At 42.1% G+C, this 72,089-nt stretch overlaps 1 long non-coding RNA gene across 1 annotated transcript; it reads left to right on the top strand.

Annotated features, from left to right (window-relative positions):
* The first annotated feature begins 10,661 nt into the window (after positions 1-10,661).
* LOC140738961 (uncharacterized) lies at positions 10,662-40,580 on the top strand. The gene is made up of 3 exons (XR_012101491.1): positions 10,662-10,734; positions 39,646-39,820; positions 40,485-40,580. It is a non-coding gene; the product is annotated as an uncharacterized lncRNA (long non-coding RNA).
* Positions 40,581-72,089: the final 31,509 nt, after the last annotated feature.

Genomic DNA, 72,089 nt, shown 5'->3' on the forward strand with positions numbered 1-72,089 from the left:
AATTGTGACTGAGTATACAGCTATTACTCTGCATGCTTCAAAAGAAAACATGTTCAATGTGCAATACTAGGTGAAAGCGTTTTAAAATAGTGCACATGGAAAAGTCCATTAGATTAGGTTTGAGAGGAACCTATCGTTAGATGTCTGCAGATGCAATTTCCTGCAATCTGAAGGGTATTTCTGAAGGCTTTCCTGAGTCATTAATAGTAACAAATGGAATTAAAGCAAGGAGCAGACAAATTGTTGCTCATTGACAAAAACTGGCAGTGAAATCTGTGTAAACACAAAAGAATGCCTAGTCTTAATTATGGATGAAAATGCTTGCTTACTGTTACTACTTAAATTCTGCCTAAACCACCAAATTATATTTCAAGTGCTGGAGTTCAGATGATGTAAAATCTATGTGACCTGGCTGATCAGATTTGGAGTAAAGCCTGGGCGAATAATAGGCGTGCGGCCTAGTCGAATGATTTTGCACCAAATCTTCGCGCAGATCCAAGATCTTTTCGTCAAAGTCAGAAACGACTTACTTGCTGCTACAAAAGGTAAAGCATGAACTATAATTAACTTTTTGCAAATATTATTTCTTGTTAATCACTGTGTGATGTGTATAATAATAGCTTTGGTCAATGAATTACTGCACGAAATGGGTGAATGATACTGTTAAAGTCGCACTGCTGGTGAATAAACTGACTTTTTCAGGCAACCAAACAAATCAAATTATAAAGATTCCAGATGGTCTTTCTCCAGGAAATATCAAGTTTTTTTCTTTAACAGACATAACTTTATTGTGGGCTTTACCTCAGAGCGAGGAGAAAGAAATATCAGTGAAGTGGTTTTGATTATGAACTCCATCCAGTAACTTCAGAGCAATGTAGAGAAGGGCACGATCGAATCAAATGCTGAATTTATTTACACACTTAGGAATTAAAGCCAGAGCTGAGAGAAGGATAGCTGGGTATGTCGCTGCTTTGCTCTCTGAAGTCTCAAGATCATTATTCTATGTTCAAAGTAAACAATGTTCTTGCTTCTATGCATTGGATAATTCATTACAAAATAAAGATTTTATTTATTTATTTCTATTTTCAATTTTCTATTAGCAAAGTTTTAATTTCAAAGCAGTGGTGACTTTTGGAGTTAAATATGAATCTGAAGTTTAAAGCACCAGACACCAGACAACAATGGTATCGCCAAAGAGGGCACTGCATTTCCCTATTCCAGATATTCCCTTATTCTTCCCTGATTCTCTCTACACTTTAAAGTAAATTTGTTTTATTTTTCATTTTCCTCATTCTGATAATTCTTCAGTCTGAAATATTAACTATTTTTCTTCTTCCTCGGATGTTGCCTGATCTGCTGCTTCCAGGATGTTCTGCTTCCATTTCAGATTTTCAGGGGTTTTTTTTGATTTTATTTTTAACACTTTTGTTGTCTAGATTGACACAATAATGTATCTAAATACCTCAGTTATTTGCAAACTTGTTTCTTATTTGATCAAGAGTAATTATGAAATCAGGAAACTAGATATGGGCCAATTACTTCTGTTGGATACACTAAGAAGGATCAGGGGTATTGCTGAAAGGTTACATCAGAGGGTAACTTGGTCAAATTATTGGTTCTTGTGGGACAGGTCAAGGAAAGAGCTGGAAATCTTTATTTCCTGTGCAGCTTCATGTCAAAATTGCCTCGGAGAGGCTACAATCAGCTTACGCTTGCGTTATACACTGCACAATTAAAAAAGGTCAAGATCTGCATAAATGGCCTTGAAGTTTCAATTGTGAAAGGAGTCTGGGCATTTTATAGAAGAAAAAACTGCAGATGCTGGAAATCTGATAGGAATACAAAGAATGCCGGAAACACTTGGCAGCTCGGGTAGCATCTGAGGAAAGTGAAACAGTTAACGTTTCAGGCACAAGATTCATCATATTAGGAAAATGACCCTTGGTCAATCTTGGTTAAGAGAGAATACATGGTAGTTCTAGGTACAAAGAAGATACAGGGAGGTTGTATGTGGAACAAAAGGACTATCTGTGATAACGTGAGACTGGAACATCTAATATGGAAGTTAAAATTACATTAATTTGCTATGTACTATGCGCAGTGTGCTGTTAATGATAAGACTGTGGGACAAGCTAAACAAAGCAAACTATACAGAAAAAATGACCTAAAATGACAGCAATGGTCAGTTCTGTTACAAGTTTTTCCCAGAAATGGAAATGCTTCCACTGACTCACAGGCATTCCCTTTGTTCTCTCCACATCTCTGCTTTTCTGCTACTTAAAGCATGCTTGCCTTCTTACTTTTCCAGGTCTGAAAAGGGATCAACAGCTTGAAACATCAAATGTTCCTCTTTTCATTGGTGCCGTCTAACCTTCTAGGTATTTCCCATATTTTCTGATTGGAATTTTACCTAGAAGCTATGAAGACAGGTCAAGCTTTAGACTAGAGACATGTAACTTAAATTGGATAGAGCAGTATGTTCCAAAATTACAGCTATATGTAGAGGTCCACAAATAATGACAATGATTAAGTCCATAACACACATGTTTATCCAAGTAGATGCACGATTGCTATCACTTAAACACAATAACATGAGTGGTGGTAATACATAGATTAAAAAAAACAATTAAAATCCAGAAATGTGCTAACATATTTGCTATTTTATTATTAACCCCAAAGATAAATTAAAATATAGGGTTTTCCGTAAAATAGTATGACTTTGGGATGACCTCATTAGAATTTAAATGATTACGAAAGGATTGCAAAGCTTATCCGGGCAAATAATTTGCTGGGGCAAAAGGTTAAATGCAAGCTAAACTTTGGACAAGTAGGAATAAGAAGGTAATTTAAGAGTTTAACCCGAAAGGTAATGGAAGGAAGGAATTCTGCACTTTGGAGTGGGCCATGTGAATGGGTTCAAAGGATAATTGGTTGTATTTCTGAAGAGAGACATGAATGAGCAGTATAGAGGGAGGCTGAGGAAGGGGGGGAGTTATTTATCAAGCAAGTTGAACTTTGCAGTTCTTCAATAGTTTCCCATTGTTTGGCGACATTATACTCACAATTTAATCCCTGTGATTTCGTAGTTTTTGGTTCTGATTTCCTAAATAATCAGGATCAGGTTTAATATCACTGGCATACGCCATGAAATTTGTTTTCTTGCAACAGCAGTATATTGTGATACATAATCATAAAAAAAGCTAAATTACAATAAGTATATATAAAAAATTAAATTAAATAAGTCGTGCAAAAAGAAAGCAAAAGAAAAGTGAGGTAGTGTTCATGGGTTCATAACTTGTGTGCACTTAAAAGTAGTTTATTTTCTATTTTAATGTCTTTTTATGCAAATAAAATAAAAACAAAGAAATCCGATAAAGTTATAACCTATCAACTCCTAAAATGTCAAATGTCCAAGACACTGTAGGCTTTAAGGGAAATACCTCTGAGCTGTCAAGGAGATATCTGGTGTGATGGGGATGTTGTACGGTTATCATGAGCTGAACTTGGCATTTTCCATGTCCGTGGACCACAGTTGAGTCACAATGCTCTATATGGAAAAAATTTTTACACTATAAATCAGATCCTGACTTTCGAATATTAAATTTTGTATGTGTCTAGAGATTCATCTTCGGCAAATTGTGTGATGAATTTTGGAAGTTAATGTTGCACATTTACTGCTATTGTCTGTAGAGCAAAGGGTTCTGGGAATACAGATCTATACTGTAATTCCTTAGAAATGGTGTCATGTGTAGATGGTTTTTTAAAGAGTGCTTTTGACTCATTGGCCTTCATTAATCAGAGCATTCAGTGTAGGAGTTGGGATATAATATAGGAGTTGTATAAGATATTGGTGAGGTTGATTTTAGAGTATTGTGCACAGTTCTGGTTACCTATCTCCAGGAAAGATATCAATAAACTTGAAAGAGTGCAGAGAAAATTAATAAGGATGTTGCTTTATATACTATATATATGTGTGTGTGTATAGAGATATATATAATTGGGAGATATACAAAATTATGAGGGCTATAGATAAAGTAAATGGTGAAAGGTGATCTGATTAAGAGGAATCTGAGAGGAAACCTCTTCACTCAGCGTGTTGTGAGAGTGTGGAATGAGCTGCCGTTGGGGATGGTAGATGTGGGTTTGATTGCAACATTTAAGAGAATTTTCAATAAGTACAAGGGTGAGAGGGTTGTCAGGCTATGGTCTGGATGGCGCTAGGCAGCAAAGCAGTTTGGCACCGACTGAATGGGCTGAACTGCCTGTTTCTGTGCTGTAATGCTCTATGGCAATATGACTGAACATATTTTTAAACAATTTTATTTTTAAAAGACTTGCATTAATTTCATAATTTAATGGGAAGAATTTACTTCTCGCTTTTGAAAAGTTATGTGAAATATAGTTGAGATGCATTGTTTAAAACTCTGGACCAGAAGGTTAATCCAGTAGATATAATCTTTGGAACTCTTTATTGAAAGTTAAAGGAAAAGAAAAGTGAGTTAATAGCCTTCTTGATATCAATTCTTCTTCCCCTCTGCCATCCGATTTATCAATGAACAATGAACCCATGAACACTACCTCACTACTTTCTTTATTTCTTTTCTTTGCACTACTTATTTTAACCTAACTGTTTAATATACAAGTATATACTTAATGTAATTCAGTTTTCCATCTATATTTACTTATTGTGTATTATAATGTACTACTTCCATAAAGTTAACAAATCTTACGATATCTGATTCCAATTCTGATGCGAGCATTAGATTTAAATCTTCATCACTGTTGCAGTTGCATCTGTTTGAAAATGAGGATCTAAGGGACAATAAGGCCCACTGTGTTAATGTCTGAGCTCATCAAATCTTGGGGCTGGTGAGCAAGTTTCTTGCTCAAGAATGATATCTCATTGATAGAAGTTGGAGCCAAGATGAGTCCAGGTTGATTTGCAATGCAGAGTAAACATAAAAGTCTCTGCTCAAAGTGCTTCGGATTCTGTGTAATTAACACTTAACAATTAACAAGAGCAACATGATGAATTCAGAGTGAAATGTGTGTGTGTACAGTATTCTTCGTCCTTTCTCTTATTAACCTGGAACAGAAAATGGAAAGGCTGCAGAAGGTGGAGAATCACAGGCGAAGCCTTCCTTATCACTGAGAACTTTTACATGAAAGCGGCATCCATCATCAAAGACACCCACCATCCAGGCCATGGTGTCTTCTCGTTTCTACCATCGGGCAGGAGGTATAGAGGCCTTAACTCCCACACCACTAGGTTAGGAACAGTTACCACCCTTCAACTATCAGGCTACTGACCCTGCTGACCACAGCTCCGAATTGATTCTACGGCCTACAGACTCACCTTCAAGGACTCCACTACAACTCATGTTTTCAGTATATTTTCATCCGTACAGTTTGTCTTTTGCACATTAGTTTTTTGTCAGTCTCTCTTTGTGTCTGTTTTTTTTTCATAGATTCTATTGTATTTCTTTATTTTTCCGGTAAATGCCTGCAAGGAAAAAAATCTGAGGGTAGTATGTGGTAATAAAGTTGGATTGAACTTTGGACATGTTTAAGATGACTTGGTGGTGTGACCAGTGATGTTGTTTATGCCATGAGCATGGCGGAGGTATGCAGACTAGATTGCCAATTCTGCCAATCCTCCACAATGCTCATTTGTTGCCAGGCCACTCAAGTAGAGCAATACACTAACATCATGTGCAACAAATACAAGGAGAACACAATATTTAATAGCAAGAGCCATCTCACATCTTTGCTAATTAAAGCAATCCTGTGTGAAACAAGGTATCCATTCAATGTCGCTAAGACCAAGGTACTGATTGTGGACTTCTGCAAAGGCAAGATGAGGAAATACATGCCAGTCCTCATAGAGGGATTGGAATTCGAGAGAGTGAGCAATTTCAAGTTCTTTGTGTCAATATCTCTGAGGACCTAACCTGCACCCAACATATAGATGTAGATATAAAGAAGGCAAGACAGTGTCTATGTTTCATCAGGAATTTGAGGAGATTTGGTGTGTCACAAAAAAACAATTGCAAATTTCTACAGGTACGATGCGGGCTGGTATATTCTCCATTCTAACTGGCTGTATCATCATCTAGTATGAGTGGGCTACTGCACAGGATGGAAGTAAGCAGCAGAATGTTGTAAGCTTAGCTAGCTCCATCATGGGTACCAGCCTCTGTCGTATCCAGATTATCTTCAAGAAGCAGTGCCTCAGAAATGTGGTGTCCATCATTAAGGATTAGGTACCCAGTTACCATTGTTGTGACATGAACAAAGGCACCAGAGAGACTCTGAAGCTCGTTGATAGAGAAATGTTTATTCAGCCAAAATTAGCGGCAGGCAACATATTCGAGACATTCTTTGAAAAAGAGGCGTGTCTGACCCAATATTACATGACATTTTTATATGCTAATGATCAGAGATAACAGTAGGAGGATTCTATAGCTACAATGCTATCATGTTTGCTATTGCATGCCGGGGCAGCAGGCTGAGGGTAGCAGACACCAACAGAATCAACAAACTCATTCGTCAGGCCAGTGATGTTGTGGGGGTGGAACTGGACTCTCTGACGGTGGTGTCTGAAAAGAGGATGCTGTCCAAGTTGCATGCCATCTTGGACAATGTCTCCCATCCACTCCATAATGTACTGGTTAGGCACAGGAGTACATTCAGCCAGAGACTCATTCCACCGAGATGCAACACTGAGCGTCATAGGAAGTCATTCCTGCCTGTGGCCATCAAACTTTACAACTCCTCCCTCGGAGTGTCAGACACCCTGAGCCAATTGGCTGGTCCTGGACTTATTTCCACCTGTCATAATTTATTATTATTATTATTACTTAATTATTTATGGTTTTATATTGCTATATCTCTACACTATTCTTGGTTGGTGCGACTGTAACGAAACTCAATTTCCCTCGGGATCAATAAAGTATGTCTGTCTGTCAGCATCTACAGTGCTTCATTTGAATTACATATCATTTTCAAACACCCCCTTCTTCACATCCTCACTCCAGTCACCCAAAATAAATGTTAATCAGCATGGTTCCCCTCTAGTTGCATTCATGCATATGCAGACATCAAGTTGAATAGGTGTTTCCTGGTTTTCAATCAAACCCAGTCTGCGGCTCCAGAAAGTCTATTGTTCACAGCTGCATTTCAAAATCAATCTACAATCCAGATTCAAATCTGGAGATTGGTTGCTGCTGAATTAATATTTGCTCTATATCCTAACTCCACTATACACCCTAACACCATAACATGGACACCTTGTTATGGAAGAGCTTTCTCCTTCTCTGCACCTTATCACTAAAATATCCAAAGCTGCATTTCATTGCTGATATTCACTGTTATCCATGGCTTTATAGAAATGTTTAAAACCTGTGGTATGATTCCCACGACTGTTTGCAATCAATAGCACCCTCTCCATCGATCAATACAAGCCGCTTTAAATTTTGCTAGCCGCTTTTAATATTGAAGAAGTGGATAAATACCACAGCATTTAATAGCACTGGTGCTAGCTGGACTGTGAACGTTAAGTTTATGTGTATCCTGTACCTGAGAAATAAGTTCAGGGTTAATCCTGTCACACATTTTCACATATAGTCCAATTTTTTCTACCTCTACCTTTGAATCGTCAACTATGGACATGGAAATAGCTATACAATAAAAGAAGGAAATACAGAGCTGCGAACTGAAAGCAGGCAATAAAACAATTAAACAAACAGAGAAGTTCAATTACTTAAGGAGCACAATAATATCTGCCCAAAGGGTCGATGTTGAAATTTGAAGAAGGATTGGAATTGCTAAATGCACACTTGAAGATTTGAGTAAGATACTAATGAGTGCATGAGGCCTCCATCGGTCAGGGTTGACCATGGATGTTGCTCCTAGCAGTACGTAAGCCAGGGCAGTACAGTAAGGAGAGCAAGCTGTTGCCCATGTAGCAATCTCCCCCTCTCCACACATCTGATAGAACCAAAGGAATAGCAGAGACCGATACAGTTTGATACCAGCAGCGTCACAGGACTTGCCAGTCAGTGTTGAACTCAACATTGGACTGCCTTAGGGAATGCAGCTCCGGACTTTTCCCTCAGCGTTTACTCCCAAAGACCTCTGCGTGAGTGGGTCTAGCCGCAAGGCAGTGGAGGTTTGAGATCAGAGTTCTCCTTCACCTAGATGAGCTGCCAACCATGGCTGGTGAGCCTATCTGTGCAAAGTGACTGGTTTTAAGGTGCCAGTATCCTGCCTTTGCCCCTTCTTCTGTCAGTAGAAATGGTTCTGTCCGGCTTAGTAGTTAAGCCACACGTGAAGGCCAGGAGCTGGACTTGGTTGTCAGAGGCTATTTGAGGCACATGCTGTTGGGAGCATTTAATAGGTAGTGGGAGCTTGTCCCCATTACCAACCCCGGCCATAACAATTTTAAGGATACTAAAGAGTAATATAATTTCTATGGGAGTTTTGCAGTGCTATGTTAATTCCACACTAACACATAGATGCAAATGTTGGACAATATCATAGCAAAATGAGGGAAGACTCATGTAATTTTTGAGAAGAATGATGAAAATATTGTAGAAGGACAGAGTAACAATTGAGGAAGTGTTGTGAAAAGCTGGAATAAGAAGAGAACTGGTATCATCAATCAGAACTAGCAGCTGGAATTGCAGAGAAATGTACAGAGGAAAGAAGAGCCCAAACAATGTGCAGTGATGGGGAAGAAATAATGGAAGAAAAAGTCATGGTTGAGAGCACATGACATTATTGAGTTACATCAAGTAATGCACAGGCAGAATTTTTGAAGAGTTTGTTAGAACTTCTCAGATTGAAGATAGATGGAAGACTATCTATATCATATGAAAAGGCACGGTACATAATGATGAAGATGTAATAAAAAAAGTCTGTTTAAAAAGTATTGGCAAATTTACATGTCTGAACATGAAAAAGATCATTTTATAAACTTAATTTGCTTCTCAAGTTGTGGTAAATTTTGAAAATAGTGGGAAATGGAACAAATGTTTTCCTTTCAGACAACTTTCTTTAATCAATCTCCACTTCAGGAATAGCATTGTTTTGCTGAGAAAGTCTCTCTCACATCAGAAGAACACTGCCTATTGATTGAGTGTGATAGATATTAATACCCTATACCAACTATCCTGTAGTTGCTTTAAGACCACAGATTACCAAATTAGTGACAGCTTGCATATGGGTCTTTATCAGCTCTTCTCCAGGGATCGTCACCTTGTTGAACTGGAGAAGCTGGTGAGTTTCTGTGCTCCCGAGAGTGATGCTATCTGGAGTTTAGCGTTCTGGCACCTTGCTCCTGGTAGGATCACCCATGGCATTAAAGTCAAGGGGGAAGTTCCAGACAAAGAGTGATCCAACCAAGGCCTGTGGTGGAACTAGTGGCAGATGATTCACCCAGCAGTGAATATGGAGGAAGGTCTGCAGCAGAGAAGGGTCTTCAGTCACCTTGTATTCCACGCTACTGGGCCCTGACCCCAATCTGCCCAGGGCCGTGTACTTGCTGCCCGTGCATCAGCCTCCCCTTGTCAAACAAAGTCATGCACTGGCATTCTCCATTAAGGGAATCCAACCTAGAAACCTGGATTATGTGGATCCCAAATCGGCCTTTACAGTCACTTGAGGAGCAACCAGTAGACTGGCCCTCAGGAGAACTTCATACTTGACTGGAGTTATCGCCTTACTCTGTATCCACTAGAAGTATTGTTCAGACATTCTGAGCTCAAGCAACAAAGTGTTTAGAAAATTAAACTTAAGTTATTTTAATGATAACCATCTCACCAATATGCTCAATAATAAGTTGAGCAAGTGGGAGGAATCTTCAGTGCATGGAAGAGAAGGAGTATTCATATTTCTGTCACAAACTATAAAAATATGATCTGTTTCAAAGCTTTGGGTGTAATCTACCTGGTGGCTAAAATGGACATAATAAGGCTGAGTGCAGTGATCGATAATTTTTTTTAGCAGCTAGCAACTGAAATATTTAGTAGCTATAAAATTTCTGTTTACTCCAGTCATTGTGTATATTTTAAAATCAATAAACTAAAAGAAGAAAGTCTGGAAAAGATGGTCCTTTGTTCTAAGCGTACTCTCGTGTGTATGTGCGAGTGTGTGTGTAACGGTTGTTTGCATGTGTTATCCCTCATCTTCCTTGTCCCTTTCAATTTACTCTTTCACCACTGAGGCATTTGACACATGCAGTTTAAAAGAATGTTTAAGGATGTTTGAAATGCAGTGAAGAAAACTAAAGATGAACTTTGATAATTGACTATGATATTTTAAGTTGCAGTAAATGGAAATTGGTTTCGCATGTGGCGGATGTTGGTAAAGGTCAGTTCTATCTTGAAACTTCCAGATCAAAGCTTTATTCCATGTCTAAACTTTTTTTCATGCCAGGTGCATCCAGCCTTTCAGTTATTTTACATGGAAATTGATTAGTTTATGTTTTTGGAGTAGGAAAGGAAGATTAAGAATTAACTTCCGAAAGAGGGCAGCATAAAAGTCATTAGTACTACATCTGTAGTTAGGCTTATACACAGTCACAGTTTATTGACCTTACAAAGTAATTACCCAAGCTGCTTTATTCAAATTGCAACCAAAAGGAGTTCACTGCAGTCTCATATGACTCGAGCCTGAAACCATACAAATGTTCCACAGCAGCTGATCAAGGTGTTTCGATTGGAAGCTAAGATTGTAAGTAAAGGACACTTTGCATTAGGAAGCAATTTGAGGCATGAAATATTTTTTCCCCAACAACAAGAATCTCATCACTATGTGTTAGAGGCAACTTTATTATTTTTCTTGGGCAGGAAGAGCAGTAGAAAAAAACTAAAACTATTTTACATTGCCTTGTCGCTGGATTTGTGATGGAAGTTAATATTTTAACATAGTATGATTGAAAAAAGGCATAGCAAAAAAAAAGCATTTTCAACAATAAGTTGTGATTTTAACAGCTGCTTTTAGTATAGCATATGATTCTGGTCAAAAGTGGCCTCAAGTCCATTGTTTACAGGTTGTCATCAAGGATGCAGGCCTATGCAAAAATGACTTGAGTTCTACTAAAACACCAAACCTGCAATCTGTCATCGTAAGTTGCAAAATATGAATTATGAAAGGTTAAATAATAATATTGCCATAGTGAGGATGGATGTCCTGAAATATTGGTTACTGTAAATACAAGAATCATGTACTATAATGGCAACACACACAAAATGCTGGAGGAACTCAGTAGGCCAGGCAGCATCTATGGAAAAAAAGTACAGTCGATGTTTTGTGCCGAAACCCTTCAGCAGGACTGATATAATGACAGTTAACTCCTCTGTCATTCTAAACCAATGGTTCCAAACCTTTTTTATGCCATGGACCAATTCCATTAAGCAAGGGGTCCATGGACCCCAGGTTGGGAACCCCTGTTCTAAACCAATGGTCCTTCTCAATAAGAACCAAGTGACTTGTGCAAGAAAATTATAGCAGAATACAGAGTAAAATAACCACTCTTGTTGAAGGCAAGGTTTTTCCTTTTAAACATAAAATGCCTTACTACTTAGCACGTGATTTTTCATATTTTCAAACATTGTCCTTCAAAAGGATTAGGCTATTATAGCTAACAGAATAATTAAGATATGTACTTGAACAGGTCACTGAGTTTTAGCATTTTTTTCCCAACCATAAACAAGTGTAATTTCACTTAAGTTATAGATACAAGAATAGCTTTGTGTTTAGCATATATATATATATGCTAAAATGTAGAGCAACACAATGTTTGAATCATTTGGACTTTGCCACACTATCAATCCTTCGTAAAAAAAAAGTATTTCACAGAGAGAGAAAGAACACCACTGGGCACAAATTCATCGGACAGTGGTCAGCACAAAATGCCCTGGAGTAGGATATGGAGGATCCTCTGGTGTGGGTCCTTGAGCTGATTGTTAGAGGCATTAGACAGAATTCTTCTTGCCTTAACTCACCAACAAGCACCAAGGTCATGCTTGTCTGGTGGAGAGTGGGCAGTCCTCTTCAGACACTTCACCACAGTGGGACCTCAATCCCATTGCAAACTGTCCTAGAATGGCTATAGTGCAGATCAGACTATCCTCATCATGAACTACACGTTTGCAAAGAAAGCGAATATGCACAGCATCAAATACAAAAATTTGAAGATGAAGTGAACCTGGGACAAACATTAAATGGTGCGGACAGTAATGGATACCTAGAGGATGCAGACATCCTCTAGCATATTTAGAATGTTCACTGAAAATTAAATACCTAATAATATGTAGTACTTTGGCAGGGAATGTGTGCACAGGCAATATAGACAGAATGGAGCAACACATGAAAGCATTCATAAACTGGGATTATCTTGAAGTTCAAATAAATATATAATCAAAGTACATACATATCACTGTTAACACCATGAGAATTATTTCCTTGTGGGCATTCACAATAAATACAAAGAATTTTAAAAATAAGAAAAACAATTATAACAAATGAAAAATCAATAAATATCGAGAACCTGAGATGAAGAGCTCTTGAAGGTTAGTCCATAGATTGTGGGAACAGTTCAGTTATGGGGTAAGTGAAGTTAACCCCTCTGTTTCAAGAGCCTGATGGTTGAGGGGTAACAACTGTACCTGAACCTGATTGAGTGAGTCCGGAGGCTCCTGTACATCCTTCCTGATGGCAGCAGGGAGAAGAGAGTGTGGCTTGTATGATGGGGTCGTTGATGATGGATGCTCCTTTTCTGGGACAGCGCTCCATGTAGATGTGCTCAGTGGTGGAAAGAGTGTTACCTGCGATGGACTGGGCTGTATCCACTTCTTTTTGTAGATTCTTCCACTCCAAGGCACTGGTGTTTCCTTACTAGGCTCTGATGCAACCAGTCAATATACTCTCCATCGCACGTCTATAGAAGTTTGTCAAAATTTTAGATGACATGCTGAATCATTGCAAACTTCTAAGAAAGCAGAGGTCTTTGAAAGTGAGAAGTACAAAGTAAAAATTAAGAAAGTAGAAGTATCTGGTTATAAATGACCCTAAAGTGTTGAAAATGGTAGTTGTTGAAAGAGGGTTAATAAAGACTATGCTGTTCTAGATTCATAAATAGAGCTTCTCAAAAGTGCAATGGCAAGGAACCAATCAGTTATGTTGAGCTTTTATGAAACGCTGAGTAATTCAGTCTGATTCTGGTCTTCACACTTTAGAAAAGATGTGAAGGCCCTAGCATAGATAAGGAAAGCTCAGTTAGAGTGTTTCCAGGGTTGAGCGATCGTGGAGATGTATTCAATCGTTCTGGAGTCTAGGACCAGAGGGCACAGCCTCAGAATAGAAGGATGTCCCTTTAGAACAGAGAAGAGGAGGAATTTCTTCAGCCAGAGAGTGGTGAATCTGTGGAATTCATGGCTGTCGCCGTGACTGATGGCTGTGGAGACTAGTTCATTGGCTGTATTTAAAGTGGAGTTGGATAGGTTCTTGATTTGTAAGGGCATCAAAGGTTACACAGAGGAGTCAGGAGAATAAGTTGAAGAAGTTAATAGATCAGTCTTGATGGGATGGTGGAGCAGACTCAATGGGCTGAATGCTGTAACTCTGCTCCCATGTCTTATGGTCTTATGAGGAATTTGAAATTACTCTGGAGGAGCTGGATTTCATATCATGGGAGCAAAGAAATATGAGAAGAGGTTATGGAGACGGGCATCATAAATAGATAATGGTTATTGCCTCTTAAGGGGGTGGAAACAAATTCAAAGGGTTTTTGAGCAAAAACAGTTTGCAAAGTTAAATAGGAAACAGTCAAAGGACGGAACTGTTGGTATTGCTCTCTGAAGGGCTGGCAGAAGCTCTGAGGACAGCAAGGCCTCTGCTGTAACCATGCTGGCTCTATGATTGCATGAGGACACTTAGTGCCACAGGGGTCATACAGGCGCTGCCTTACCACTGATGTTTTTGAGTAACAGGGCCTTTTATGTCAGGTGCTCAATCTCATTCAGCTCCACCTTGGACCTTTCTGGTTCTCTGCCCCTGATGATCAGCTGCCTAGTTGTGCTTGCAGATCACGGAAGCCTGCCCAAAATATTTACTCAATGCCTGACCTTGGAAATGGATAAGGGCAATTAGCGTCCGCTCAACACGCTCCCTTCCCATTGCCTGTCCAAAGTGATAATCGATGCCCCCCAAACATTCTCTGGTTATGCCTGCTCATTACCTCACTGGCAAATGTTTGCAGCAGAGATAAGACTTCTTAAATTCTGTGTCCAACTATCACCTCACTCTGATGAAAGCACACACTTTGTTTCCATGTAATAATCGAATGTTATCAAAATGACAAATTCCATACAAGAAAATACCAGAGGTTTTTATCCCGCTCCCTGTTTTCCTTTGGAAATAGGTTCCAGTTGAAAAGATGCAATGAACCCAAATCATTGCCTGCTGCTAACAGTGAGACGTAACATGCAAAACTCGAGCCTGTGTGTAAACTAAATGGGAAACAGATGTCTTATTTAGATCAGTCCTTTTAAAAGTCTGATTCTACAGCTGAGGATAGAATTTCACAATGTTTAAAGTTTGTTCTGGTCTTGGGTTAAGAGTGTTCAGCTTATTACTGACAGCTCCAGAATAGATACCTCAGGAAGGGCAGTTAATTACCTCAGCTACAATATTTGTTCACCTTACCCTGCTGATTTGGTTGGTCTAAACACAGGCACCTGTCTTATTAAGCAATTTACTGAAAAAGCAATTTAAAGAGCCTCAATTACCTTCTGTACCATAGTTCACATCTTTAGATTTGTTAGATAATATGGTTTACAGTACTTTGAAACTATATATGGTAATTCTATCATCAAGCTATTCTAAATGAGCTGTTAAAGATCCTAACTGTCTCCATCAGGCACAGAGTGCTATGGACCTCTCTGCAGTATTGTTTCTTCACAAAAAGATCCGAATGAATGTGACACTTTGAATCCAAAACATTATCTGCTGCCAAGACCAAAGCATAGCTTTAAAAGCCCTAGTACTTGGCCCAGTTCATGCAAGGATTATATTATTGCAGTTACAGAGATTGTACCTATTCTTCCCTGCACCCCATCCTCTAAACTTCACTACCAATTGATGTAATTACCATATTGTGGAATTCCATCGTAAACAACTTTGCCTCCCCACTTGCTATTAAGTTCCCCCTTGGAATCTCTTTCTATCTTCTAACAGGATGTTCAGTGGCTTGTTGCCCGTTTCCCCCCCCCCCCCCCCATTTCAGCTTCTGTAAAGGACAGTATGCCAAAGGCAATATGTTTTCAGAACTCTCCCTCACATGCACAATTAGATTTCCCCAGTTTGCGTCAGTGCATTTGGACAAGGGGGCACAAGAGACCTTAAAACAGAAGCAGGACAGTCACTGATCCTCCTTGCTGCTGCTTCACCATCAATACAATCATGGCTGGTCTTTTACCTCAGCGTTCCTTTCCAGCACTTGAATTTCCTTGGCTTCCCAAAATTCGTCCAGGTAGCTTTGAATGTTTTTGCAACCTCTGGAGAAGAGAGCTCCGGAGAGTCCGTACAGCCTGAATTTGCTCATTGCAGATAGATACAGGGAAGAAAAGGTCCTTTCAGTTCCATCACGCCACGGCAACCATCACACACCCAATTATGTGAATCCTTACTAACTTTAGGTAACCTTAACCACTGATGTTCTTCTACCACACACACCTCACCTATCCACCTAATTTTCTTCTCCCTTTGTTCACCTTTCCCAATCCTCCTCTTCCCCTGAATTAGTGTGCACATTTTGGCCACCCATCATTTACCAGTCCCACTAAACCCCATACCCCATCCTGGTTCAATCTGTCCATCTTCACATCCCACCTGGTTTCACCAACCCACCCTGTCCCCTCCACACTTCCACATTTGCTTCCACCTCTTATCTGTTTCCTTTATTTCCCTTTTACCCCACTGATCCTCCACATACTGTAATACTCTGGCAGACGTGCCACCTCCTTCTCAGTCCTAATGAAGAAACTCAACATGAAACATTGACTTACAGCTTTTGACTACACAGATACTGTTTGACATACTCTGCCAGTGTTCTGTCTTTTCCTTTTGTTCCTAGCAAGAGAGATTCTCCCTACCTTCCTTTAATATCCTTGAATTACTCCACCATTGATAATCCCACTTGTTACGCAGAAGCCTTAGTAGATCAGTAACATGAACAATGTGGCTGGATATTCTGCAGGGAGTGACCCATCCTTAGATACCCTAAATGCTATTCACAGTGTTGTTAGAAACATGATTGAAGACTGCCCACTTGCAGGGAGGAATGCTGGTCTAATCAAACAGGTGGCTCGGTAGCGTAGTGACAGTATCAGCGACCCCGGTTCTATTCCCGCCGCTGTCTGTAAGGAGTTTGTACGTTCTTCTAGTGACCGTGTGGGTTTTCTCCAGGTGCTCCGGTTTCCTCCCACAGCCCAAAGATGTATGGGTTGGTAGGATAGTTCTGTCATTGTAAATTGTCCCACGATTAGGCTTGGGTAGTAAATCGGGACTTGCCGGGTAGTGTGGGTCAAAGGGCCGGAAGGGCCTATACTGCGCTGTAACTCAATAAATAAATAAAATAAGGAGCTTGATATCTTTGAAGACCACTAAACCACGTGATTGACACCACACTCATTCTAAATATCCCTACACACATCACTGCACAATAGCCTTACTGCAATTTTGTGAAGACTTGTTGATTGGGATCTTCAAAACAAGAACAGAAGGACCATGGAAGCATCACCAATTGCATGCTGTCCTTCAAGTGACACACCATTCTAACTGGAAGTATGTCACTGTCCCTTTAATACTACATCTTAGAACAATATAACTTAAGAACACGATGGCTCATGGCAATCAAAGAGTTGGTAAAATTATCTTATCAAAGGATTGAGCAGGTTAAAGATCAGTTGGATATATGGGCAGAGAAATGGCAGATAGTGTTTAATCAGGACAAGTGTGGGGTGTTTTACTTTAGGGCGCCAACTGAAAGAGTATGTAGTAATTGTCAGCACCATTAAGCGCACTGATGTTCAAAAGTTCAAAGTATTTTATTATCAAAGTGCAGAATTAAGAATTGAAGATACACTTGGACTAAGATGTTAACTGTCCTGTGCTATCATCAGTGGGATCATCAGTTGATCCGCCACCTGTTTTCAGGAGTTTTGGCCCACTTATGATCAAGACTCCCTCGGGGTGGTGGGCCAGCAGTGCTAAAGCACCACCTCCCACTGGTGAGCTTAACAACTTGGCATCTGCCTCTATCAGAGTTGTTGGTCGCTTCCATCCAACAGATAGTCTACTCTTCAGGTGTCTATGCAACTACTGAAGAGTTTACAAAAGATGGATACACTGTCCGACTATCTGCCTCTCTGGACATACCTAGTCCACACCCATGATGATCCTGCCTCTGCTGCCTCAGCTACAGCCCTGCTGGTTGACTTGATCTCTCCTCTAGTGAAGCCAAGGTCATGCAGCCACTTCTGGAAAGTGAACGCAATAAAGCCACGGCAGCCTACTTCGAATGGATAGCATGAGACCTTCCACCCTCTGATCTTAATTCTGCATACTTGGTTAACTTGCACTCATGGGCTTCATCGATGTTTTCTTCCCAGGGGACTGTGAGTTCACCAATAGCCACTTCTCTACTGGTGTCAGACCGTATGATTATATCCGGACGCAATGTGTTGAAAGCTATTTGCTCCAGGAAACAGCCTTTCCCATCCAGGTCGGCCTTGACACACCAATCATTGGCTGAAGAAAGTATGCTTGATCATACATAGGCTTGCGCTGTACACCCTTGAGTTGGAGCCTTCTTTCTCAAATGATATGCGATGTTCTGTACAGTATGAGGCATGAGATAAGTTGTGCTGCGTTACCCTCTGCTCAAACGCTTCTGTTACAACTTTGAGAACATTGTTGTGTCTCCAAATGTACATGCCGCAGGAAAGATTGACTCTGCATGCACTCAAAGTATGTTGAAGTTTTCCCTTCTTGCCACAAGCAGCACACCTGTCTGTCTTATCTTCATACCAGCTGCTGAGGTTGGCAGGTGTTGGGAGCAGGTCGTACACTGCTCTGTATAGAAAAGAAATGCGGAGTGGTTCCATCTGCCACAGAACATTCCAAGATAGATGTCGTTTTTCAACACTTTCCCACCAGGTCCAAGCCCCTTGTTTGGTCAGGCCAGCTGTTTTAGCTAACCTCTTCTCCTCTCCTACCTCTCGTATTTCTTGTGTTACAAGCTCACGGCGCTCCTTACCTGTAGAAGATGACCACCACTTGTGGGTTTTCCATCCAAGTCCCTGGCAGCCTAGCTGGGTAGCCCCAACCACCTCCTTGTGCTTCAATCTAGACTCTGCCTCATCAACTGCTACATGGGTCGACCACTTCCTGCCTGATCTCACATTTGGCTGGGTGTTCTTGATGACAGGGTCTTTTGAGTCTCGAAGCATTAAGAATGATCTACCTTGACCTCTTCAACAAGGGATTGCACTGGGATGGTAAGCTTTGTCTGGCTACTGTGGATTGCAACGTTGGTGAGGCTGCTCGGTACTCCAAGCCACTTGTTCACATACTTGTTGAAAATCTGTCCCATTGCCTCAACCATGGGACATTGCCACTTCATAGACAGTTAGTGGCCACATTATCCGTGACATCAGTCCTTACTGCAAGCACGACAACTTCAACTTTCCAGGCAAGCCACACTTGTCAACAGACATCAGACCTCTGCTGATCTGTTCTCCTGTCTCTCGAACCCTCTGGGTGTCTCTCAGCTCCTCTGTGTACCATCGCCCGAGGCTCTTAACTAGTTGGTCCTGAATGGATGGAATCTCCTCTCCACAAACAGTGAAATGAAAGTCAGCCAGCTTTCCTCTCCTAAGAACAAGGCTCCTTGACTTCTTGGTCTTGAACTTCATTTTTCCCCAATCCATGAGCTCCTCGAGTCTAGATAGTACAGTTTCCACTGCCTCTGTGCTAGGACCCAAAAGGGTGAGATTGTCCATGAACGCGACACCTGGTCCCACTGATTCTGCAGCCCTCACAATGACCTCCAAGGCTAACACAAAAAGCCATGTCACCACATACTGGCTTGAGATTTATTTTCTTTCAAGCATGTGTAGGAACAAAGAAATACAATAGAATTTTATGAAGAACTAGACATAAAGCCTGACAAGCACTATGGAAAAGAAGGCAAACAGTGAAAGTTAGAATGATTCTGAGAACATGAGCTATATGGAATCCTTGAAAGTGAGTGTGCAGGCCTTAGAGTCGTTTCAGTGAATGAAGTTATCCATGCTGGTTCAAGTGGCCTGATGGTTGTAGGATAATAACTGGTCTTGTGGGACCCAAGGCATCTGTTCATTCTGCCTGGTGGCAGAAGCAAGGACAGAGCACGGCCTGGATAGGGGTGGGGGGTCTTTGATGATGGATGCTGCTTTCTTGTGGCAGCACTCCATGTAAGTATACTCAGTGGTGGGATGAGATTTGTTGTGATGGACTGGGCTTTATCCACCATTTTTGGAACCTTTTCTGTTCTTGGGCATTATGTTTTCCACACCAAGTTGTGAAGCAACCAGTTAGGATACTCTCCACTGTGAATGTAAAGAAGTTTGTACAAGCTCTGGTGCCAAGTTGAATCTACTCAAACATTAAAGAAAGTACAGACACTTTCCGGTCTTCTTGGTGAGGGCTCTTTTCTGCTGGTCCTCTAATACATTAACACTAAGGAATTTTAAAGCTGTTGACCCTCTCCACCACGGTTTCCGTAATGAGGACTGAGTACCAGCTTCTTCCTCTTGTAGACAATAATCAGCTCTTTTGTTTTGCTGACTTTGAGTGAGAGGCTGCTGTTGTGACATCACTCAACTAGATCAACAATCTCTCTCTCATATGCTGACTTGTCATCAGATTCAACAGTGGTGTAGTCAACAGACATAAATATGGCACTGGTGTTGTACTTGGCCACACAAACGAAAGTATAAAGTGAGTAAAGCATTGGACCATTCACACAGCCCTGTGGTGCACTTGTGCTGCTGGTAAGTGGGGATGAAATTTTGATGTCAATCCTTACTAAAGTGATGTCTGCTGTGAGGATCCAGTTTCACAGAGGTATCAAGGGACAGGTGTTGGAGCTTAGTGATGAATTTTGAGGGGGCGGTAGTATTGAATTCTGAACTGCAGTCAATGAAGAGCATCCTGATGTGTGCATCCTCATTGCCCATGTGTTCCAAAGATGTGTGAAGAGCCAATCTGCTGTTGACCTGTGTGACGATAGGCAAATTAGAGGAAATCCAGGTAACACCTTAGGCAGGAGGTGATGAACTTCATGACCAATCTCTCAAAGCACTTTCATCATGGTGGTTGTAAGGGCTACTGGACAACAGTGGTTGAGGCAGGTTACCGCATTTTTCTTGGGTGCCACTACAAAGCAGTTGGGTACCTCAGACTGCCGAAGCTTGAGATATACAGAGGGATCTTGGGGTGCAAGACCATAGCTCCCTGAAGTTGGCAACCAATGAAGATAGGGTGGTAAATGATGCAGCCAGTTTACTTGCCTTCATCCTTTGGAGTGTTGAGTATAAAAGTCATGTTGCAGTTGCATAAAAGTTTTGTTTGTTCACTTTTAGATTATTGTGTGCAAAACTAGTCACCAGATTACAGGAAAGCTGTGGAGACTTCGCTAGATATTCGCTAGGATGTTGCCTACATTAGTTAAAGAGTTAAAGTCTGTCCCGAGCCTTATAGGCTCATCAGACTGGTGCTTATGCCGGTGTCTGTGGTGTGAAGCAACTGAGAGTACGAAACTCCTCCCCACATAGGACGCCAGTCTATCGCAAGGTTAACCCCCAGCATTTTGCTGGTAGCCATTTTCTTCCGGGTGGACTGGAGCAGTGTGTGGTCCAAGGGCACAACACACTGCCTCGGCTGGGGCTCAAACTCATGATCTTCAGATTGCTAGTCCAACGTCTTAACCACTTAGCCACACGCCACATGCCACACGCCTGCATTAGAAAGTATAAATTATATAATGAGGTTGAATAAACTTGGATTTTTTTTTTGGAACATCAGAGACTGAGGGGAGACCTATTAGAAGTACATAGAATTATGAGAGGCATAGACAGCTTAGACTGATTGTTTTTCCCAGAGTGTAAATGTCACATGGGATAGCTTTAAGGTGAAGTGGGGGATGTGTAAATAAGATTTACATTGCAAGTTTTTTTGACACAGAGAGTGGCAGGTGCCTAGAACACACTACCAGGGGAACTCGTCAAAGCAGATAAAAGGGAAATGTTTAAGAGGTTTTAAGACAGACACATGAACAGGCAAGGATTTGGAGGATATCGACATTTGTAGGCAGATGTGCAGTTTAAATTGGCGGCATGATCAGTGCAGATGTTGTGGGATGACTAGCCTGTCCTGTACAGTTTACATTCCAAGAGGGCAATGAACCATCACTACCTTTTGATCAGTTAGGCCCTAACTGTAATTTCATAATCTGTGGATGCATCAAAATATTCATATAAATATATCTATTTTTGTTTTAGCAAAATGTCAGCTGCAATTTGACATACCTACCAAGGGAAAGAGTATGGAATGAATATGGTGTGGAATTTCAGATGCAAGTGTAGTGTACACCAGACCTGCATGTGTGCAACAGATGTATTTACACTATATCCAAACTCCTTATCTTCTGTGTTTGTCAAATCCTGCACTTAAACACATCATAGTTGATTATTAATGGCTTTGTCCCAAACCAAAGAGCCCTCTGAATTTTCTCCTCATTCAACAATAGTGCAAAATTTCACTGGTCACTTTCGGCATGACAGGAAACAAAGTTACTTTTCTGATCCTTCCTTCCAGGTACTTTGGAGTAAATTATTCTGTTTCTCTTCATAGCCTATACGGTATCTTCTATTTTCTTAAATTCTAAATTATTCCATGCTTAGTGTGCAGTGTTAAATAAGTGAAAACACTTACTTAAATTCTTGAAGATAAGTACAATGGGATTCCATGCTTTCTTATGCATAGTTATTTGCCTTTATTGTGGTTGTTTATGCCAGTTTATGAGCTTCAGCCTATACTGTAACAGTCGACAGGAGGTTCAGGTATAAAGTGACATTGACAGAATGGGCATGTGAATTATGTAAATTTCAGGTATGAAGTCTCCACTCCATTGGTGAATCTAAATGCAGATGGATGACCATTTTACAGAGTACCTACTCTGTCTGCTAGGGTGACCCCAAGCTTCCTGCTGCCTGCTATGTTCCTTCTCTATCCCACACTAATTTTGACCTCTGTCAACAGCCTCCTACTCTGTCATAGCAAGGTCCAACACAGACTCTTGAGGAACAACACTCTCATTTTCCATTGCAACCTTCAGAATTTAATTTTTAATCCAACAGCTTCAGGTAGCTTGCTTATTTCTGTCCATATCAGATCTGGCTATTCCTGCTGTAACTAATCTCTCTGTAGCATGGTCCAGTTTGCTCTCTGTTTTCTTTTAAATGTCCCCATTTTTTATTACAAAACTAGAAACATTTACTTATACAAAAATACACAAAATGTAAACATCAAGTATTTACAAAACAGTGAACAAATTCAAATTAAAATATTACTGTCTATAAAAGTCAATTCCTTTGGGGGCCACCGCTCCTGGAAATCCTGCACTGTACCCATCATGATCACATTCTCCCTCTCCAAGGAGAGCTGGGTATAAACGTATCCTTGGAAGAGGGGCAAGCAGTTGGCCCTGGCACAGTCCTCAACTTTCCGCCAGCTGGACCCATGAGTGGCCACCCTGGTCAGGCCCAGGAGCAAGCCCACCAGTAAATCCATATGTGACCCACCCGCTTCCTTACTGTGCAGGAGCATGGGTATGAGATGTAACCAGACCTGCTGGACATGTCCCGCACCCCTGCTTTGCATAACATTTCTGTACATTAGTTTCTTCTATCTGTTCCCATTGACATACAAACACTGCAGTTTCTCCTAACCTTTCCTAATCATGTCACTGATGTTCCCTTCTCTCCCATGCACTGCCACTTTATGCCTACACTCCAGATCTCATAACTACTCTGACACAGTCACTATGCTATTGTGTTTGCGTATGTCCTGCTGCTACCTGAAAGAATTCCTTTTGCCAAGAGTCTCTTTGTCACTTCATAATTTCCTGTCAGTCACCTTAGGCACGGATACTCCTGCACAAAGAGTCACTTTACATCCATAAATAAGTCTAAGTATATAAGCTAATCTTATGACCACACTCAATACTTGTGCATTATGTTTTACAGAATGCTCTTATAATTATAGTGTTTTTTTGTGCTGCATCGAGTCTGGAGTAACAATAATTTTGTTCTCCTTTACTCTAGTGTACTGAAAAATGGCAATAAACAATCTTGAATCTTGAATCCTGTATCCCTCCCATCTTCTCTGAAACCTAAATCTAGCTTGTTTTCCTCACTTACCCAAATCTGACAAAAAATCTTGGAGCTTAAAGGTGAAATCTGTTTCTCTTTCTACAGATTCTAACTGACCTCCTGTCTTTATTTTCAGTTTCTGGCATCTCCATTTAAAAAAAAATTTCATTCAGGTATAAGATATTATTTTAATCATATTTGATTTTCAGCCCAGCGACCACTTAGAAAAACTTTGTAAAGAGCTAGTTATAACTATGCTTGAAGAACAGAGTGCTTGAAGAAGTCAGCTCTGTCCATGCTCTCTGGGCAATGTTGGGTATTAATTGGCATGCAGTGAGGTTGTGGCAATGCTGGAATTGATTTGAGGTCTTCAGTTCTCATTTCAAGAGAACTAGAATATAAAAGCAAGGGTATAATGCTGAGGCTTTAGTCAGACTGCACTTGGACGTATTGCAAGCAATTTTGGGCCCAGAATCGAAGAAAAGATGTGCTGGAATTGGAAAGTGTCCAGAAGAGACTCACAAAAGTGATCCTGGAAATGTTAGGGTTAACTGATGAGCTCTTGAAGGCTCTGTACCCATACTCACTGGAGTTTAGTGTGGTTTTGTGTAGGTCTTGTAGCTTTAGTTTTTGGTCTTGTTTGTCTGGTGGGATTGGAGCTCCTTTCCGGGGAACGCGCTAAGATGGTAGCGCGATATTAATACGCAGCAGCCCCTCCGGACTCTGGATTGGGGATTGCCAAACGTTACGTGGATTTTCTGGTGTAGTCTGTTTTGTCGTGTGTTCTTGTGATATCATTCTGGAGGAACAGTGTCTCATTTTTTAACTGCATTGCATTTGTGGTTTTTAAATGACAATAAACTGAATCTGAATCTGATGAGGGATCTCAATGATGCCTATAGAATATTGAAAGGCCTAGATAGACTGAATGTGGAGAGGATGTTTCCTATAGTGGGGTAGGCCAGAGGGCTTCTCTGAATGCAAGGATGTCCCTTTAGAACAGAGATAAGGAGGAATTTCTTTAGTTAGAGGATGCTGAATCTGTGGAGTTCGTTGCCACAGACAGTACTGCAGATCAATTCATTATTTAAAGCAAAGGTTGATAGGTTCTTGATTAGTAAGGGCACGAACATTTCAAAGTTCAAAGTGTTCCAGGTACATTTATTATCGAAGTACGTATCAGTTATACAACCCTGAGATTTGTCTGCTTACGAAACAAGAATCCTATTTAAAAAATACTAAGACCCAATGTGCAGCGAGAGGGAAAAACACACAAATTATACAAGCAATCAAAGCAAGCAACAGCATTCAGATCCAAAGTGAGTCCAAAGCTCCGAAGCCGGGAGGAGCCAGAGCCGGCCCATAGCCTCAACCTCAGTTCATCACGCAGTGAGGAAACTCGTAGCGGAATTCGCAGACGTGAAGCAGGAAATTGCCTCAGCCTCAGCACTGCAGAGAGCAGAGCAGCCGGCCCGACCCTTGCCTCCGGTCTCGACACCCTGAGCAGGCTGCAAAGAGACGAGCAATCATCTCATCCACACTGCAGTTGTCTTGAGGGCAGTGTGTGGTAGGAGTGATGCTCCGGGCATGCCGGAAGGATCGGACTGGGCGGGCCCCTCTCTCGGCCAGCCAGGCAAGGTCTTGATGCTTGGTGAGGTCTGGCAATAAGGCATTCTGCCACAAAGCCATCCCTTTAGTAGCTGAGCTTCTTGAAGTTTAAAGTTAAAACCTAGTATTAGTAGCTCTAAACAGTTTAGATCTTGTGGAAGACAGTTTAAATCTGGAGCACACAACATTGTAATATTTAATTAACCACCCCCTTCCTGCTCCAAATTCTACTCCATAATTAAAACGGAAGCAGATGAGGTGTGAAGTCACGGTTTATTTTAAGCTTCCTTCAGCCAGTCCAAACTTCCAGCCTTGCTTTTAGGAGAGGGAGAGGGGAGCGAATATTTTTTAAAAATAGCCTTTTGTTACTTATACATTAAGTCTGGCCATCAGGAATGTTATTGAGGATGAGAAACAAGGAGATAAAAGAGGGATTCTTCATGAAAAATAACTGATCTTTTTGTTCAGCTGCTTCGGAGTGAACCTTGGTGAAGGGTTAAGTGTTAACCTGTATTTTCTCCTTCCAGATGCAAAGTTATATACCTCTAGCACTCGCTCTTTCGTTCAACATTATTCTCTTTTGAAACATTGATCTTATGACGAAATCCTTCATATTAAAGGGATCGTACCATTTGACACTCTACATGATTAGATTAATGACTTCCTGTTCCTTTCCTTAGATCCCTGCTAAGAGCTATTAATTCTGGAAGTCATCAAAGACCACTTGGAAGCAGGTTCAAAATGGTAAACGTTTGATAAGTTGGGCGGGAAGCTTCATCTTATTTTTCGTTTACCTGGAGACGTGCAGTTGCAGCATATTTAATGGCCTAAAAGCTGGGGCTGATTCCCAGTTGCATTTCAGCTGGTTGTACACGTATCTTTTATTGCTTGTCAATTACCTTGTTGTTTGTAAAATCAGAAGAATCTGAAACTACGCAGCAGGCCTGTCAGCATCTGAAGATAGGACACTAATAGGATTATCTCATCTTTTCACTTGATTGATGTTGGCAGACCTTCTGTGCATTTTCTGGCTCAGAACTTAAACATGTGCAGATTTATCTTGCTCCCAGACACCGAGGGGAAGCTAAGGGATTCCACCATTTTGAACCTTTAGCTGGAATTGACTGAACCAGCGTAAAGGTTTGGTGACTTTAGATAGGCACTGCATCTTGAAAAAACTGAGTTTCCATAACTTTTTGCGCGGGTTTAAAATCATTAAAATTGTGAAGCTGAACGGAGTCTTCAACGCTGGTCGTGAGCCAAAATAAGCTAATTACCACAGCAAGGGTCCTCTAATTGTTCCAGTTTGCAGAATTACAGCCTTAAACTCTGAGTTAGACCCAAGGACACCCACAACCAGAAGTGTTTTGCAAGTTTTAAAGGCAAGTGATTCTGCAGATGCTGAAACTCCAGAGCAACACGCACAAAATGCTGAAAGAACTCAGCTGGTCAGGCAGCATCTATGGAGAGGAATAAACGGTAAATATTTTGGGCTGGGGCTTTTCATCAGGGTTTTATATTTTATAACATATAAAATGTATTTTAAAACATATTTTAAAATGTCATTAACATCTGTTGACTAATGAAACTACGTAATTAGTATGGTCCTGTTGTTTGGATTGCCCAAGTTTTAAGGAAAAACTCCAAAGAGAATGATGTGCAATTGAGATACTTTTGGATAGAAGTTCTGGAGTTCAGGACAGAGGCCACTGTTGGCACAGGTGCTAAAGATGGGACAGTTAAAACCTGGCTGGAACATCCACAAAATGCTGCAAGAACTCAGCAGTTCTGGCAGCATCTATGAAAGTGAATAAATGGTTGACGTTCCAGGCTGAGAATCTTCATTGGAACTGGACAGGAAAGGGGGAAGAAGCCTGAGTAAGAGGGTGGGGGGGAGGGGAAGGAGTACAAGCTCGAAGGTGATGCGTGAAGCCAGGTGGATGGGAAGCCCTGCTGGGTTTCTCCAGCATTTTGTGTGTGTGTGTGTGTGTGTTGCTCGGGAAGGTAGGTGTGTGGGGGAGGGAAAGCTAGGAGGGGCTATGTGGAAAAGGTAAATGGCTGAAGAAGAAAGAATCTGATAGACCAGGAGAGTGTATTTCTGGAAATCTGATCATCTGGCTGTCCTCCTCCTCCCTGGATGTAGTAAAGAGCAAGGTGCCAGGTGTAAGTACAACAAAGACGATCACAGGAGGCAGATGAGCAGCTACAGGACTGCCCTGAGTCAGTGTTGTACACTGACCGTGTACTAGGCCGTGTTCAAGCTCTCATCAGAGGATCTCAAATAATATGCCACGGCTGTCACAAAGTTTATAAAGACCCTCATAGTCTTTCTCAACCAGAAGACCTGGATAGACCAAGAGATTTGAAACCGGTCGAGGGTTAGATTAGTGGCAATCAGGACTGCGATGCAGGGAAGTGAAAGTGGTCCAGGTGCGACTGAAAGTCCATCTTGCATGCAAAGTGGGAATCACAGACTAAACGTAAATCACAGAGGGATGCTTGACAACTGTGGTGGAGTTTGACTGCCATCATGTCTGACAAATCAAAACCAAGTAACATAAATGATAACAAAGTTCATCCAGGGCTTCTGGTTGGTTGCAATGCCTATAAGGAAATTAAACTTGAGGTGGTATATGGCAACATATACATACTTCGATAATATACTTACTTTGAACTCTGAAGTAGATAAAAGAGCAAAAAAAAGTATGGGTGGTGACAATTATGAATCCAAATTAAGTAACAGCTGTAATCAAAAATACAATTATTATTTTTAAATGTATGTTATTTGATACTTTAATGTTGTCTTAGTTTTAATAAATGTTCAACTTCTAGAAGTTTTAATAGCTTGTAATTTACTAACACTTTATATTTATTCCTGGTTGCAAAGCCTAATTAAATATGATAATCGTACCAAAGTGAAATAGGGTTGCTGATTGAATATGACCTTGGCAGTTTATCCAGAGATGCATTGAAACGATTCCTCAGTTTGCAATGTGTATTCCTTTTGCTTATGCACTCTGTGCTTCTTAAATATCCTTTCGCCCTAAGTGCTCACAGTGGCAGTTCTCTGATTTCCTTTTGGTGTTTCAGAACATTATTTCTTTGTAATCAGTAAGTGTAATGAGAACCCACTGCCATTTAAAAAAAAAGTTGGGGAAGTTAGGAAAACACAGAAGCTGGAAGCAATGCTTAATAAATTCATTTGGTTTGCCAGTATTGTGCATTTTTTTCTAAACCCTGAAATGTTATTTGTTATTTCTCTTTAATTCTTTCCTCAGCACAGACTGTCAGTGTACTTACTTATTAGTTTCCATCATGAAATGAATGACTCATGGAAACTCTGGAACATATGTCTTGCGTAGCACATTAATCAAAGTTTATTTTTTCCCCAAGAAGGATTCTCCCTTGATTCAACTGACCACATATGAACAAAGTCTGTTAACTACATTCAAAATCTTCAACATTTAACAAGCTCTTTGAGTAAATCAACAGCGAGATTATGACAGGAAAGTGCTCCATCTTGAATAAAAATTAATTGAATGCCAATATTATATAAGAATTGCATTTCAATAAAACTTTAAAGCTTATCCCACTGACATCTCAACTGTTGCAAGATTGAGCTTAAGCAAATTTTAAACGTATTTTAACTCTATTACCCAAGAGCGAAAATTATCCCTAATATTTTTCATTTATTTCTGTAAGAAGATAAGGTATACAGGTAGAGTTGGATCGACTGATACTTGGTTTTGCTAGGATTGTAGTAAAGCTTCAGACAAGAAGTTGCATTAACCCTTGGAATGCTGGGAAATTTAAGGACATTTTTGCCGATCTGGGTCAACAAGATTTTATGGATCACTTCATGTAATATGATGTCTATTGTTATACCTAGTTTATACATTTAACAATAGTATTATCTGACAGAGAAAGTTTAAAAAAATTCAGTGGTCAAAGCAACCTCACCATGTCCAGACAAGTAGGTGTGGGTAATAAATGGCAGCTTTGTGAACAATACCCACACAACACAAAATAAGGAGCTAAACAAGCAACTACATTAAGCTAAAATATAATTTTAAATAGCAACTGATTAATTTTAATCTGAGTACCTAATGAAATATTTTCCCTCTATTTCTTATCTGCATACTGCCAATTTTCTCCTGCTTCATCTTAAATATTATGTTCCATCCAATATATACTGTTTATTATTTTTCAGATGTAATAGTTATCCCTCGTTTTTATATTCTGTTGTTTCCTCTATTCATTTCACGTAAGAACCAAAGAATGTAAGAAATCGGACCGTTTGTCTCATCGAGCCTGCTTCGCCACTCAGAATCGTGGCTGATGTGGCCACTGAAAAGGTGGAAAAGGTCAGGGTGTCGGGGCCAGAGGGGAAGAATGGGCTGGTGTTCAGCTCTCCGCTCGTGAGGTTCACTCATCTCTGCGCTGAACTGAGGCCGTGGCTCGTGACTAACAGAGCCCCGGATCAGCTGTGACTGTGAACTCACTTTCATGATCTGCTTACTGGTACTGTTTGCACAATTCGTTATTCTTTCTGCACTTTGGGTGTTTGATGGTATTTCTTTAATGGGTTCTGTTGGGTTTCTTTGTTTGTCTGTGAAGAGATGATTCTCAAGGTTGATTAAAAAATGTACTTTAGAACTTTCAACTTTGGACAGCCACACCTACCTGCTTTTCTCCATAACTCTTAATTCCTCTGCAATGTAAATATCTATCTAACTATATCTTAAATATAATTAATGAGGCATCCTCTACAATTTCTCTAGGCAGAGATTTCCACAGACGTGTGCTCAAATGACACTGTGACTCTTATTGAAGGCGAGTTGAAAATGTTTCTAACTTCATACACAGAACCTGCATGAGGAATCCTGACATGGATAAACTGTTCACTCCACATGTCAATGAAAATCATGTTATATGACGGCTATATAGATAGATAGAATCAGAATCAGGTTTATTATCACTGGCATGTATTGTGGAATTTATTAACTTAGCAGCAGCAGTGCAATGCAATACATGATATAGAAGAAAAAAACAATAAATAAGTAAATCAATTACAGTATACATATATTGAATAGATTAAAAATCATGCAAAAAATCAATTAATTTATGTTTAAAAAGTGGGGTGGTGTCGAAGGGTTCAATGTCCATTTAGGAATCGGATTGCAGAGGGGAAGAAGCTGTTCGTGGATCTGTGCCTTCAGGCTTCTGTACCTCCTACCTGATGGTAACAGTGAGAAAAGGGCATGCCCTGGGTGCTGCAGGTCCTTAATAATGGACGCTGCCTTTCTGAGACACCGCTCCCTGAAGATGTGCTGGGTTACTTGGTAGGCTAAAACCCATGATGGAGCTGACTAGATTTACAACCTTCTGCAGCTTCTTTCGGTCCTGTTCAGTAGCTGCCCCCCCCCCCCCCCCCAAATACCAGACAGTCATGCAGCCATTCAGAATGCTCTCCACGGTACATCTATAGAAATTTTTGAGTGTATTTGTTGACATACCAAATCACTTCAAACTCCTAATGAAGTATAATTGCTGCCTTGCCTTAATACTGCATCAATGTGTTGGGACCAGCTTAGATCCTCAGAGATCTTGACACCCAGGAACTTGAAACTGCTCACCCTCTCCACTTCTGATCCCTCTATGAGGATCGGTATGTGTTCCTTCATCTTACCCTTCCTGAAGTCCACAATCAGCTCTTTTGTCTTACACTCTTGTTGAGTGCAAGGTTGTTGCTGTGACACCACTCTATTAGTTTACATATCTTGCTCCTATATGCCCTCTCTTCACCATCTAAGATTCTACCAACAATGGTATCATCAGCAAATTTAGAGATGGTATATGAGTTATGCCTAGCCACACAGTTATGGGTATAGAGAAAGTAGAGCAGTCGGCTAAGCACACGCCCCTAAGGTGTGCCAGTGTTGATCGTCAGCAAGGAGATGTTATCACCAATCCGCACAGATTGTCGTCTTCCGGTTAAGAAGTCGAGGATCCAATTGCAGAGGGAGGTACAGAGGCCCAGGTTCTGTAACTTCTCAATCAGGATTGTGGGAATGATGGTATTAAATGCTGAGCTATAGTCGATGAACAGCATCCTGACGTAGGTGTTTGTGTTGTCCAGGTGGTCTAAAGCCGTGTGGAGAGCCATTGAGATTGTGTCTGCCGTTGACCTATTGTGGCGATAAGCAAACTGCAATGGGTCTAGGTCCTTGCTGATGCAGGAGTTCAGTCTAGTCATGACCAATCTCTCAAAGCATTTCATTTCTGTAGATGTGAATGCTACCAGGCGATAGTCATTAAGGCAGCCCACATTATTCTTCTTGGGCTCTGGTATAATTGTTGCCTTTTTGAAGCAAGTGGGAACTTCTGCCTGTAGTAGTGAGAGGTTGAAAATGTCCTTGAATACTCTGCTAGTTGGTTGGCACAGGTTTTCAGAGCCTTATCTGGTACTCCATCGGGACCTTCCGCTTTGTGAGGGTTCACTCTCTTTGAAGACGGCCTAACATCGGCCTCTGAGACAGAGATCACAGGGTCATTGGGTGCAGCAGGGAACTTCACAGCTGTAGTTATGTTCTCCCTTTCAAAGCGGGCACGGAGGGCATTGAGTTCATCTGGTAGTGAAGCATCGCTGCCATTCATGCTATTGGGTTTCACTTTGTTGGCAGTGATGTCTTGCAAACCCTGCCAGAGTTGCCGTGCATCTGATAGCACCTCCAACCTCATTCAAAATTGTCTCTTCACCCTTGAACTAGCCCTCCATATCTCATACCTGGTTTTCTGGTACAGGCCTGGGTCGCCAGACTCGAATGCCACAGATCTAGCCTTCAGCAGACGACGTACCTCCTGGTTCATCCACGGCTTTTGGTTTGGGAACGTACAGCAAGCCTTTGTGGGCACACACTCATCCACACAGGTTTTAATGAAGTCCGTAACATCTGCAGCAAACTCCCCCAAAACGATGGTGATGGCATTAGGGTGCGCTGTTTCATGCATATTAATCCCATTGCTCAGCTCATCTAAAGCCTGATTGACATTGGCCTAAGGTGGAATGTATATTGCTACCAAAATGATCCTAGAGATCTCCCGTGGTAGGTAAAAAGGATAGCACTTAACTGCCAGATATTCCAGGTCTGGTGAGCAGAGTTGGGATAGCACTAATATATTTGTGCACCAAGAAGAGTTGATCATGAGGCATAATCCCCCAACTCTGCTTTTGAGAGACTCTATAGATCTATTCTGACAGTATATGGTAAACCCGTCGATCTGAATCGCTGCATCCGGTATGGAAGGGGTTAACCAGGATTCCGTGAAACAAAGGACACATGTGGTCCTAATGTCCCTCTGATTCAGCCCCCTAGCTCTGAGATCATCGATTTTATTCACCAGAGGCTGCTCGCTTGCCAGCAAGATAGTCATTATTGAGAGTTTAAAACCCCGTTTCCTTAAACGCACATGTATCCCTGACCTGCAGCCAAGCTTCCTGTATGGAACCTACGAGGATGCATCCCTCCACAGTCAGCGTTGTTTCCAACGGTTTTAACAGTTTGTTTAAACACATTAAGACATCTTTGTTGACTGTACTGACTCGGAAGCAGTTGTGCTTTTTAGCTGTATCAGGCTGAAAGGAGACTATTTAGTCGTATCCTTTGAGAGTTCAGCTGCTACACGAGTCACCCCTAGGTGCCCCGGAAGTAGTGTGTATTACTGATCCCAAAGGAAATGTCACAGTAGCATTACAAGTGCACAGGTATAAATATTAGAAGAAAAGGAAGGAAGAATAAAAAGTAAGTTACCTCAAACAATCTAACAAGAGGGGGTCATCACTTCCCTGGCTATAGATTGACTCATTATAGAGCCTAATGGTCGAGGGTAAGAACGACCTCATATAGCGCTCTTTGGAGCAGCACAGTTGTTTCAAAAGTGCTCCTCTGTTCAGCCAAGGTGGCAAACTGAGGGTGGGAAACATTGTCCAGAATTGACAGGATTTTCCGTGGGGTGCTTTGTTCTACCACAGCCTCCAGTGTGTCCAGTTTGACCCCTGTAACAGAGCCAGCCTTTCTAATCAGTTTATTGAGCCTGTTGGCATCACCCATGTAGCACTAGAATGGGAAGTTCGGAACATGAGCAGGTTACTTTTCCGAAATATTTTTTTCCCAGTTCTTTGTTAGCTACTGCAGTAATTTTCAAATCAGAGTTCTGGATTCTGAAAATTGATACGGTCATGTTGCAAGTGTGCAAGATGCACACAAGACGCCATTCATTTATTTTTCTCTCCTTCCCAAAGCTTAATGGAAACTAGTGAGGAAAATCTCCATTGCATTCTCAGTGGGTTGCATTCAACAGGAAACATTAACACATTTTATTGATGGGATAAACTTGCCCATATTTTAGAATCAACTAAATTGATAGTATTTTGGTAACTCTCAGCAACTTGTTTTCTGGAATGGCTTCTTATCTGAATCACAATAAGATGCATTGAATATAGGAGCAACAAAGGATCACACTGCATTTATAACTTGGTACCTGAGTCTGGATCATGGCTCTGAAATAAGTGACGTATTTCCCAGTTCCGATTATACTAATTAACTTTTCAGATTGTGCAGGCTGGATTGCATTCCCAATACAGTAGATTCTGGTTAATTGGGCCTTTGATTAATTGGGGCAGCTGCATATGTGGGAACTCTTAACAGAACAAAAACTAACTGAGAAAATAGCCAGGATTTCCTATGTTTATCTGGGACACTATGTCACTTAATTGGGACAGGAGACTGTTGCCGAATAATTTCTAACTAGCGTCAGTCACATGCACTTATGTGACACTACACCGTGCTTAGGGCAAGCAGTTTTTAAATAGTGTCAGTCGTGTATGCTTGTGTTAAGTTATTCATTTGGGCCAGTCAGTGCCCAATTAAAAAGCAGTGATTTTTGACACCATGCAGGATGGCAACTAAAGCTGTCCATTATCTGCACTAGGTTTCTGCACTGATTTTGTTCATTTACAGTTAATCAATAGAGCACAGCACCACACACTGGATGATTTCCTCCGTCAATAACTATTAGGAACTAATACACAGTTTTCTTGTACTTTAGTAATATAGGTAGTGTTCTACCTATATAATGAAGGGTTTCGGCCCGAAACGTCGTCACTACCTCCTCCCATAGATGCTGTCTGGCCTGCTGAGTTCAGCCAGCACTTTGTGTTTTTAGGTAGTGTTCTAATTTGTTCTGTATTTCATTTAACTACAGAACTTGTTACTCAGTTAAACAATAGTTTGTCTTTTATAAACTATATCCACGAAACTTCGGCTAATTGGGACAGCTGCTTAATTGGGCGAAAATGTATTGGTCCCGATGTGTTCCGTTAACGGGAATCCACTGTAGTTGCTCCCATCTGATTCTGTCAGAATCAAGTTTGTTGTTTGCTGTTACTATGCACTTTTACATCTCCGTGTTTCCAACCTTTTGGAGATTACATTATAATCGGTAACTATCGTAGGCTGTAAATCATGAAACAATCTGACTGCTGTATAAGCACTGCTTTGTGGATTGTGTTGCATTCTCTATCTGCATTCCTGGGTACATAATTTGATGCAGTTCTTCCCAACTCCCATCCCATCCCCAACCCTTCATTTATTTCATCTGTCTTGTACCCGAAGCACCACTTTTCAACCTTCGTTATGTTCTGGGCTGGTGAAATGATGAATGATGAAGCCCGGGCTTCAGATGTGCATTATGGCTTTGGATTAACGTGCCCTCTTCAGAGTGCCACCTCAGTTGTACCTTTCCCTTTCCTCTACAAAAGGTAACACTGATGAAATCAAGTGTCCACTTATTAACAATAAGAGTGTTCTGTAAACTTCTGAAGCAAGTATATCTCTCAGTTCTTTCCAGAATCTTAAGATATTCCAAAATTCTTTATAATCACTTTACTGTCTCGAGTGTGGCCATTGTTATGGGTTAGGAAACACCTCTTGCCCATCTTGCAACACCTTACGAATTAGCAAAAGACGGCCATCTATTTCACCGATCTTGGAAAAGGGATAAGAGGGAGCAGAGCTCTAAGGGATTGTGTGAATTGTAAAAGAAAGAGTCAGCAAGGAATCAAATATTACTGCTTTTTACTGTCTGTTCAATGGTACTTCGTTCCTCAGAGGCACAGGCTTACCATGCAGACTTGCTAAAGCAATGGCATGGCCTAGTTTAACCGGGATTACAAATAGCAGCTGCATTGCAACTGGATGCTAAATTCAAATCACTTAACCCAAACACTTACAATTACATAACAACTCGTGCAATGTGGCAAATATTGAAGGGTAAATGTTTGTGCGATTTCACTGCTCTTCCTTTAAGTAACGGTGTGGGATCCTCTACATTCATCCTAGAGAGCAAATGCGGCCCAAATGAATGTCTTATCCAAAAGGTAGTCCACTCATTAAGAGCACTTTTCACAACAGCCTGATGGGCCAGCCTTGTTTATGTGACCATCTCTGGCTGGAGTGAGTCTTGAACTTACAACCTTTTGACAGCACAATTACTCCAAGCTGTGGTTACTGTATATTCTGTTCTGTTTATCATAGCTGTCACTAAAGATATATTTTTTTCAAATGATTTAAGTGCTAATATTTTGGTAATCTATTGCACACATGAAATAATATACCAGATAAAAATGTCCTGAAAGAGTGTCCATTACCCTAGTGAAGTGATTAACTTTCATGTAATTTATCCAGTGGCCTCTCCTGTTCCACAGTTTTTTCTGTTCAGATTAGCTCTGGCTGCAATTTGCAAGACAATCTTCAGTGCATCCTCAACAAAATACAAAGAGAAAGGGAGCTTAAGGGAAAATGGATATTGCTGGAAAGAATCAGGCTGCTTTATGAATTGTGTGGTATCATAGTTATAATATAGATGGCCGCTAGTGTAGTGGCATCTACACTGGACGAGGAGACTGGTACCAGATTCGAATCTGGCTGGCTCTTTGCCCATGTTCCATCCTGCTGATCGTCAAGCTAGCAACTTGGCCTCATAAAAAAAAAACCAAAGAGATGATAAAGAAGCGTCAGGGTTGCTACCTGGTGCGCCACGAGGCACAGAAAGGAGTAACAGCAACAATGGTTACAATATGTGGGACAAATGGATAGAATTGGGTCTGGTTGTTATTCGCCTTTGTCCTCTCTTGAGATTGCCTGACTTGCACAGTCACTGAGATTGCGTAATAAAAGTACGACAACAAAACCTGGCTCTGGTCGTTGGCAGTTACACAAGTACAAATCTGTGTGCCTATTACTCCGGAGGAGCCAAGGAACATTGCGTTCTACAATATCTAGGTTGGACTGAATGTGATTCAGTATAGGTTGAGCTTCTTCTCTTCATTAACTACCTCAGGCCATAATGTAATTACGATGTTTACAACATCCAATTTAACTATCAATCAAATTATTTTTTTTAGATTAGCTAATTTTTTTGTAATTCGGCTAGGTGGTTCCAAAAAAATAATTTGGCTGGAAGCATGGACACTTTCTTTTCCAAGTGTTTTAGGACTGTTTCAGCCTCCAAATTAAGTTCAGAGGACCTCAGCATTCAGAAGTAATGTAAATATTGTTGATAAGCATGTGTTTTACAAGTAGATTAAAGGCATTTTTTGCTCAGATGTGAAGAAATCAAAGAATGTGCCTGGCTTTAGTTTCTTTTTGTTCATTGTTCTGTGCCGTGTCGTGTGACATCGGCAATCATTGTCCCATGACCATGATTATTCATGGCAAATTTTTGTATTGAAGTGGTTTGCCATTGCCTTCTTCTGGGCAGTGTTGTTACAAGATGGTTGACCCCAGCCATTATCAATACGCTTCAGGGATTATCTGCCTGGCGTCCATGGTCACATAACCAGAACGTGTAATATACACCAGTTCTCATACGGCCATCCACCACCTACTCCCATAAAGACTAGCTTTATTTGTCATGCGTACATCAAGAGATGCGCCATTTGCATCAAGTCAAATCAGCAATGATCGTTCTGTGTAGCCTGCAAGTGTTTCCAGGCTTCAGGCAGCAACGTAACATGTCCTCAACTCACTAACCATAACCTTGTACGCCTTTGGAACTAGGAGGAATCTGGAGCACCCAGAGGAAACAGGAAGAGCATGCACACTCCTTACAGACAGCGGTGGGAGCTGAGCTCTGATGTAATGGCATTACTCTAACCTCTCCACTACCATACCTCCCATTGGCTCCTCAGCTCACTCACGTCCGCAGTTCAGCCCATTGTAACTCAGCTGAGTGCTTGGAAGAGCTAGTCAGCTAGAGCCGCTGCCCTACTCTCTCTCTCTCTCTCCCTGATGCTCTGCAAATCTGCCCTCTTTCAATATAGGACCATTTCCCTTTTTGGTAGTTATGATCGAAGCCTCTTCTACCAGCCTTTCAGGCAGTACATTCCTGATAATAATGATTCTTGGAGAAAAATGTCCTTGTCTTTCACCTATCCTTTTGTTTGGCAATTATTATAAAGTTCTTTCTTTTATAATAATACGAAATATCACAATATAAATCTGTCAACTGGAGTATTCATTTCCTTTGAAGGAGGTGATCTGTAGAGCTGAGCACTGGTATTCTTCCAAATTCAATCCAGATTTAATGATAAAAGAAAGGCAAATTAATGTGGAGCCTCTACACAGCACTTGGGCAAAATTCAGGCAAGGTTCTTGCACCTCACCGCAGCAGAAGCAGGCTTTGTACTCTCTTACGGGGCTGCTCACCAATGCCTCATTCCCCATTCCCTCCTCCACCTTGCCAGGAACTAAAAGGAAGATATTGACAACTCAGTGCCTACTGAGTTGTAGAGGGGGTAAGGTAATGTTATCGCAGGACCAGTACTTTGCCAGTGCAGTGGGTCTGTTGCATGTAAGGGAGTCAGGGTGATTGGTGGTAAGCACCATCCATAAGGGACAGGATTTTATCCTGTATTCCTTCAGCGCAAAAGTTCCTTTCTCTCCCCTACATTTCCCTTTTCTTCAGGCAGGTAAAATTGCCAATCCTTGATGTTTGAACTATTTTTCTAAAGGTTGAAATCAGGAACAGAGCTACAAATGGTCCTGGCAATTAATAGATCAGTGGGTAGGTGAGGTGGGACTGGGAACAAGGTGATTCTTAGGGGTGAAGCACACACATTCTTTTGTTCTTTGGGATGTAATACATTTCCAGAATAGCTATTCCACAAAAGCTGTTAAGTGTGAAATAACAAGATTAATGATTTTAATCAATTGATTGTGAAAAGTTAAGAGAACTGTTGCCCAGTACGTCAATCACATAGCTCTTTCTTCAACACTGAGCGATTGAAAAATCAATTGAACACAGATTGAATCGTGTTTGTAACCAATTCAGGATCAGATCATGCCCATCAGGGAAACAAACTGGGCATTCCCTGTCAGGGGTTAGCCTGATGACACTGATGTGATTTCCATTTGAGGGCCACCTTTCCCTGTGCAGCAAGTAACTTGGACAACCTGCTCTCGATCCCACTGCCGCGGACAAGAGAGGTATGAGAATTCCCGGGCCTTCCCAGCCTTTCACTGGATCAATAATGTATTCCCACCCTGCTGACCACAAGTAGAACCCTCCTCCCTCTCTTCCTCTTCAGTGAGTACTCAGATTTCTCTGCCCCCCCACATCCTAATGTGCCACCCCCAATCCCTCGTGACCCTATTGATCACTGTCCCCATCCCAAGCTCTCAATCAGGCCAATTGCCCGTGCCTTGCATTGGGAGAGGAGGATGAGATGATGCAGCATGCAATGCTCATCTTGTAGTAAACCTTGGTTCACTGGTACGGAAACCAGTGTGGTCTTACCACTGTCATGTTAACCCCCTCTAGGATACATTGAATTCTTAGGCTTGTGGTTCCTTTCCTTTCAGAGTTCACTTGTTTTTTTGTCTCTTCCCATTCTGGAAAAGGGAATGTTGCACATCAGTGGAAATGAAGATGTAGCTTGATCTGTTCATGTTTGGAATGGTTCTGAGAGCGGACTGTGGCCAAGGTTTTCTGCCCTGCACCGAATCAGCCACTGCCCCCGACGCAATTCTGCCCAAGTGGTGGAGGGAAGCAGGGATGTAAATTTCACCACAGGTACTGAAAGTATATAGATCGCATACAGGGATATAGTCTCCACCTGTGCTACTGAGGATACGGATAGGTGCCTCCATATCCTCAATGGCCATTTTTAAATCGTTCCCAATGCTTCGAGCTGTAGGAAAAAATGTTGAGTTCCATCCCATCTTCGAGGAGTTGTTTAGAAGTGCAGAGGTAGCAGAAACATGGAACATACTGCACAACAATGTAACACAGGACCGGGCTGCACGGCTCACTATATCTGTGCCAGCAACGCTATTCCCACTAATTCCATCTGCCGGCATAAGGTTGGTAACCCTTTATTCCCTACCCAAATGCCTCTGAAATGTTACCATCACATCTGATTCCGCCACCACACCGACCAGTACATTCCAGGTACCTACCGTTCTCCGTTAAAATCTTGCCCATTTATCTCCTTTAGGCGTTCACTCTCTCACCTCAATTGCCCGCCTTCCAGTACTTGACGATTCTACCTTGAGACAAAGACTCTTTCTACGTTATCAGTTCCTCTCCTAATTTCGTATACTTCGAAGCTGCCCCTCAGATTCCGGCGCTCCAACGGAAACAATCAAAAGTTTATCCAACCTCTCGATTCTGTGAGTATCTCTAATCTTAATAAGCATAATAAGCTGGTAAGGAAGGCGGGCTCTGTCGTGGGCAAAGTACTGGAGAGTTTAACATCGGTAGCTGAGCGAAGGGCGCTGAGTAGGCTACGGTCAATTATAGATAACTCTGAACATCCTCTACATAGCACCATCCAGAGACAGAGAAGCAGTTTCAGCGACAGGTTACTATCAATGCAATGCTCCTCAGACAGGATGAAGAGGTCAATACTCCCCAATGCCATTAGGCTTTACAATTCTACCGCCAGGACTTAAGAACTTTTTAAAAGCTATTATTAATGCTTTTTGAGATAGTGATTTAGATGCATATCATATTTTTTACTGAGTTAAGTATTGTATGTAATTAGTTTTGCTACAACAAGTGTATGGGACATTGGAAAAAAAGTTGAATTTCCCCATGGGGATGAATAAAGTATCTATCTATCTAATCCGGTGGACCTCATCTGCATGAGCATCTCCACATTCTTCCTGGCACATAGTGACCAGAAACGCAGACGGTACTCCAGATGTGACCTGATGAAAGTTGGGTACAACTTCAGACTTAACTTTCCAGACTTCAGTACTCAACACCCCAAATGGTGGAAGCAAATATGCCATATACCTTTACCGCCCTACTGACTTGTGTTACCACTTCCAGGGAGTTATGGATTTCCAACCGAAGATCCCCCGCCCATGCCAGAAACACCAGGAAACGGCAGGAGCTGAGTGCCTGCAACTTTAACGGGTGACGCAGGTAACGTGACTGTTGGATGTGGGGAGGACCTGACTAATTGTGGTTAGAGCTGTTTGTATGTGGTTGGTTGAACCATAAGATCTGTTTCTTTGTTGTGATCACTGAGGAACTGCTGGCACCAGTCTGATTAAAATAGCTTTTGTCGAACTTCGTCCCATTGACTCACCCTGCTTACATGGTTAAGCAAAATATGCTCCTCCAGCCACACGTTCTGTGTTTAGCATTCCAAATACCCAGCTCTGTTGAGAGCCACAAAACTGGTGATGATGTTGTCTTTATTGCTGCATTCAAAAATGCTTCTCTTGTTAGCTATTTTCTTTTTGTGAAGAAAATACACGGGACTTCTTCATGTGAGATATCCAACAATTTATAGCTGGAGCCATCACAAAGTCAAAGATCTGACATTGAACTCGGGTAAGCCTCGGTTACTCCAGGGGGCAGCTGATAGGAACCAAGTCAGGCAAGCCCAGAGTGCAAAGTCGATTTTATTATCAAAATATATATATATGTCACCAAATACTACCTAGAGAAAATCTGCAAATGCTGGAAATACAAGCAACACAAACAATTCCAGAAAATCGCTAGTTTAATTTTCTTGCAAGCATTCACAGAAATACAAAGAAGTACGATGAAAACTACATACAAAGACTGACAAATAGTGCAAATACAAAAAGAAACAGGTATTATTAATAATAATAAATAAATAAAAACGGAGAACGTGAGTTGTAGAGTCCTTAAAGGTGAGCCCAAAAGTTGTGTTCAGTGTTGTGAGTGAAGATGTCCACCCTGGTTCAGGATTCTGACGGTTGAAGGATAATAACTGTTCTTGAACATGGTGGCATGGGTTTATGGCTTCTGTACCTCCTTCCTGACTGTGACAATGAGAAGAGAGCAAGGCCTTGATGGTGATGGAGATGATTTTTCCTGTGCTTCTCCAGGATTTGCACAAGCCCGGCCAGTTTCTTTTGTTCAGAAAAATGACGGAGAGCAATTTGTATATCACAGATTTTGATCTTGTTTTCCAGGTAGATGCATTTGATATTTCCAGCTATGAAAGAATCAGAAATGAAGGAGATCTAATAAAAATAAGAGCCAGGCCATCAAGAACAAAAATCAGATTGAGATGTTCCACCGAAGCGTGGTACAGATCTAGAATCCTCTGTTTCAATTGTCCATAGGTGCTGGGAAATTGGAGCCTTCAGTCTCTAGATCAATAGTGTTTTATTAATTCAAAGTAGCAAAGGTTTTGGCAAAAACAGCTGATGAGAACTATTGGATCAGTCAGCCATGTTCTAATTGAATGTTGGAAAAGGCTTGAGGGGAAAGTTGGCTCCTCCACTTTCTGCAAAACTGGCCAGGATTCCTGCACATGGGATTGCACTTCTTTCTCAGACTGGCAGGGGCAGTTCCTGACCTGGGAGAGCGCCATGCCACACTTCCACATCTTTATCTACTTCTTGAGCAGTAACTCATTGTGCTGACCTAAAGCTAAAGCTAAATCCTTTTATATAACCAGGATGAGATTATCCTTTCCATTTTGCTCCTGAAGAATGAAATCCTACTACATTGCTTCTGAGTTTGTAATAAAACTCCAGTATAATCCATACCAAGAGGTTTCTTTTATTGTTCTCAAACACTCGCACTCTTCCCACAGATAAATGCTTTGAACTTGAGAGAGCTTAACTGGGAAGAAGAAAGTTTTGGAAGCTGATACATCGATCTTTGGGGAAGCTGCTGGAACTTAAACTGCTTGATGAACACATTTTACTGGGACAGGAAGTTTGAGAATGTGTCCAAGCTGGGACTTCCTTGCCAATCAGGGCACTCACTTACAAATCTTTGTCTCCTAAATATTTTAAAGAAAATTCCATGAAAGGGAATTCTTCTTCCTGAAACAGTAGGCAAGAAGTTCTTTATTCTGAAAATTCTCAGACCCACACTATGAGAATCCCATCACTCAGTGCTTGCCTGACTTGGTCCCTATCAGCTGCCCCTTGGAGTAACCGAGGCTTACCCGAGTTCAAAGTCAGATCTGTGACTTTGTAATGGCTCCAGCTTTAAATCGTTGGATATCTCACATGAAGAAGCCCCGTGTATTTTCTTCACAAAGAGAAAATAGCTAACAAGAGAAAATCTGCAGATGCTGGAAATCCAAGTGACACAAGCAATCTAAGAAAATAGCTAATAGGTACAATGTCTACATTTGCAGTGGATTGGTAACTGATTGCCATCACTTCTGCAGAAGTCTTGATGAAGGGCTTTATTCTGTTGTGAAATGCCTATGCTTGACGAAGAGCTAGCTCATTGTGACAGCTAATACTTGGATGCCCTTCTCTTTCTCCCTTTTGCTGTACGATACAAGATGAGCCCTGAATGCACAGGGCAAGGATCCAGTCAGGCATCACTCTTGTTGACCAGTCGGTTCTAACCTGCCCTGATGGCAGTGGTTCACGTGCCAACATGTGCTGGTGATAGACCAGCTCAGCCCTCCTCAACCACCAGGCCCATTCTTTGGAACCAGGAGCTCTTTGTCGATTTTGTGATTGAGGTGCTGATCTTAACTCAGGAATTTCTGTCATGTCCAAAGAGTTTGGGTATAGAATGAAGACATGTGGCATCCTAATTACTGTAAACATTTGAATATTAGACTTGAGGATAATCAAAATCACAGGAGGTCTGAGAAGAAAAGAAATGCTTAAACATCAAATATATTCTTTCTCTCTATCTATCTCTCTATCTCTATATATCTACCTCTATTTCTCTATCCACCTATCTATATCTACCTCTCTCTATCTACCCATCTATCTCTCTAACTATCAATTTATCTCTGTCTCCTTCTCCATGTACTCTTTCTTTCTCTCTCTTTATCTGTCTATCTCTATCCTCTCTTTTTCTTTCTCTCTCTTTCTAACTAACTATCTCTTTCTATCCTCTCTGTCTCTTTCTTTTTCTCTCTAGCAACTACGGGTTATGTTTTCCTGACCAGATTAATAAGTGGTTATTACAACCTGTATTGGGGCCATTCCACCCAAACCAATTCCCATTAAAGATTTAATGGTTTTGTTTTCTGAATGATTGGCTCAAGTGACGGCATTCAGTCCTGGCCTCTGGTGCTGACTGTGTGGTCAGTCTCCCTTTGCATGCATTTCATCTGTATGCTCTGGTTTCTTCCCACATCCTAAAGATGTGTAGATTAGCAAGATCATTGGCTCTCTAAACTGCTCTGAGGTAAGTGGTAGAACCTGGGAGATGTTGATGGGAGTATAGGATAAACAGGTTAACATTAGTAAGGGAATGGGATTGCTATGAGAGCCGACATAGATTTGATCAAGCTAAATGTCCCCCTCCTGTGTTGTAAGGAGATGCAGATTTGGATTGCTGCCTCTAGAATTATGACATGAGCCCAATGTCAAGAGATGGTTCAGGAATCAGAATTCAGAACAATTCCTTCCCTGTTGTAATTGGAATCACTTTATTTTCGTGTAGCAGTATTTAAAATACTTGCATCCAGTTCTCTGCAAACACAAGGAATCGGCATAATTTAAGGTAAGGGGAAGCATCTGTTCTGCTGTGTAGAATTGTGACAGATTAAATCTCAACACAGCAGATGTATAATCATTAATCACTCTCCGACTACCTTTAGTGAGAACAGGCTCAAATGCTCTAATGCAGGGGAGGTAATTTCCACATCCTTATCCCTTAGGTCATTGCGTGGCTCACTGATCGACATTAAATTTGAAGCTAATCATGTACCCGCTGATTAAAAATAAAGTCAACAGTGATGTCAGTCATGGGCACCTTGAACTATACAAGATTCTTAATGCAAGCCTAAGGGGACAAAGGACATGGCTAATTCCTACCACAACTGCGGACAAAAGCTTTCTTAAGAAATGTCATCACAGCAGAAAATTAGCAAATGCATTTTTAGACTGTTTTGCCGACGGTGACTCTAAATGTGATGGTGCCGATACTCATTACTTGGAGTAGCATATTACTTGTAGATCTGGAAGATAGTAACTTGAGGATTAGTTTGGATGTTTAGTCTGACCCTGAAACTTGTTATCAGTCAGGGTCAACTTTCAGTCTTAATTCAGCATCCACTTTGTACTCTGCACGCCACCTACCTCTGCCAGGTGCTGCTTAGATCCGTGCTTTGATTTTAATTACTTTTTGAAATGAGATGGCGAGCCGGTATTCGGTGGAGAATTTGGCCTTGGAGTTGTTAAAGGTGTGATCTCACTATCCTCGGGATAACGTCACAGTGGCTCCAAGTGGAGGTCAGCACAGCCAGCGCGTGTCAAGGAAGTGAGTTTTGCTTTCCCAAGTAATGGACCAGTCTTCCACTCTCTCTCTCCGAACGGGCAATTAAATTAAAAATGGAAATGCAATAACATTTTGCTGGTTGTTTCTCTGCATTGATTAGCTATTTGTTGTACTGTGGAGCTGTTCCACATTGCACTGAAATCACCCTTTCCTGTTGCTCCCCATCTGCAGTAGGTCGGTGCAGTGATGCAGTTTGCAATGCTGCTGCCTCAGAGATGCAGCAACCTGTGTTTGGTGCTGACTTCCAGCATGTCTGTAGTTCCCCATTTCCCAATAACCATGTCAGTTTCTCCCTGGTGCTTCTCTTTTCCTCCCACATCTCAAAGACGCGAGGCTCTGGAGATGAAGCTTTACAGGATGATAGTCAGAGACTTTTTTCTTCAGAGGAGAAGGGAGAGCATAGTTTGCAGGTGATTGGAAAAAAGTGTAGGGGGTGGTAAGTTTTTTACACAAAGCGTGTTAAATGCATGGAGTGGCATGCCAAGGGTTTAGGGGTAACACGAGGGGGAACTTCTTTACTCAGAGAGTGGTAGCTGTGTGGAACGAGCTTCCAGTAGAAGTGCTGGAGGCAGGTTCGATTTTGTCATTTAAAAAAAATTGGATAGGTATATGGACAGGAAAGGAATGGAGGGTTATGGGCTGAGTGCAGGTAGGTGGGACTAGGTGAGAGTAAGCGTTCGGCACGGACTAGAAGGGCCGAGATAGCCTGTTTCCGTGCTGTAATTGTTATATGGTTATATGGTTGTGGTAGAGACAGATACATTAGGGGCATTTAAGAAACTTTTAGGAACATGGATGAAAGAAAAATGGGGCGGCAGGGCTATGTAGGAGGGAAGGGTTAGGCTGAACTTAGAGTAGGTTAAAAGGTCAACAAACCATTGTGGGCCAAAGGGCCTGTACTGTGCTGAATATTCTATGTATTACGTTCACTTTAAATTACCGTGAGCGTGCAGGGGACTGGTAGAACCTAGCTGATGCATTCCCACTAGCTCTGTCTTGAGTGGCGTGCTCAAGAGAGCTAACAAGCACTGGAGAGTGTGGTGGTCAGTATCAATATGTGAACGAGGAAAGATCTCCGCTCTTTAATATTACTTCTGGAATGTAACCCATATTTTCAGATGTAGGTGGGCTGGCTGAGTACCGGACAGTTTCTGCTTTTGGTTTGACTTATAACTTTGGATGTATTTTTTTTAAGCAAGCTTGCTGACTGGGCATTCATCGGGTTTGGATCCCTGCACACAAAGCAAAATCAGACACTGCTTCAAATGTAGATTTTTGTCCAATATTTAGCCGCTGGACAGTAGTAAATGATAAACACTGAGGCGATAATGAGGCAAATCTAAAACAGATTTAGCTGATGTTTCAGCATAACAACATGGGACAAGTGGGAATGGTGCTCACAACTTACGAATAGGTTTATGGAGTATCCTTGTCATGTGTTTTGCAAGGAGCGTAATCCATATTTCTTATATAGAATGTGATCAAGTTGCTCTGCTCTGCATTTCTATGCAATTCCTTTTATTCCCATGAAAACATTAGCTTAAACATTCTGCAAGTGCAAGATTGAGTGGAAATTTTTCCCCAATTCAGCTAATTGGACAAAGGGAGAGGAATTAAAATCCAAACTAAATAATTAAGAGTCAAGAAGCAAAGGGGAGGGATAAACTTGATGAGGGTTTTGACTTGGGACACCACAGATGCTACTCAGCCCATAGACTTCCTCTAGCACAGGGGCTCTCTTTTTTATGCCATGGACCCTTACTGTTAACTGAGGGGTCCGTGGACCCCAGGTTGAAAAGCTCTGCTCCAACAGATTGTTTGCTGGTCCAGACTCCAGCATCTTCAGTTTCTTGTATCTCCAGAAAGAAAGGGAGGATGGAAAGAAGATGTAGGGATGGGGGGGGGGGGGGGTGCGTGTAGGGAAATTGAAGGATGGAGTGAAGGGGAGAGAAGTGGGTGAAGTGATCTGTTGATGGCCATGAGAACCTCTCCAATGTCCATTTTGACCGTGTTTATGTGTGGAGTTGAAAACTGGGTGACGATTCTTTAAAGAGCAAACAGGAGGAAATCTGCAGATGCTGGAAATTCAAACAACACACACAAAATGCTGGTGGAACACAGCAGGCCAGGCAGCATCTATAGGCAGAAGCACTGTTGACGTTTCGGGCCTGACGAAGGGTCTCGGCCCAAAGCATCGACAGTGCTTCTCCTTATAGATGCTGCCTGACCTGCTGTGTTCCACCAGCATTTTGTGTGTGTTGACGATTCTTTAAATTTTATCTTGCACTATAGCTTAGATGTATCTTGAAGCACAATTCAAAAATGAATTGCAGTAGTATTACACACTCAGACCCAGCAATCCCTTGTAAAACCCCACAAGTACTTGAACAGCCAGTCAGTAAATAAGACTGATTATCAGTAAAGGACTAACAAGAGAAAATCTGCAGGTGCCTGAAATCTGAGCAACACACACAAAATGCTGCAGGAACTCAGCAGGCCAGGCAACATCTATGGAAAAGAGTACAGTTGACGTTTCGGGCTGAAACCCTTCGGCAGGACTGGAGAAAAAAAGCTGAGGAGTAGATCTAAAAGGTGGAACGGAGGGGGGAGAGAAACGCTAGGTGATCGGTGAAACTTGGAGGGGGACGATAAAAGACTGCTAAGGCAGTTACCAGGCTTGTTTCTTGCTTGTTTCTCTCTGAATAAATAATTCTTTAACATCTAACTATCCTGCTGGAACCAGCAAACTCTGGTTTAATAGCCAGTAATTCAGCAACGCCTTAGTGCTGCAGTGATATGTCAGTCTGGATTGGACTCCAAGTCACAGCCACATGACCCAGATGTGACAGGGTTATTATTATCTAAGCTAAGTTGGCACATCAGTAGGCCAAGGCTACAAGGGATAATTACTGGGCTTAGTTCATAATGGCAATAGGCAAATCTGGCATTTTGTTCCCTGCGTGACGTCTTGAGATGATGAAAATTCTGGGTACATTATTCTCTATAAAGCTTGCTGCTAAAAGGCAAAGTCCTGGTATGTAGCTTGTATTGAAAGGCTTTTTTAAATGAATAAGAATACAAGGATCATGTGCTGGCATGTATAAAGGGCAGCAGAGCGGATAGCACAATGCTTTACGGTACCAGTGGCCCAGGTTCAATTCCTGCCACGTTCTCCCATGACCACGTGGCTTTCCTCCAGGTGCTCAGATTCCAAATACCACCTTCTTCTTCTTGTGTTGTCTTATGGCGGTTGGCAAACCAGCTTTAAGGTGCATTACCGCCACCTACGAGACTGGAGCGTGGATCAACTACCTACAGGTTGGTGATTGTAAATTGTCCTGTGATTAGGCTAGGGGTAAATCGGGGGTTTGCTAGGCAGTGTGCCTCAAAGAGCTGGAAAGGCCTATTCCGTGCTCTATCTCAACAAGTAAGTTCTGATCCATTGGAGAGCAACTTCTATAAAGTACAATAGGGTGAGAGACGGATAATCGTTGAAATAGAGGGCTTTGCCCAAAAAGCCCAAAGGCACGTGTCTGAACATTATGTTATTGCTACTTCCTCCAAGCAACCAGTCTTCCCATTGTCCAAAACTTTGAGATTAAGTTGTCTAAAGCTGTTCACCGAGGTCAGACAGGTCTTGAACATTTCTGTTTTTGCTACAATATAACTTACAGCTTCCTGTTGAATCTGAATTTCTAAATCTAAATTCTAATATTGAAATTGGTGCTATTTTAATTAATTCTGCATTAATCATTGTAAAAATCTTATTTTTAAAATTTCTGACACACAAAACTGGTAAACATGTCCTTTTTGTAAGAGGCTGCAGAAGATTGAATCTGGAACAAGAGGCGGAATGCTGGAAGAACTAAGCAAATCAATCAGCACTTGTGGAGGGTGCACTTAGACCTTCTGCCTCCACAGATGCTGATCGACCTTCTAAGTTCTTCCAGCATTTTGCCTTTTGTTCCTTTCTTTAACGTCAGTAATGGCAATGGTTTATTATTGCTGCATTGTCTGAGATACAGTGAAAAGCTTCAGTTTGTGTGCTATATACAAGGAGATGGTACGAAGTAAAACAAAATGTAGTGTTGTAGCTACAGAGGAAGTACAGTGCAGTTGGACAAAGTTGAATTTCATTATATTTTAAGGTAACAAGGGAGAAAAGTACTTTAACCCAAATACATGTTACTTAAACAATGGAAATGTGATTATTATGTGCTTTCAGTAAGGATTGCCCATACTTTATTTAAACTTTATTTGCTTCCATCAGAATCTGCTAACATAGGAAAAATATAAACATACTCAGTGTGATCTTAGAATTGTGGTAAAAAGAACTTTTCACTTCGTGCTCTATCCAAATCATCGTGCTCTGAGCAATGCTAAAGTCGAATTAAACTCACCAGCAATCTGCCGTTAACTGTTTCACCCGTTACCAAATGAGACCACTAGGTGGCGCGTTTCACCATGGTGACGAATGGAGGATTTCCTGCTGTGAAATATTAAAGTTCCCATTCTGCTTTCAGTCAGCGGTGGGACGGCTGGCTTGTTCGTATGCATCTGGGAAATAGACGGCATCGACTCTTTAACCTGAAAGTAATACAGAGAACAAGCAGAAATGATAACACTGAGACTAAAAATTTAAATCTGCCAGAGTGAGCTATTTTAGTAGTTACTAACTGGGATATTGCTTTTCTCAAAGTGCATTCTGTCTAAATTTGTCAGACATTTCTAGCTACAGCCACAATAATATTTCATAGAGTATAGCACCATAAAGAGCAAATAGAATTCTGTTCTCTCTGGAGTTCCACTGCAGCGTTGATTAAAAGAGTTGGACGCTGGTTAGGAGCCCACTTTAGCTGGACTTCAGTGCAGGCAACAATCCTAAGATTCACCATCTTTCAATTCAAATTTGCCACACATTGTTTCCGGTTTTTCATAAAGCAGAACTGCTTTCACGTAACTTTCTTTTTAGATGGAACCGTGAACAGCATTTTCACATCATTTTGAGTGGGAGCCATTTTATTTCTGTGGCCCCACTCTTGGAAAACTACAAATGGCACTGGATTGTGGACAATCTGTAATGATAGAAATAAACAACAACAAAAAGCCAGAATCACTCAGCCGCTCGGGCAGCATCTACGGAAGGAGAAATAGAGTTGACGTCCAAAACCTTACCTCAGCACTGTAAACAAAGAGTCACCAACTTCGGATTCATTTATCACACATACACTGAAATGTACAGTGAAATCAGTCACTTGCATTAACATCCAACACACTCAAGGATGTGCTGGGGGCAGCCCACCAGTAGTGCTACACATTCCAGCACCAGCATAGCATGCCCACAATATTCAGCACAACAACAACAGCAACAACCCAACGAGACAAAGGCAGCAAAGGAGGTGCCTTCCCACCCTACTACCCACCCATTCACACACAGAGACTGGCCTCCAACCCCAGGACAGGCTGCCTCCAGGCCTGCAGTCCCCTCAGACACTCAAACTTCTCACACCTCCACATTTACCTCACTTGCCTTCTCTCAGGGTAACTCATTGTTTCTCATCCACATCTGGCCCGAGGCATCATCCTCACTCAAGCTACCTCACCCTACTCTCTCTGGGTCCATCTGCTGGCCTCAGTGCCGGGTAGTTTATCTCATTCTACACTGGATGGGCAGAACATTTCCTCACTTCGATACTGGGGCAATGAAGAGTTTATCTCAGAACCTCTAAGGAATCTGTTGCATTGGTGCTGACATTTCTGGACAACATGTAAGCGGACCGTTCTCAGCCTTGGTGTCACTCCAGGACCAACTTGGGTACATTGTATCTATGTTGCTGGTGAGACAGTTTACATTTATCAATGTGTCACCAGTCCATCCACCCCCATGGAACCCCAATCCATCCCTTTATTACCTTCATCCCTAGACATCAAAAGAAATCCTTCTCTTCTTCTCTTATTCTGTTCTCCATCACCATAAGGTCCCCCAAAGCTCCACTTCCCATTCCTTAAGTAGCACCATCCCATTCAACCATCACCCAATGCTTGTTGATCCACATTGGTTTCCATTTAAATGAAGCCAGCATTTCAAACTTCTCACTCTCTTTATCCCAAAGGCCCAGAGCTCTCAAATACTCAATATGAAGTTTCCTGTTCACTTTCTTCTTTTTCAATTCTCTCTGCAACCAGCTTCACTCAGCATCTCCAGACAGGGCTTGGTGTCAACGTTTGATGGAGCTCCTGTGAAACATCTTGAAATATTTTTCTTTGTGAAAGGTGAAAGGCATTGCTCTTGGGTTTTGTAGCAGCATGTACTTGCAGGCTTGTTACAGTATCAAGCCCAGAATGTTGCATCAAGGACTGATGTTTTTGCTGAATATGTGTTCTAATTACTAGTATGTCAGCTGTAGGAGGCAAGAAAGAAACCCTACAGCAAACCTGGGCGTCTTTTTTTTTGTCGTGTTGTGTTGATTGCTTTAATAGCTTGCAACTCATTTGTCTGGTGCTGTTCTACTCTCTAACCAAATGTTTCATCAATCATTTTGATCACACGCTTCCACCAAAGCCGACCACTCTAAAGTACACAGTGGAAGGGATAGTTTGGCACCTGATTCCAGGGGCAGCAAGGATGAGGGAGAACGTGCGGAGGCATCAACTGCCTAAGGCCTCTCTTGGAGAATTAGAATATAGAACAGCACAGGAACAGGCCCTTCAGCCCACAATGCTGTGCTGACCCCAATAAATTACTAACCAAATAGCTAACTAAACTAATCCCTTTTGCCCACATCCCTCCATTTTCCTCATTATCATGTGTCTATCTAAACGTCTCCTCAAACTCCCTAATGTATCTGTCTCTACCGCCATCCCAGGTAGTGCTTTAGAGCACTCACCTCTCAGTCACTTCCTTTAAAATTACACCCTCTCGCCAGAAATTAGTTATTTTAACCCTGGGAATATGATACTGTCTGCTCTATCTATGCCTCTCATAATATTATAAACCTCTACTTAGCCCCCACCATTCCAGAGAAAGCAACCAAAGTTTATCCTGGCGAACCCCTTCTTGCCCTCTTTTCCAATGCCTCGACATCTCTCCTACACTGGGGCGACCAAAGCTGTTTATAATACTCCAGATGCAGCGTAACTAGAGTTTTACAAAGCTGAAACGGTCCTTCTGACCACAACATATTGATCTTGTGCTCTGTACATTTGGTTTTTAAACACTCTGCGCATGCCGGATGTGGTCTTGCCCAAAAGCAGCTGTCTTCACTGTTGGTCACCCCGCTATTGAAAAGATGTTATTAAATTAGAAAGAGTGCAGAAACGATGTCCAACGATGTTGTGGGGATTTGAGGGGTTAAGTTATAGGAAAAAGTTGGATAGGCTGGGGCTTTTTTTCCTTGGAACATAGGAGACTGAGAGATGATTTTAATAGAGGACTGTAAGATCATGAGGGACTTAGACAGGGTTAATGCACTCAGTTTGTTTCTGAGAGTTGGTGAATCAGGAATGAGAAGGCATCAGCTAAGAGAGATAGAGGAGAGATTTAGTAGGAACTTGAGAGGCAAATTTTGCTTCTACTCAAGGGATGGTCCTTGTATGGAATAAGCTGCTAGTGGAAGTGGCTAAGGCAGGTGCAATAACAACTTTAAAAATACAGGCCCTACAAGTACATCAAGAGGAATGATTTAGGCCAAGGGCTGATGAATGGGAAGAGCTTGGATGGCCATCTTGATCAGCTTGGACCAGTTGAGCTGAAGGGCCTGTTCTTGTGACATATGGCTTTATGCCTTGAATTGGAATTGCAACATAAGCATTGGCAGCTGCCTCTCGTGGACGATCTTCCCATTGGAACAATGGCCACTCACCTCGGAGGAGTGGAGAGGCCTGCCTGGCAATGCTGAAGGGCGGAGAATGATCAGCTTCGGAAGCTGCTCCTCCAGGTCGCGGGGCAGCCAGTCCCGGCATAAAGGCCGAGCAGATTCTCCCCCAGCGGGATACCTGTTGAGGGTGAAGGAGAGTGGCCCCATTATTGGGTGTACTTAAAGCGGAGGTTGGTCAGTTCTTGATTGGTAAGGCCGTCAAAGGTTACGGAGAGAAGGCAGGAGAATGGGGTTGAGAGGTATGGAATGGTGGAGCAGGCTTGATGGGCTGAATGGTATATTTCTGCCTTTGTGTTCTATGGCCTGTCTGCACAATGCACAAGAGCAGTGTCAGTAAAGGGCACAGGATATGGCTGTCCTTGATTTTATCCCAATCCTTCCCCTTCCCATCTATGCAGATCGCAACCTATCCCTCCAATCACCTCACTAAATAATTTGCAGAAGTAACCTGCACAGCACGCTGGCTCTAAATGGAAGGCATACATTGTCCATAATGGCAGCATCTTTTTGATCCCAGGCAGCCAGCTTTAGCATTGGTCCTTGAAGAACAAACAAGATAAAAAAACATCTCTAAACAAAGCCTGTACTCCCGAAGGGAGCATCCAAAAGTCAGATGAGCTGGTGGCCAAAGACACTATTGAAGGGATACTTGGGGGCAGTTAGACAACCCCTGCCTGGACTGTCCACAAGATGCATGTGGCAGATGACCAAGGAAAAGGGCAAAATCAGTTTAGCAAAATGCTACATGTGTTTTCATAGGAGGTTCAGGAGAATTGAACTGTCTTCCACAGAATTAAGTGGTGATAGACTTCAGGATAAGTAAAGACAATTAATATATTGGCTGTTGAATAATGAGTGTGTTTGCTACTTCAATACTGTTGGTTTCCATGAGATAAGATTCTGTAGGAGTATTATAGTGTCACTGTAAGTTTAGAGTGGGAAACTATTATTAACTGGGGTCTATCATTGCTGTATCTTGAAGTCTCAACCCTGAGCTTTCAGCAGTAGATATTGGAAGGATTTTATGAGGATTTTGTCCAATTGCTTTGTGTTCATATTCAGTAAGTTTCAATAGGTTCAATAGGTACATTTAATGTCAGAGAAATGTATACAATATACATCCTGAAATTCTTTATCTTCGCAAACATCCACAAAAACAGTACCCCAAAGAATGAATGTCAGTTAAATGTTAGAACCCTAAAGCCTCACCCCCAGCTCCCCCTCCCACACACAAGTAACAACAAGGCAGCAATTAGCCCCCTTCCACACCAGCAAAAACGCATCGGCACCCTCCACCGAGCACTCGAGCGTGCAGCAAAGCATCAATAAAAACACAGACTTGCAGAACCCCAGACACTATTCATTCACCAAGTAATTTGACGTCTCTCTCCCTCTCTCTCTCTCTCTCTCCCTCCCTCTCCCCCTCTCTTCCCCTCCCTCTCCCCTCCCTCTCCCCCTCCCTCTCTTCCCCTCCCTCTCCCCTCCCTCTCCCCCTCCCTCTCTTCCCCTCCCTCTCCCCTCCCTCTCCCCCTCCCTCTCTTCCCCTCCCTCTCCCCTCCCTTTCTCTTCCCCCCTCTCTCTTCCCCTCTCTCTTCCCCCTCTCTCTCCCCCTCTCTCTCTCCCCCTCTCTCTCTCCCCCACTCTCTCCCCTCTCTCTCCCCCCTCTCTCCCCCTCTCTCCCCCTCTCTCCCCCTCTCTCCCCCTCTCTCTCCCCCCTCTCTCCCTCCCCCTCTCTCTCTATTAAGGGAAAAAAAGGTGTCCCCTTTTCAAATGAAAAGTTGGGTGCTATGCTCTCTCACGTAGTAGAGATCACCTTACAAAGTTTAGTGCGAGAAGGAAGGAGACTGGCCTGTGTATCCCTGCTGCAGCATCAATCTCCATGAGAAGGGTTCCAGCTTTGGAAGGGCACTCTACATGTCACAGAAACCATCACCCTCACCAAAACAATGTACACAAAAGCGTCCTGGCCCGAAACATCAACTATTTTCTCTTTTCCGTGGATGCTACCTGGCCCGCTGAGTTCCTCCAGTGTTCTGTGTGTATTACTTTTGATTTCCAGAATCTGCAGATTTTCACTTGATTGTGATTCAGCACACACAAAATGCTAGAGAAACTCGGCAGGTCAGGCAGCACCTATGGACGTGAATAAACAGTCAACGCTTTGGGCTGAGACATTTCATCAGGAGTGGAAAGGAAGGAATAAAAAGGCGGGGAGAGAGGAAGGAGGAAGGTGATAGGTGAAGCCAAATGGGTGGGAAAGGTCAAGGGCTGGAGAGGAAGGAATCTGATAGGAGAGGAGGGTTGACCATAGGAAAAAGGAAAGGAGGGAACCCAATGGGAGATAGTGAGAAGAGTTGAGAGTGGGGGACAGAAGAAACAGTGCATCACTAAGTGACTTCTTGTCATAATGAATGCCAACTTTCCCTGAAGGAGGCCTTGTAGCCTGGATTTTGCTCCAAGTGGGATTGGCTGCGATGAGGTAGACATTGTTTATTCAGACAGACGTTCCTTTTCAGAAGAGATGGTAGTTACTTATTTACATTTCTTGACTTTACATTCTCAGGTTTTGAATCCGTGGAGAGGAGGGAGTGGTCTCTGCTGTAATGTGAGCAAAGTCATCAGAGAGTTGCAGCTGGTAGATATAAATAGTCTTTTATTTGACAAAATGAGACACCCTGTGAAGGAAAAGGCATGTTCAGTCCAATATTTCATGACATTATGTACGCTAAAGATCAAAGGACAATTCTATATTTGCAATGTTATCTACAATGCTTTCTTTGAATTACATATAACTTTCGGGCGTCCTTCTCCGCACCCACACTCCAGACAACCAAAATGAATGTTAATCAGCATTGTCTGGTTTTTCAATTACCCGCTGTTCACAGCTCTAGGAACCTATTGTCCAGGGCTGCATTTTAAATTTAATCTACAGTCCACATTCAGATCTAAAGTTTGGTTGCTGAAGTTAATATTTTGCTATATAACCTAACTCTGGAATATGCCCTAACAGTCTCCTGATCTCAAATCTTCCCTGCAGTGTGCTCACCCATCTGGGGTGGTTGATAGGGATTCTGGTAGGGAAAGGAAGCCACAGCCTACAGTGGCAATAGTCATTTAACTGCAGTCTCTGCAGCAACTAAACAGCTCACTAGAAGTCTTTACGTCTCAAAACTCAGAGACTGTAATCAGTTCTCCCTGTTTTTACAGAAACTGATCAGCACTGTGTGCGTGTTGTCCCAGGTTTCCAGTGGTTGCTGTCTCTCTGGTGTCTCTGTGTATTTGTACCTTTGCCATCACATGACAAATGAGCTCATTACTGGATAGTTAAAGGTAGAATTCAGTTGCAGTTTGACTGGGGCTCCTTTCCGTAAACACCTCCTCCTCCACTGTACTTGCAGGAAACTGGGGACTGTGCGCAAGCTCTGGGATTCCGCTGAATGAGCGTGACGTTGGGGGGAGTAAATGGCACTTTGTACATGCTAACACCAGGTCCCCTGCGTCAAGTGACGTGAAGCCTCACATCTGAGCGATGCACGCAAACAGAGGGTTCAAGGGGCGAACCTATCCTTGGCACGACACTGGCATCCTCAGGGCCGTGAAGCTGGCAGCCATACATTGCGTCTTGGTTTTGGGCTTCTTAAGAACATGAGAACGTATGAAATAGGAGCAGGAGTCGGCCAACTGGCCCGTCGACCCTACTCCGCCATTCAATAAGATCATGGCTGATCTGGCCATGGACATCTCCACCTACCTGCCTCTTCCCCATAACCCTTAATTCCCCTACTATGGAAAAATCTATCCACCCTTATAACCATATAACAATTACAGCACGGAAACAGGCCATTTCGGCCCTTCTAGTCCGTGCCCAACGCTTACTCTCACCTAATCCCACCGACCTGCACTCAGCCCATAACCCTCCATTCCTTTCCTGTCCATATACCTATCCAATTTTTTTTTAAATGACAATACTGAACCTGCTTGTACCACTTCTACTGGAAGCTCACAGCCACACAGCTACCACTCTCTGAGTAAAGAAGTTCCCCCTCGAATTACCCCTAAACTTTTGGCCCCTAACTCTCAACTCATGTCCTCTTGTTTGAATCTCCCCTACTCTCAATGGAAAAAGCCTATCCACGTCAACTCTATCTATCCCCCTCATAATTTTAAATACCTCTATCAAGTACCCCCTCAACCTACTATGCTCCAAAGAATAAAGACTTAACTTGTTCAACCTTTCTCTGTAACTTAGGTGCTGAAACCCAGGTAACATTCTAGTAAATCTCCTTAAATATCTTAAATCTACTTACTGAGGTAGCCTCCACTGCCTCATTGGGCAGAAAATTTCACAGATTCACTACCATCTGGGAAAAGCAGTTCCTCCCCATCTCTGTCCTAAATCTACTCCCCGGAATCTTGTGGCTATGAAACAACTTCCCTGCCTCTATCTTAGCTATCCCTTTCATAATTCTATATGTTTCTATAAGATCTCCTCTCATTCTTGTGAATTCCAGTGAGTACAGTCCCAGGCAACTCAATCTCTCCTCATAGTGTAACCCTCTCATCTTTGGAATCAGCCTGATGAACTTCCTCTGCACCATCTCCAAAGACAGTATATCCTTCGTCACGTAAGGAGACCAGAACTGCACGGAGTACTCCAGGTGCGGCCTCACCAGTACCCTGTACAGTTGCAGCATAACCTCCCTGCTCTTAAATTCAATCCCTCCAGCAATGAAGGCCAACATTGACTGATGCCAACATGATGCCATATGCCAACGTGGCATAAGCATTGACCGATGAATGATCCACATTCATCAGTTCGGCCTGTGGTGTGCTCTAGATACCACTGAATGGATTCCAGGAGATTCAGCTGTCTGGTACCTCACATGCCTGACGGTGGGTCCTGGGTTCAGATGTTTGTGTGAGCAAGAAGCATGAGGAAGCACGAGGGCTGGTGAGTCAGCCTGGAGATTGAGGTCCCATCATCTGCTACTCCGGGGGCCGATACCAAAGGTCAAAGCCAAAAGGACAATCCGATGTCCAGAAGCCGGAGTCCTATAGCCGAAGCATTTGAGATTGAAGAAAGGAAGACTGGAAGGTTGTCCTGGAGTTGGAAGACGGTCCACATGGGTGGGTGGGTGAGAGGGAGGAAAGGGGCTTGCTTTGCTGTTGTCGTTTTGTTGCTTCTTGTATCCTGTCTTGTTGTGCCAGGCGATGTGGACATGCTACGTTAGCGCCAGAATGTGTGGCGCCCCCGGAACACCCTTCGGTTGTGTCGGCTGTTAACGCAAGCAAAGCATTTCACTGTATGTTTTTGTTGTACATGATAAATAAATCTGAATCTGCTCCCCGCCCACGACCTCCGAGGTGTCAGCTGCTGAGGAAGAGTTCCAGCTAGCCCTTTGCAGAGGACCTTCATTGACCCTGGCTCCAATTCCCCACCTCACGAGTACTCTCTCCACAATCTGCTCAGCAAGCCACTCAGGACATTGTGAGGGCAGGTACGTAAGCCATTGAGAAAGGCCACCTAGCTTCAGAGCACTTCATCACGGATACCGATTGACCATCACTGCAACCTTATTCCAGTAGCACCACTGGTTTACTGTGGGGCTCTGGCCAGGGATAACGAAAGTAAGTGGCAAAGAGGGGAGACAATATGCCCTGATGTGGTAACATTGCTGGGGGCAATAGCTAAGTGGTTCCTCACAATTATACTGATCTTCAGGATAATGAATTAGTACTGACTGGCTCTTAATTTTCTCTTTACCCAAGTGAGATCGTTACCTTTAATAAGGACAGCCACTGGTTCGTTGGTCAGGCGTGAATTAGGATTGGTGGCCTATTTTTGGGAAAGGGGATTCCCAACAGAAGGTCTGGTGAGAGGAAAGATTGCTTTTATTATTATTATCATTATTCCAATGCACAACCCCACTTTTCCTGTCGGACTCTTGGAGAGTTGGCGGAGCGAGGCTCTGCGTCAGCCGTGGGAGACAGTTGTGCAGCATGTGTTGATCTCTGCACAACTCATAGATGGCCCTGGACGGCTGGGCATCTTGCTGGAATAAGCCAGTGTCTCTATACTGTGACTCTCTGTGCAGTGATCTATCATTCTGTTTGCTGAGGGAGCTTGAGAAAGCCTGATAGAAGAACAGAAATAAATGGTAAAAATACGGAAGCACTGTTATCAGAGAGGATGGGACGCATAAACCTTGAGCCATCTGATACATGTGCTTTGTTACTATGACAGTATAGACCTTGACTGGGAACAGTATATTCATGAGGACGTGCAAGAGATTGCAGATGCCGGAGTCTGGAGCAGCACAAAGCCTACAGGAGGAGCTTAGAGGGTTGAGTAACATCTATGGGGTGAAGGGAATTGTTGATGTGTTGGGTTAAAACCCTGCGTCAGGACTGAGTGGAAAGATGGCCAGTATGGACAATAACTTGCGTGAGTTTTGTGTGGGATATATTTGAGTTCTTCCTTCTCCTTAATCAAGTCCAGTACAAGTAAATTTGAAACCCACACCCACTCCCAGCAATTATCTCTGACCTTCTCCCTAACTAATGTAAAACGCACAGCATATTGTGCCAAGTCAAAGGTATCTGTGAACTGGCAACGTTTGGCTGCTCTCAATTAAGGACGCCTGGGACTTGCACAATTCCAGCAAGTTTTGTCGCTCATTTTCATTCCTGCATTGCAGAGGACACCAACAACGGAACTCAGCTGTGCTGGAATTCACTGTGTTACCTTGGGGATCCATTTTCTTTGTTCAACACTGATCAGACCTGATGTTAGATGAGGGTCCCATTTGTTGGAAAGGGGATTCCTGACAAGGAGGTTAGTGGGCAGAAAGGTTTGCTTTATTTATATCAATTATTTTTAAAACTACACTTATTTTTGTTTTAAAAACAACTTTTTTAAAATTGTTTTATTATTTAAAGCAGTTTGATATTCTTGATCTGCAGGTCCAATGGAAATAATATTAAGAAAAGCCACTTGGATTTCAACTGCAGGCATGGCTCTATCCTTAGCGTAACCTTCTGTCGGATCATTTCAGGGCATTTTGGAGGGGCAGGAACATCAGCAGAGCACTGCTTGGGTTCTATTTGCCTCTCACCAGGTGTCTCGTTTGTGACCTTCGCATCCAGCTCAGTACGTGCGGGTGGATAGGGTCCAAGTGACCCAGCTCAAATCAGCTTGATCAATGGCTGAGAGGAGCTGTGACAGTGCTGTGCTAATACTTTCCCATGTTATCCACACCTTTCAAGACTTATGTGACACTTCAGAAGTCTATTTCAGGGCCAGTTACAAGGTCTCCCATGCTGAAATAAAAAAGCTTGAACATAAAAGAGATGAAAGGCTCTGTAAGTGCTTTGAATAGTGTGAATCTTATTGCCACATACTTAAAAGGAGGGAAATTCTTTTACCCTCATGTATCCCTGATTTGTAGCTAAATTTAAATTCTATGACCTATGGATAGATGAATGAGATGAAGGGGTTTACCTTCCATGGATGAGGGGAATCTCTTATGTGGAAACATTTAACAGGGTGTGCCTGTGTACATTCATGTTTAGAAGAATGAGCGGTGATCTCATTCTGGGGAGCTTAACGGGACGGGTACTGCAAGGACATATCCCCCAGTGGGACGTCACAGTGGTTTTTGGGCTCAGAGGCAGAAGATGGTGACGGGGGTGTGGGATTTCAGGCTAGTGAATCTCGGCAGTTCTCTACCCCAGATATCTGTGGACACAGTGTCTCTGTATACCCAGGGCTGATTAGACAGGATTCTGAGGAATGAAAGCTTTTGTGGATCAGGCAAGGAAACGCAGCTGAGGGGCAGCATCAGATCAGTTATTATGTGAATTGAGGGAGACACTAAAATTGCCTTAAACTGTGTCATAACCCCATACTTGGATTATTTGATTCGAATTTCAAAATGGCTATTGAATCGACTCACTGCTTTGGCATTCGTTGTGAGTCGTTTTGGCTCCATTGGCTCACCCTCAGCCTTAATCTTTTTAATGTTAGCCGAGAATTGACAACACAGTCAACATCAGTTAAGTGCAACATTTTAACCATTGTGCAGATGACATGATGGGGGAGGGGCTACTGAGAGCAGAGACATGTTTCCCCTGGTAGAGACAGACGTGGTTCTGACAGCCTAACGTATAGGCTTGCACCCAACTAAGCTTTGAACCAAATTCAGTCTGGGTACTGTGGAAATATAGCTCACTGCATTTTAACACAGGCCCCTAGAGATATCAGCATTGGATATGTATCATTGAAAACAGATTACTTTAGGACAGCTTCCATGATTTAAATACTTGTGTGACAGGAAGAGAGGAGTTACAACAATTACGAAGGCGGACCGGCATTGTTTCAGTATCATATAACAGGAAGACTGCTTTACCGAAAATTATACCCATGAATTTGACTACCCAATATACATTACTTTGTTTATAAAGAATTCCGACTATATAAACTAAAGTAGCAAAGCCTGAGTGGTTTCTGCATTAATCAGAATCCCGAGATTGCTTTAATCCCTGAGCACACTTGGCTATTTACTGTGTGTTAAAAGGATAACTTAGTGTTACTATCTCTCATTTCTTCTGAAGTTTAATTCTAAACTCTAAACCACCTCTAAATTAGGTCGAGGTTTGTTCATATGCATGGCAAGAGTTTCTGAAGCAGCATCTGCCTTGTGTCAGCATCACAAGAGGAGAAAAGATTATCTCCCTGAAGAATAATCTCCTTATTGATACTGTGTTTTCACAGAATATTAAAAATGTTTGTGTTACAGTTCCGTGACCTGGTCCTGAAGACAGCTGTGCTAATTCCCCCCACCCCTGCCTTCTCTTGTTGCTAACAGTGCTTTGGAAAATTCAAGTTGGGTTGAAGGAGTGGGACACGAAGCAACACACACAAAATGCTGGAGGAACTCAGCAGGCCGGGCAGCATCTGTGGAAAAAAGTAGGGTCGATGTTTCGGGCTGAAAGCAGACGCTGCCTGGCCATGCTGAGTTCCGCCAGCACTTTGTGTGTGTTGCTCGGATTTCCAGCGTCTGCAGGTTTTCTCTTGTTTGGGAAATGAAGTGGTCAGAATTTCAAGCCAACTTTCCAGCCTGTGGGTGTTCATGTGCACGTCACTTAAGGAGTGCAGGCAACCCTGGCCAGAGTGAGGTGCAGTTGGGGGCCACCAGGAGAGGACGCGGCCTCAAGACAGTACAGCACTGAAAGAAACCCATCAGTCCAGCTCTCCCATGCCGATCTACGCTAATCTGCATTCTGTTAAAGTACCTGCACAAATATCTTTGAAATGCTGTATTTGAATCCACTCCTACCTTTTCCGCTGGCATCTTGTTCCTCACAGCTACCATCCTCTACCACCCTCAGATCTCCATGATGGAAGACCAAGGGGAGCCCCATTCACCATTCTCTGGATTTCCAAGCCAGAACAGCAGAACATAAAGAATTACAGAGGGATACGGGGAAAAGTCATAGAGGCATACACCACAAAAAAACAAGCTCTTCAATCCACCCTGTCCAGACTGACTATCAAAGCTAATCCCATTTCTGTAGCCTTCTAAGCTCTGAATTGGGATGGCTGTGGGCTGAGGAGGCAGGAGGTCAGGAGGAGTCAAGCAAGGACACGGAGCAGAATTAGACTTGGCTCAGTTTGATTTTTGTATGTTTCAGGGTCAGTCACGGGCAGAGCCAGCATTTATTGCGGATCACCCTGGCAGAGTGGTATTGAGTCAACTTCTTGAAACTGATAGGCCTCTTCAGAGGGTATGTAAAAGTTAATGACAGAAGGTCACTGATAGCCCAGACCAGTAAAGGTGGCAAATGTCTTCCCATGAGTGCCTCAGTAGATAAGGCAGCTTCTCCCCAGTTGTTATTGTGATCTTTGAAACTGAGTCTAGTTGTGCCTGAAACATGTCTCCAATAGTGGGGAGTCTAGGTGCAAGGAGCACAGCCTCAAGATACAAGGATATCACTTTAGAACAGAGATGAAGAGGAATTTCTTTAGTCAGGCGTAGCGTGTCTGCAGAATTTATTGTCACAGACGGCTGTGGAGGCCAAGTCATTGAGTATATTTTAAGCAGAGTTTGATAGTTTCTTGATTAGTAAGGAGATCAAAGGTCATGGAGACAAGGCAGGAGAATGGGTTGAGGGGGATACCAAATCGGCCATTTTTGAACGGTGGAGCAGCCTCAGTGGGCTGAATGGCCTAATTTTGTTCCTATATCTTACAAGTGAATTTAAATTCTGCAGCTGGAAGGAAAGGATTTGAGCTTGGGTCCCTGGATTGTTAGGCCAAACCTTTGGGTCACTGTTGAAACAGTGAGCCACCTTTGAACCTGTTTTTGGAATTCTTCTATACAGGAGGGCAGTGGGTGAAGGCCCGTTCACAGCAAGAACAGCCATTGTAGGTGGTGCAGGGATCAGAAAAGAGATAAACCTGTGGGGCAGCCCTAGGAAAGACTTCCCAGAAATCACAAGGGAGCCCAGTTAGTGAAGCAGAAAGACCACGAGCTGGGAAAAAAAAACACAGAGAAGCTAGTCCGGACAATTCCACATGCCTCGCTCATATTCAAAATGAAATGCCAGCCAATCATCACATCATCAGCTAGAGAAGACAGCTGAGGTACTGAAGATCAGCAAGAATTAAAGTGGGTTGGTCCAGACTTGAAATTAAGTGACTTGAGGCTATAAAAATAGGTTGACTTCAAAAATAAAGTGGAAGGACACTTGATATCCCATGAGCGTAATAATTGTTCTGCAGAATGCAGGGGGCTCGCGCTGGGCTGTGGGGGTTGTGGTGAAATTCATTTTCAGCTTATTCACAGGTTGAGTTGTTGACTTGCAAATGCTGAGGAAGGTGATAGAGTCAGCAAGTCAGACAATCCTGCTGGAGACTGGAAGAGAACATTAGACTCCAGTTTTCTGGCTGCTGGGGAACTTCTCAGTATTCAGGGAGCTGAGTGCCTGAGCAGTGTTTGAGAAAGATGATACCCTGGCAATGCAATTGTTGAAGCTGAAACCCAGTCATTAGTTCCAGGTTTTCCCAAGCAATTAAACAGAGAACATGCAAGGGGAAAGCACATGGCCCAGATGCAGCTTAGGTATTTAAAGACATATTTTCCATGTTGGATTCTGGAGTTACCTTCAATGCCAAGATACTTATGCATCAGGTGCGTAGGAGCCTCTGGTCCATCACTGGGTGCCATGGTGATGCTTGATGTGGACTTGGAGGATACCTAAGTGATTCAAGAGCTGGAAATCAAGAATCAACTTTATTCACCATATACATTTATGTGTTAGGAGTTTGCTGTGGTGACCTGCAAGGAATACCAACAGCATTCAACAATTACATAGAATTATATAAAAATAACGTTAGAGGTTAAAGTATAGTTATGGAATAAAATGTGCATAAATGAATAAATGCCAACATGTATTTACAATGTAAGCAGACTTATAAAGAGAGGTTTAAAGTGTTTACAGCACCTTAGACATGCCTTAAGTGCTGTGACAGTAGCTACATTCACCACCCAAACTGACAGTGAAATACAGTTCCCAATCATCCTCGGATGAAACAGTTCATTCTCAGATCCACCTGCAAACCTCTTACTCCTTACCTCAAGTCTATGCCCTCTGGTGTTAGACATCTCTGCTGTGGGGGAAAGGTTCCTGCCATCGATTCAATGTTCTCCTATCAGGTCAGCTCTCAGACTCATCTGCTCATTGGAAAGCTATCACATGCTATGCAGTTTGTGCTCAAAACTGAATTAGAATGTTGAACATGGAAGAATGCAGCTCAGGAACAACCTACACTGTCTGCTGGGAAGATTCCATGGATCGGTGACAAGGAAGAAGGTCAGCTGACCAGGTACTTTGAACAAACCTGGGAAAAGATCTGTCTGTGGTATCATATCAACCGCACATTGAATCTCTTCCATGTGACAAATGCCCCAAGCTGTTCTGCTCTAGCCTTGAACTTTAGAAAGGATAAAAATATTTTGCAGATCTCTGGGAAAAGTGCAGAGGAGTCTTGGATTCATTAAGGAGTTCCCCCAAAGAACGGCAAAGAAATGATTACTTCTCTGACCATCTTCGGTATGTAAACTTCCAAACTTGACAATCCACAAGTTCAACGGGCTTGAAGGCTGTGCAGGGGCTAAGGCAGCTGGTTTCCCTGTACTGGCAAGAATGCAGTCGGGAATATCCAGAGCATGCCTGGCTGACAGCAGCTCATAATAAGGGGACTGGAAGGAGAAAACAAATGAGAAAGGATTATTGAAGTCTAAACAAAGGATAAAGAGTTTGCTTCTTTTTTACCCTCCTTTGTTCTGAATAATTTCCTCTCAGATCTCTTTGCCTCTTCTGACCTGATCAGATGACATTATTAGTCGTCATTATCTCAGATTGTTGCTGACCTCTGATCCGGAGGGGTTAGACAACATACCTTGGAGTAACATTTTATGAGCCGCTACTTGGTCCCAGAGCTTTGCTCGCACACTGGCTGCCGGCCCCATCAGTGTCTCTGAAGATATGGATATCCCGAGCTGCCACGGCAGCCTTCTGAGACAGCGATTATGGCGAATAATTAGGGGCTTTCAGATTTCTCTGACTATGGTTTATAGGGTCCGCTGCAGCACTTCTCTTGGTGATGTTAATTATTAATTAAAGGCTTGTTTTCATGCGGTTTACTCGAGGCAGTGCCAGAGTGTCGGGTTGCCTGGATTATGGCTCCAGTAGACCCCTACTCGGCTGTCGTGTCACGGCGAGTTGGTGGCAACGGGTAAAGACCAGTGACCCTTCCATCACAGGGTCACAGCACCTTGTGCAACTGGCGCGCACTTTTGCTGGGGGAGCTCAGATTAGTAACTCTGAAAAGCCTCTGAGACAGCAGAGTTCACGACACAACAGAGGTACTTGGAAGTGAATGATCCCAGGTCACATGCATTTATTTTAGAAAATGTACCCCCAGGGTATAGAGGATATAGATTACTTCCACACAGAAGTCTATCTTTTAATGCAAAGAGGATGAATTAAAAGTAGTAACTGGCACCAATTTGGGTAGATTCAGTTCAGTTTGACAGCTGGTCACATTATTTTCATTTGTCAATTGGATACACCCTGCACTGTGTCATGACTGATTTAAAAAAATATCAAGGAATAAATAAGAAATGTGAAGTTCTTGTGCAATGACTGTAGCTTCTTCCTTTGTCCATTATTTCCAGTTATTCTTTCACATACTTTACCTTTCAATTCAAGTATTTATGAAGTCTCAATGTACTGTATGGTACCTTTTTTTTATATAAGAGAAAGGTAGTTAGATTTAGGTGTAAGTTAAATTATATTAAGAAGTTATTTAGAGTAGGTTCAAAGGTGGTGGAGGGCTGCACTATGCTGTAACGTTCAATGTTCTCTGTCCTTCAAATAATAGCAGCTGCAGTCAAGATAAACTGGTGAAAATCATTTGCTTTGGTGCAATTGCACAATGCCTATCAGAACAATTATGAAGGAGATATAGAGGCACGAAAACAAAAAATCGATCACATCGCACTGCTTATTTTTGGGTTATGTGAGTGAACTTCATCAGAACACAACTGCATATTTTATCATAGAATCATATAGACATAGAACACTACAGCACAGAAACAGGCCCTTTGGCCCATCTAGTCTGTGCTGAAATATTATTCTGCCTAGTTCCGTTGATCCACATCTGACCCATTGCCCTCCAAATCCTTCCCATATACTTATCCACACTTCCCTAAAAGTACTGAAATCAAACCCACATCTACCACTTTCCCTGGTAGGTTGTTCCACACTCCCACCACCACCTGAGTGAAGAAGTTCCCAGTTATGTTCACCTTAAATCAGAATCAGGTTTACTATCACTGGCAATAAATTATATAGTGTGAAATGAGGGGTAAGTACTGAAGTAGTGTTCCTGGGTTCATTGTCCCAAAGTTCAAAGTAAATTTACCATCAGAGTATGCTGTATGCCAGCATATACAACCCTGAAATTCATTTTCTTGCAGGCATTCATAGTAAATACAAAGAAATCCAATTGAATCAATGAAAGACCATACACAAGATAGTGGACAAATAACAAATGTGCAAAAGACAACAAACTGTGCCAATGTAAAATGAAAAAGAAACTAAAATAGTAATGATAAATAAATAAGCAATAAGTATCAAGAACGTGAGATTAAGAGGCCTTGAAAGTGAGTCCACATGTTATGGGAACTCTTCAGTGAAATTATTCCCTGTTGTTCAAGAGCCTGATGGTTGAGGGGTAGTAACTGTTCCTGAACCTGGTGGTGAGGGTTCTGAGGCTCCTGTACCTCTTTCCTGATGGCAGCAGTTAAACGAGAGCCTGGCCCCGAATGGTGGGGGTCTTTGGTGATGGATGGCGCATTCCCCCAACAGTGCTCCATGTAGATGTGTTTGTTGGTGAGGAGGGCCAAACTGGTGATGGACTGGGCTCTATCCACTACTTGAAGTCAAGTCAAGTCGTCAAGTCAAGTTTATTCTCATTTCAGCTGTAAACTGCTGATACACTAGGCAGTAAAAATGAAAGAACATTCCTCCAATACCCTGGTGCCACATGGAACAACACAAAACTACACTAGACTATGTGAGACAGCACAAGGCTACACTAGACTATGTAAAACAACATAAAAACTGCACTAGACTACAGACCTGCACAGGGCTACATAAAGTGCACAAAGCTTTTTGTAGGATTTCTCATTCAAGTGCATTGGTGTTTCCATACCAGACCATGATGCAGCCAGTCAATATACTCTCCTACCCATATCTATAGAAGTTTGTCAGAGGTTTAGATGAAATGCCGAATCTTCACAGACTTCAATAAAGTAGAGGTGCTGATGTGCTTTCTTTGTAATGACAGTTATGTGCTGGACCCAGAACAGATCTTCCAAAATGATAACACCAAGGAAGTTAAAGTTGCTGGCCCTTCCCACCTCCGATTCCCCAGATGAGGACTGGCTCATGGGCCTCTGGTTTCCTTTTCCTGAAGTCAATAATCAGCTCCTTGGCCTTGCTGACGTTAAGTGAGAGGTTGTTGTTGTGGCACCACTCAGCCATGTATTCAATCTCAACTCCTGTAAGCTGATTCGTCACCACCTTTGCCAGCGACTTTGGTGTCGTCAGCAAACTGAAATTTGACATTGGAGCAGCACTTTACCTCACACCCATAAGTATAAAGTGAACAGAGCGCACAGCATAACGCTGCAGCTGTTCTGATGGTGAAAGTGGAGGAGATGCTATTGTCAATCCAAACTGATGGGGGTCTGCAAGTGAAGAAGTTGAGGATCCAGTTGAACAAGGAACTATTGAGGTTTAGATCTTGGAGCTTATTGATTAGTTTTAAGGAGATGATGATATTGAATGCTGAGTTTTAGTCAAGTTGACCTTTCACCCTTAACCTGTGACCTCTAGTTTTAGTCCTACCCAAACTGAGAGGAAAAAGCTTGTTTGCATTTACCCTATCTATACCCCTCATAAAATATGCTCTTGGATATTCAGTTGCAGTTTCTTGTGTGTATTCCATAGTGATGCACATCAATATCAATTGGCATGTAAACTACAACTGATTACCCTAAGGTGATTTTGTATTTACAAACAGGGTTTACACATACTGTGTGTCTTGGGCTCTGAAGCAGGCCATTATTGGAGGGTAAAGGACTGTTTCAACGCTCCTTAAAGGCACTATTCTGTTGTGGTTTGAAATCCCTGAGTCACCTGGAGCAGTGTCACTCTCACATAGTCAAACACTCTTAAAGTCTTCACCCTGAGGTAAGCTCCAAGACCACTTCAGTGGAATGACCTGAAGCCTGTGAGCTCTTTCTCGTGTGACTGTGTCCAAAAGGTACCCAGGCAGTCAGAGTCCACGATGGCAGGTCCCATGTGCAGTCACTGTCGAGCATTAGAGGTTGTTTCCACCATGGTAAAAGGTCGGGTGAGAAAGCCTGTGCTTTCCAGCCAAAGCCCACTTTATCCCCTGTCAATCAGCAAAGTCGCAGGACTTGCATATCTGCTTGGTGACAGAATGTCACTCCGGTGTAACCACAAGCAGAAGTACCACAGGTCCCTTCACGTCCACAACATAAGGGAGATTTTCACACAGTGGAATTGCTAGCCTACTGAAAAGGTGCAAGTAGATTTACTGATGCCAGAACTCTGAGGTAAACCTAATTGTGGTGTTCTTTTCTCTAGAAAGCAAAAGGCAAGCCATGTCCTATCAGAGGTTCTGAAGGATGATTATTGAACAGACATTCCTACAAATGCTGGAGACCGAAGTAGGAGTCATAAAGTCGTCACTTTTGACCACAGTGGTTATCAGCAATGACACTTTATCCAAAGAATAAATGGAATTTTGAATTTATTATGTCAAAATATAAGTTTGGTCAGTTACAATCGTGTATTAAGCCAAAGCGAGATGACTACATTAGGCATAAGAGGATAGGGATATTGATTACTTGAGCAGAAAGATTGCTGCTAGTAGGCTTGTGTGAAACATAAAAGACCACCTTAGTCCATTGTGTTCCCATCTCACAGCAACTGCACCAATAGTCTCAAACATTGGTCAGTATACTGTCCCATCACTACTAAACCATGGCAGGCATAATACCCTGGCACATTGCAGCATGTTAACTAATAAATATATGAGTGTTTGTTCTAAATGGCTGCAAAGTCATTTGGTTGACATTGACATTGAGACAGAAAATCAGGTGAGGAGTCTAATGAATAGTCCTTGTTTTTCCACCTATTTTTGTTTTCCAAACCCAGAAAAAAATTTATTTCCTACTCTTCCTTTTTAGTCTGTGACCACCTTAAAATTTTAATATCTTGTATTTTTTGCACATGCATCTTCTTTTCTCTCTGATACCTTTGGCCGAACTTTGCTCGGCTTTGCCAAAACTGCAGGCTTAGGTGCCGCCAAGCTTTGAGATTTCCCATTAGAGATGCAAGTCATCTATTTACTGGCTGAGTTTTGCTGGTGACTAACAGGGTCTGGTCCAGACCTGCTGTGTTGTGGGAGTTTGCTGAGGTTCCCAAGCATTTGTCTGGAGACTGTGGCACTGCACAGACAAAGGCCATGAATACAGTGAGCTATATAATATTTTTATTTACTGTTTTTAATTTTTGAGAAGCATGTTATGTGTTTGAAATAAATATTTTTATTATTTTGTTACATATTTAATTATTTTCATTTTAGTTTTAAGAATATTTTGATATTTGAAAGGTTAGAGCTATTGAAGAACTTTGACAGCTGGCAAAGCTGCAGGTAAGGCATTTGCTGTGTTTTAAATGGTACAGTGATAGGCGGGTGGGGGGTTTAGAGTGTGTGGAGGTTGGGGGTGAGGCTTGTTCTGGACTATGCATGGCTCATTTGCATTATTGGAGGCGCTGCTCTTTTCTCAGGGTTCTAACACACATGGGAATAGGAAAAAGGAATTATTATACATTCTAGAGATAAGGGGGTGATTGATAAGTTCATGGCCTAAGGTAGACGGAGTCAATTTCAGAAAACCTAGCACATTTATTTTTCAACATAGTCCCTTCCTACATTTACACATTTAGTCCAGCGGTCGTGGAGCATACGGATCTTGGACCCCCAGAAAGTGTCTACAGATGGGTGGTTGATCAGTTCGTGGCTTAAGGTAGAAGGAGCTGAGTTACATGCACTCATCACATGCACATGCAGTTCAACTCTTTGAATGAAGAGTTGAAGAGTTTTGCAGAGTTTGAAGTTCGTGGCCTAAAGTAGAAGGAGATGAGTTATTAATGTCAAACTTTCTGCATAATCTTACTCTTCACAGACACCTCAAAACAAAAGAAAACCTCCAAAGAATAAATGATAGAAAAAACATGAGAACCCCAAAGCCCCCTGTGCCCCTCCCACAAACAAGCAGCAGCAAACAGCATTAACCCTCCTGCACCCCCACTTATTCTAGCATAAAGCGTCAGCATTCCCACTACCTACCATGTCAGCAACAGCAAAGCCCCCAAAGAGGGTACGGTACATGGTCTACGGTACATCAAAAACTAACTGTTCATCCCTACAGTTTTTGACATCCCACAGGCTCTCCCTCTCACTAACAAGGGAGAGATAGGTTTGCTCCTTCCACAGCGAGAGGGGAGATAACAGTTGCCATACGTACATAATTTTCATTCTTCCAATCAGAAACACTTAAATAAATTGCAGAATTATATATCGACATATAATAATTTTTATACTGCACTTCTCTATATTAATACAGCATTATTAATAAATATTCAGAGTTACTTATCACATGTACATCAAAACCTACAATGAATGCATTGTCTACATTAAGAAGCAACACACCCAAGGACGTGCTGGGAGCCAGTGTACTGGCGCCAACATAGCATGCCCACAACGTTCAGCAAAACAGCACAAAATAGCAACCACAACAAAAACAACAACAAGAAAACAACAACAGCAAAGTAAGTCCCTTTCCCACCCTTCCATCCACCGACCCACTCACGCACGCAGACAGGCCTCCAACCTCAGAACAGACTGTATTCACAAATATTTATGCAATTGCTTAATAATCTTAGAAAGTTGTGCCAGTTGCATGAGAATTCTGGACGCAGAAATACCAGATAAATGAGAGTTTTCAGTGTCATTGTTACCTATGGAATATGTTTACTGAGATTTGCATTGCATTTTCTGATGTACTTTAAGCCTCTGTCTATAAAAGCCAGGATCCCACAATCATTAGAATACACTTTTAAATCAATGCAGCTGGTTTTCTATTCTTTTCAAGGTGTTAAAAAGGTCTACATTTTCTGCAACCCCACACACTCACCACATTTTAATGTATTAAATGTTGTGTACAGTATTGATTCCCATATTTGCACTTAATCATTGTAGAATTTGATTTTTTGTAGCATAATTTGACTTTTGGTTATACCATGACTCGCAAATATACAACTTGAGTCAATTATTTCTCTTCACTAAAAACTTAGTTGAGTTAGTTGTCTTATTTCTTGTTCATTAGCATTATTTTAAATTGGCTCAGCAATAAAATCAAAAAGTATCTTAGAAGATAATTTAAGCTGTCAAGTTATTGCATATTTACCTTTTTTTATTTGAACAGAACAATATATGTACATTTGTGTTCACCCTATGTATAATAAGGGGAAAGAAGAGGAGAGGGAAAGTTGCCTGGAACATAAAGCCCTTTAGAAGGGAAATTGGTTACACTTTGTTGTGCTTTTCAGAGAAATGTTTCCCCTTCCTAATTCTTAGCTT

This window comes from Hemitrygon akajei, chromosome 14 (genome assembly GCF_048418815.1).
Source record: "Hemitrygon akajei chromosome 14, sHemAka1.3, whole genome shotgun sequence".
Lineage (NCBI taxonomy): Eukaryota > Metazoa > Chordata > Chondrichthyes > Myliobatiformes > Dasyatidae > Hemitrygon > Hemitrygon akajei.